The sequence below is a fragment of the Zea mays genome, chromosome 7 (genome assembly GCF_902167145.1).
Source record: "Zea mays cultivar B73 chromosome 7, Zm-B73-REFERENCE-NAM-5.0, whole genome shotgun sequence".
NCBI lineage: Eukaryota > Viridiplantae > Streptophyta > Magnoliopsida > Poales > Poaceae > Zea > Zea mays.
The window spans coordinates 12,911,296-12,982,397 of NC_050102.1; the positions used below are offsets into that span (position 1 = coordinate 12,911,296).

The 71,102-nt window shown below is 42.0% G+C and overlaps 6 protein-coding genes across 8 annotated transcripts; all 6 read left to right on the top strand.

Annotated features, from left to right (window-relative positions):
• Positions 1-18,686: 18,686 nt before the first annotated feature.
• LOC118472905 (protein MATERNALLY EXPRESSED GENE 3) lies at positions 18,687-19,380 on the top strand. Its single transcript, XM_035960851.1, has 2 exons — positions 18,687-18,877; positions 19,113-19,380. Exons 1-2 carry the CDS (start codon positions 18,808-18,810, stop codon positions 19,292-19,294), a joined length of 252 nt encoding a protein of 83 aa, XP_035816744.1. The 5' UTR covers positions 18,687-18,807; the 3' UTR covers positions 19,295-19,380.
• Positions 19,381-25,864: 6,484 nt separating this feature from the next.
• On the top strand, positions 25,865-28,216 carry LOC109939286 (uncharacterized). 2 transcript variants are annotated; one of them, XM_020541822.3, is made up of 3 exons: positions 25,866-26,043; positions 27,009-27,069; positions 27,187-28,216. In XM_020541822.3, the coding sequence occupies exon 3, from the start codon at positions 27,229-27,231 to the stop codon at positions 28,168-28,170; it is 942 nt and encodes a 313-aa protein (XP_020397411.1). In that variant the 5' UTR covers positions 25,866-26,043; positions 27,009-27,069; positions 27,187-27,228; the 3' UTR covers positions 28,171-28,216. The 2 variants fall into 2 exon arrangements, with proteins under 2 accessions (XP_020397410.1, XP_020397411.1); XM_020541821.2 differs by having other exon boundaries at positions 25,865-26,043; positions 27,009-28,216.
• A 28-nt stretch (positions 28,217-28,244) lies between these two features.
• LOC103632051 (uncharacterized) lies at positions 28,245-31,089 on the top strand. 2 transcript variants are annotated; one of them, XM_008653910.2, is made up of 7 exons: positions 28,245-28,358; positions 28,472-28,570; positions 29,616-29,954; positions 30,036-30,221; positions 30,315-30,551; positions 30,626-30,668; positions 30,785-31,089. In XM_008653910.2, exons 1-6 carry the CDS (start codon positions 28,260-28,262, stop codon positions 30,665-30,667), a joined length of 1,002 nt encoding a protein of 333 aa, XP_008652132.2. In that variant the 5' UTR covers positions 28,245-28,259; the 3' UTR covers position 30,668; positions 30,785-31,089. The 2 variants fall into 2 exon arrangements, with proteins under 2 accessions (XP_008652132.2, XP_020397409.1); XM_020541820.1 differs by having other exon boundaries at positions 30,805-31,089.
• Positions 31,090-36,371: 5,282 nt separating this feature from the next.
• On the top strand, positions 36,372-37,096 carry LOC109941002 (protein MATERNALLY EXPRESSED GENE 2-like). The gene is made up of 2 exons (NM_001426213.1): positions 36,372-36,538; positions 36,746-37,096. Exons 1-2 carry the CDS (start codon positions 36,454-36,456, stop codon positions 36,925-36,927), a joined length of 267 nt encoding a protein of 88 aa, NP_001413142.1. The 5' UTR covers positions 36,372-36,453; the 3' UTR covers positions 36,928-37,096.
• Positions 37,097-56,220: 19,124 nt separating this feature from the next.
• On the top strand, positions 56,221-56,890 carry LOC111589249 (protein MATERNALLY EXPRESSED GENE 2-like). Its single transcript, XM_023300661.2, has 2 exons — positions 56,221-56,417; positions 56,623-56,890. Exons 1-2 carry the CDS (start codon positions 56,333-56,335, stop codon positions 56,802-56,804), a joined length of 267 nt encoding a protein of 88 aa, XP_023156429.1. The 5' UTR covers positions 56,221-56,332; the 3' UTR covers positions 56,805-56,890.
• Positions 56,891-57,021: 131 nt separating this feature from the next.
• LOC118473013 (protein MATERNALLY EXPRESSED GENE 3-like) lies at positions 57,022-63,774 on the top strand. The gene is made up of 4 exons (XM_035961217.1): positions 57,022-57,106; positions 57,254-57,348; positions 63,166-63,268; positions 63,507-63,774. The coding sequence occupies exons 1-4, from the start codon at positions 57,022-57,024 to the stop codon at positions 63,686-63,688; spliced, it is 465 nt and encodes a 154-aa protein (XP_035817110.1). The 3' UTR covers positions 63,689-63,774.
• The last annotated feature ends 7,328 nt before the right edge of the window (positions 63,775-71,102 follow it).

Below are 71,102 nucleotides of genomic sequence, written 5' to 3' on the forward strand. Positions count from 1 at the left end.
ATCCTTGGTATGTTATGGTTAAGAAAGGCAAAGGCTATTATAGCATGTGGTAGGGGTACAGTAGAACTCACCAGCCCTAAAGGAGAAAAATTTCAAGTTCAAATTGCAGTAACCACCTCATCCAAACGTGCGATGTTCTTTATAGCTAAGGAGTTTGTTGGTGACAATATCCGTGTGGTTAGGGATTTTTCGGATATCTTCCAAGAGGAGTTGCCAAGGATGCCACGAGATAGGGAAGTTGAGTTTGTAATTGACCTTCTACCTGGAACTGCCCCTATTTCTAAACAGCCATACAGGATGTCTGTAGAAGAGCTAAAGGAACTTAAGAAACAGTTAACAGAGTTACAAGAGGTTGGGTACATTTGTCTGAGTTCCTCACCTTGGGGAGCGTCGATTCTGTTTGTACAGAAGAAGGATGGATCACAAAGGATGTGTGTGGATTATAGATCTCTTAATGATGTTACTGTGAAGAACAAGTATCCGTTACCCTGCATTGAGGATTTATTCGATCAGATGAGAGGTTCAAAGGTATTCTCGAAGATTGATCTCCGACCGGGTTACCATCAGATGAGGATTAGGCCATCGGATATTCCTAAGACGGCTTTCTCGACTCGATATGGATTATATGAGTTCACCGTTATGTCATTTGGACTAACTAATTCACCAGCTTATTTTATGAACTTGATGAATAAGGTGTTTATGGAGTATTTGGACATATTTGTCGTAGTATTCATCGATGATATTCTTATTTATTCCAAGAGTAATAGCAATAATGAGGAACATCTGAGATTGGTGCTACAGAAGCTATGAGATAATCAACTCTATGCCAAGTTTAGCAAGTGCGAGTTTTGGATTGGCGAGGTGCCATTTCTTGGTCATATTATTTCTAATGGAGGAATATCAGTGGATCCTGCTAAGGTCAAGGAGATTATGGAGTGGAGCATACCCACTATAGTTACTGAGATTCGGAGTTTCTTGGGACTAGCAGGATATTACCGGAGATTTATTGAAGGATTCTCTAAGATTGCCAAGCCTATGACCTCGCTTCTGGAGAAAGGAAGAGAGTTTAAGTGGGACGAGAAGTGCCAAGATAGTGTTGATCAATTGAAGAAGAGATTGATGTCACCACCAGTGTTGGTTATGCCAGATCTATAGAAGGGATTTGATATTTATTGTGATGCATGTGGCCAAGGCTTAGGATGTGTGCTCATGTAAGAAAGACATGTGGTCGCCTATGCATCTCGTCAGTTACGGAAACATGAATTGAACTATCCCACTCATGATTTAGAATTGGTAGCCGTTGTGCACGCGCTTAAGATTTGGAGACATTATATTATGGGGACCAAGTGTCAAGTATATACGGATCATAAGAGTTTGAAGTATATATTCACTCAGAAGGATCTCAACCTTAGGCAACGCAGTTGGTTGGAGCTTATTAAGGATAATGATTTGGAGATTCACTATCACCCGGGCAAGGCAAATTTGGTTGCAGTTGCCTTGAGTCGAAAGGAGCACGTTCATTCAGCTATTGTGGCCCAGCTACCCGATGAGATTGTTGAGGATTTTAGGAGACTTAACCTGGGGATAGTTGCTCACACTGAAGGAGTTATTATTGATGTGGAACCTACTTTGGAGCAAGAAATCTGCAAAGGACAAGTTGGTGATGCTAAGATACAAGAGATCAAGGATCTGATTAACGAAGGTCGAGGTCCAGAATTCACGGAGGATGAGCAAGGCACCATATGGTTCAAGGACAGGATATGTGTTCCTAATATTGAAAGCCTTCGAGAGACTATTTTAAAGGAGTCCCATGACTCGGATTATTCTATTCATCCTGGTAGTACCAAGATGTATTAGGATTTGAAGCGAAAGTATTGGTGGTATGGATTGAAGAGAGATGTGGCTGCACATGTGGCTTTGTGCGATGTGTGTCAAAGAGTTAAGGCTGAACACCAGAGGCCAGCTGGACTATTGCACCCGCTTAAGATATCCGAGTGGAAGTGGGAAGAGATTGGTATGGATTTCATTACTGGATTGCCTCGCACCCAGAAACGATATGATGCTATATGGGTGATTGTGGATAGATTGACTAAAGTGGCTCACTTCATTCCTGTCAAGACTACTTATAAAGGTTCTTAGCTAGCAGAGTTATATATGGCTCGGATTGTGTGTTTGCATGGAGTACCAAAGAAGATCGTGTCTGATCGAGGTTCACAGTTTACCTCAAGATTTTGGAGAAGTTTCCATGAGAATATGAATACAAAGTTGAACTTTAGTACGGCTTATCACCCTCAGACTGATGGACAGACTGAAAGGACTAATCAAGTACTGGAGGATATGTTGAGAGCTTGTGCCCTTCAGCATGGAGGAAGTTGGGGTAAAAGTCTACCATATGCTGAGTTCTCATATAATAATAGCTATCAGGCCAGTCTGAAGATGTCACCTTTTGAAGCTCTATATGGGAGGAAGTGCAGAACTCCTCTATATTGGGACCAGACTGGAGAAAGACAGTTCTTTGGGCCCAAACTAATTCAAGATGCAGAAGAACAAGTTCGTCTGATTCGAGAAAATTTGAGGGTAGCTCAAACCAGGCAAAAGATCTATGCTGATAACAGAAGGAGGCCACTGGAATTTGAGGAAGGAAATTATGTGTACCTCAAGGTGTCACCACTTCGTGGAATGAGGAGATTCAAAGTTAAGGGCAAATTATCCCCTCGCTTTATTGGACCATTCATGATCTTTAGGCGAGTTGGGGAGATGGCATACCAACTCGAGTTACCTGATAATCTATCTGATGTGCATAATGTATTTCATGTGTCTCAACTTAAGAAGTGCCTCTGTGTCCCTGAGGAACAGTTACCAATGGAAGAGCTCAGTGTTCAGGGTGATTTGACTTACACGGAGTATCCTATCAAGATTCTTGACACATTGACTCGAGTTACAAGAAATAAGGTGATAAAGATGTGTAAAGTGCAATGGAGTCACCATGGAGAAGATGAAGCTACTTGGGAGAGAGAAGAAGAGCTTCGGATAGATTTTCCTCATCTTTTCACTAGTTCCTCCTAAATCTCGAGGACGAGATTCTTGTTAAGGGGGGTAGGATTTGTAATACCCAAAACTGTAGAATGAAAATATAGTGGAATTACATATATGTTTTTGCCCCTGTTTATTATAACATGTGAACAACATATTTAAAAGTGGACAACTAAATCAAAGACACAAAAAAACTTATGCATCATTCTGGAGTTTATTTGATTGTGCATCTATAAATAATAAAATTAATAATATAAAAAACAATACATTGATATACAAACTAGAATTTAAAACCTAAATGGGGAGCAAAACTTTGGAGAAAGAGAAGAGAATACCACATAAAATAAAGGAAATAAATATATTCTTTTATCATAAGATTTGAATTTGTACATTGATATATGTGCAAGTCACAACCAAATTTAAATTCTAAATTCGAAATCAAAAATGGGAAAATGAAATAAAAAAAGAAAAGAAGAAAGAACGTGAATGGGTCCAAACTTTTCCCTCAGCCCACTCCTATTTCCCTAACCGGTCATTGCCCTGTTATACCGCACGACCAGGCTCACGCCTCCCTAGAGTGCGCCGACGGGTGGGCCCGCTCGGTCGGTGACTCTGGTGCGCGCCTGCATCCGTTCGTCGACACTGGCAGCGGGACCCTATCGTCAGGTGCGTCTCCTTCCCCTTGCGTTTAGGAGTTTGTTGCAGCGAACGCCGAGTCCACCGGAGTCTGTTCGATTCGGTGGGTCCGTGATGGGGGATTGACTGGGGGCGGAATCTTCAGCGCGCATAAAGGGCGAACCCATCCCCTCTAATCTAGACCCTATTCCTCCACTTGAACCCCACCGTTGGCGTGAACACCGAGCGAAGAACCAAAAGAAAGTCGCCGCCACCGCTGTACTTCCTCCTCACCGTCGTTCAATGCGCCGACATTAGCTGTTGGGCTTCGCGATGTCAACGGGGCGGGAATCAGAGCCTCGCCAGGGGAGATTGGGAAGCGGGGTTGAGGTTTCGCTCTCGAAATTAAGACTCATGACCGATTCGACCGAGTCCTAGACCATCAGCGTCGCTGCTTCCTCCGCCGTTGAGGTAACCTTCATCATGTCCACTCTCGTCTCCGCCTTCTCTAGGTCCTGTTAGGACGCGTGATTAGGTACGGTTGGGAGCTTAATTGCTCGCCGGTGGCGGGCAGAGTCACCGTGTCACCTTGTTCGGGCGCAGGGGGGGTTTGAGCGGGCAGATCCATACGGGTTGGCTAGCGGCGTCATGGCGTTCGGTCCTCGGTCGTGTTCGTTAGAACCATATGGCTCATAGGACGACGTAGCCAACGCCGACGGGGCTTACTCCGTTGCGGTGACATGTGCGCCACTCAGTGCGCTGACAGGAGGTAGGAGACGACTAGGTACCGGTCGACAGTAGCTTGGGGGAGAAGCATATGCCGTTGATATCTAGTTCAACGGCTAAGATTAGGAGCTGGCGTACTGATTGGGGAAACTGTCATGGAACGTTAGATCGTGATCCAGTGGCGCGGAGTGGATCTATGACTCATTAAATTCGGGTCGTTCACTGTTGATCCAACGACTTCACGCGCGTTACGTTTCATAAAACTTAGATTCAATCTGATGGATCCACGTCTGATCCAACAGCCCATTGTGGCCGATACCTCTTCGCAGCGCTAGTTTACATAGGGGACCCTAGAAAATCTAGGAATCAACCCGCCGTCCGTGTGGACTGTTTCCTGAGTCTTAGAAGTTTTACCCTGTAGCCCCTACACTTTCTGGAAAATGAGGCCCAGTCCAGTACAGTTTGAAATTGAATAAATAAATTGGAAAATAGATTTTTAATATGAAAATAAATGCTAGGAATTGTAAAATTCATAGCAAATTCATATGAACTCCAAATTAGTCCATTCCAGTTCCTAAAATTTTGTAGTATTATTCTCTATCGCTTAGAGTCTCTGTTTTGTCATGACAACAGTAAGAAAAATAATTTCTCATTTAATTCTATTTCAAGCACATAAAACCTTTGGAAATTCATATCTCAAAATCTATAACTCCAAAAATTATGATTTCTGTTCCTAGGATTTTATTTTAATGTGTATATTATTAGTATGTATTTTCCTTACATGTTTGGTGTGATGTTAATTTTCTCTATATTGTGCTTGTTTATATTGTGGCGAGTAGAAGAACCTGTGAGTGAGGATCATAGTGACCAGCAGATAGAAGTAGCTGAGCAGGAGCTCATTGAAGGCAAGTTGTGCCCTTGACCACTTTTTACCCAATAATGCTCTTTAATGTCACTTATTCATGCATAGGTTAATTTTGATGGGACCCGATAGGTCACCCTAGATTGTTTATCTCATTACCTTGTTTACTCCTGAATCACTTGGGTAGTTTGCTATAGTTTTACATGGTTTTGGGATAATCATTTATTATATCCATGTTCCAGTTATTTTGTTATTCTATTTATGTTCATGTCAAGATCATTAATGTTAATTGGAACATGGAGCTTAACTTGAGAAACACGTGCCACCACAAGGTTTTAATGGGACACCCTTGGCTGACTAATTAGGAAAGCTAGTGGAAGACTACCTTACCCGAAAAGGGCAAGGGCAGTAGGGGAGTTGCATGCATGAAGGTTCTCAGGTTGATTTTGCTGCGATGGCGGTCAGACGAGGGATTCTTGCAAGTGCTCTTCCCATAAACTGTAGCGCCTTTTCGGAAGCTAGTGGAACTTTGTAAATGCCTCGCAGTGTTGCCCTACCTCGCTTCTTAGGTAGAGGTGTATGGGAGTCGCGATACCTTGGCAGATGAGTAACATGACTTGTCGGTAAAGGGTACAACCTCTGCAGAGTGTAAAACTGGTATACTAGCCGAGCTCACGGTCAAGAGCAGCTCATGACTCTCTAATGATTAATTTATGGAACTTAAATTCAATTTTGTCATTTGCATATGCATGGGATTATTATTAGTTTTGTTCTACTACTTTATTTAAGGTTTGGTATTCACTGACATCTAGTAACTGCTAATAAAATTTTGACCAACTAATTAAAAGCAATGCTCAGCTTTAACCCCTGTTGTTGATTAGCCTTACACATCATATGAACTCCTACCTTTGGTGAGTTCATGCCCACTGGTTCCCCATAACTTGTTGAGCTATGATCATGTGTGAGCTCACCCTTGCTGTCTCACACCCCCCATAGGAGAAGAACAGGTGGTTCTGGAGGAGCCACAAAGCGAGGAGTTTGATCTGTTCTAGGTGGCGTTTCCCCAGTTGACTCTTGGGCCAAGGATTATCCTTAGTTCGTTTTATATTTATCTTTTATTTTGTAATAAGAATTCCGCTATGTAATAATTACTCTGATGATATTGTGACATTTATCTCTATACTCTCTGTTATTATATATGTTGTCTTCTTGGCGCATGTAAGAGATGCATCTAGCTTTGTTCCTTAAAGTCGGGTGTGACAGAACCTACCCTTTGAAGCCCTCTCTTTTCCATCTCTGTTCAAGGATAATGCCTCATCTATTTCATCATTGACTGCTCCCCCTTCTTTAACACCTTGCAAGTTTTATCTAAAATACATTCATTGGTTGTGTGTTTTTTGTTATCGCCTTAACCCTTGTCATCCATCGATCTTTACCTTGATGCTTATCATGTACCTGTATTTTAAAGCTTCCTCTCCCATTTGAGTTCAGGAGTGTTGTCTTAGCCCACCTGCTCTTATTTGTTCCCTATTCCTCTGTCATGTTGCAAGTCTTGTCTTAAGTTGATCTTTTGGTGTGCTTTTTCCTGTTACCTCTTGTACCTTTGTAATCACTAGATCTTTCCATGATGCTTATCTTATGCCTACCTTTTGAATCATCATCTTTCCCATCTCGATTTGAGAATGGTGTTTTATCTACCCTGACCTTGGTTGCATTCTCTCTCTGTCGGTTACAATTCTTGCTTTAGCCCCATCCTTTATTATGCTATTCTCCTATCCTGCATGTCTTATTATTCCCCTTGCCTTTCGATGGCCTTAGAGTAGTTTCCCCTTTGTAAGGAAAGACCACCATCTAGTTAACATTAACGTGTAGCAATGAGATGTTTGTTGTTGTATGCTTGTGCTGTTTGTCTTTGTGTTATGACTGATTTGCTTCTTTGTGATGAGTGTTGGTGTGTTGTGGCACCTTGGTCCGCAATGACATCCGTTTACTAGCTGAGTGTCGTAGAGTTAGGTAGCTGGGTGCTCTCCCTTTTCTCTTTAATCCATCTATGCTTACCTTTTCTATCTATACCCTTCCCTCTTGCACCTGTCCGGTTGGCATCCTGCAACCTCTCTTAATCAGTCAATATCAGAGTCGGCAGCATCTTCACCAAGTGTGTATCAATGCTCCTAGTAAGGGGGTTAGCTGCTAACCCCAATGAAGACAATGCGATCAACATCAGCCAACAAGATCGAAGAGGTGCAGTGAAAGCATGTGTGGGTCCTAACCCACAGGTCCAAGGGATCCTCAAGAATTATATCAATTGGTTGCGAGCATCTAAAGGTCAAAGCAACCAGTCCACAAGTTAAGCTTGCAGAGTCAAAATCAACTCAAGAAAGTCGTGAACAACCTATGAACCAACCTTGTTTTCTTGCTAGCGTCTTCCTGAATCTCGGGGGCAAGATTCCTGTTAAGTAGGTTAGATTTGTAACACCCTGAATTTGGGGGTATAAAATTTCTTTTCTAATATTCACCAAATTCAGGTGTTACCCTCTCTTTTCCTTGCTTTTCTTTTTCCTAAATAGTGAAGAGTTATTTTGTTTTATATCTATGCAAAAGCCTAGTAAAATAAAATCTTATAAGAACTTTGATTGTTGCATTCATGTCGATACATAGTGTTTATGAGTGCAAAATGTTATCATTACAGAATAAAATATCTCGAGAATGTTCCCAAGAGTTTTTGGAATCTTTGGAAGGTTTCTTCGGGTATGAAATATGAATTTCAGTTTTTCTAATATTAATTAAATACCTAAAATGTGGTAGTTGTGAAAACTATAAAATTTTTGGAACTCGATAATATATATATTTCTTCCTCTCATCGAACCTATTCCAGATCTCGTGCCCCTTTTCGCGAGATTACTGAACCGCGTCTTCCTGCGAACGGCATGCTACTCGCGTCGGCGATCCTCGTCTATCCTCGTCTTTCCCTTCGGTGTCCACCTCGTCATCTTGGGCCCACGAGCCGGCTCTGACCATCTTCGTCTAATTTTATCTAACCATGTCTACCACCCATCTAACTCTGTCTAACCCTATCTCGTGCAACTCGACGCGCAGCTGTCTCTCTCGCTCGGCCAGGACAAGAGCCACCGTGAAATTGACAACCACCTCTCGCGTCCTCTCCTTTCTATACATACCCTCTCCTTTCTATACAATCACACACCCCTGCCATGAACCCCTTCCCTCTTCCTTCTCACACAGGAGCAGCCCATGCGTTTTCCTCTCTATGCATTATGCCTCCGTGGTCTAAGGGGTCGCCTCATCGTCTTCCTCGCGTCGTTGGATGAGCAGCCATGTCGTCTTTCTCGCATCGTCTTCCTCTTCCTTGCGTGCCTGCTCGGCTATTCTTCATGTGTAGGTGACAAATCATCTCCTTCTCCCTCTTCTTCGCCTCCTTCTTCCTCGTCACTACGCAAACATCATGGCGGCCAAGGAGCTCGCACCAAACTCCCTACTCACCTAGCGACGCAGCTGGCCTAGCCCCTCGCCGGTGCGGTGTCACACCCGGGTTTCGGGGCAACTAGACCCAGGCGCGAACATAATCACTAGGTGTGCTGGGACCAAGCCTCACACATATGATGAAACATGGCACATGATCGAATGTCACATTCTTTACTATATAATAGGAGTTCTGTACAAAATAATTAAATAATTACATTATAAGGGGACAACGGTCCAGCAACCCAAAGGTTGACTGGGAGACGATGGCCTAGACCTCTCACAAACACGTCACAACATCCTCCATGCGCCTCATCCTGCGGTACTTGTTCTTGACCTGTGTGTGGGGGGGTGTGAGACAGCAAGAGTGAGCTCACATACGTTTATCGCTCAACAAGTTGTGGGGAATAATGTGCATGAACTCGCCAAAGGTGGGAGTTCATGTGAAGTGTAAGGCTTACCAAAGAGGATGGTTAGAGCTGAGCATTGCTTTTAAAAGTGGTCAAAATTTTATTAGAAATTACTAAGTATAAGTAAATATCAACCCAATTAAGTAGTAGAACAAAAGTAATAACATCACCTGCGATGCAATGCATATGACAAATTGAATTTAGTTCCATAAGTTAATCATGTGAGTGTCCGAGCTGCTCATGACCGTGAGAACGGCTAGTATACCAGTTTTACACTCTATAGAGGTTGCGCATCTTTACCCACAAGTCATGTTACCCATCTGCCAAGAGACGGCCAATCCCATACACCTCTACCGAGGAGGCGAGGCAGGGTAACACTACGAGGCCTTTACAAAGTTCCACTAGCTTCAGAAAACCCGCTACAGTTTATAGGAAGCTCCAGTGCAGGAATCCCTTGCCTGACCGCCATCGCAGCAAAATCAACCAAGGACCTCCCTACACTGACCACTCCCCTACTGCCCTTGCCCCTTTCGGGTAAGGTAGTCATCCAATATCTTTCCTAGTTAATCAACCAAGGGCGTCCCATTAAACCCTTGTGGTAGCACTGTTTTCCTGGGTGGTTCTCCATGTTCCAATTAACATAATGATCTTAACATGAACAATAAATAACAACTGATAACAAAAGTATAATCATGAATAGTGTAATCTTCATACCCAAAACCACATAAAGCAATAGCAGGTACTACCCAAAAAGTTTAGTGGAGTCAAGGTATAAAGATAATCAAACTAGGGTAACCTGTTGGGTCCCATCAAAATTAACCTATGCAGATCATTATGATTTATCAAAACATGACTGGGTAAAAAGAAGTGATCAAGGGCACAACTTGCCTGGGACTTGAGATTCCAGGTACCAACTTGCTCATCAGGTGACTCGTGACCTCACGCTAGTCGTAGCAATACAAACACAAATTTAACATCACACCAAACATAAGAATAAACTGCATAATAATAATCTATGTGTCGCTACGAGATCGTGGGCTCGAGAATCACTAAATTCGGGGCTACGGTTATGAAGTTATGGTTTATGGGAGATAATTGTGATTTAAATGTTAAACTATATTATAAATTAGTTAATATACATCATATGAGGAAATATACTCATAATAGTTAAGTAAAATTTAATCCAGGTTATAACTTGCTTAGAAATCATATCATAATCAAATCACTATCATAATCTAGTTTAACTTTGGTTAAAAGGTATAATCTACTGAACATAGGCTAAACAAATATCTAACTATAAAAATATCCATAGTTCAGACAATAATTTTATGAAGTTAACGCAATTTGAATGGATCAAATCGGAGTCAAAATGAGTAAGTTATGGAATAAACAAGTTTCTATTTATTTTTAACACTTATTTTATGAATTCTGCGATTTATGTGCTGCAGATGCAAATACCAGAGAGCTCGGGGTTATTTTTATAAATTACAGGGCCTCGGTTGTAAGGGTTTCTTTATACTTGAGGACGGCGGGTTGATTGTATAAAAGTGCAGGTGCTCTTTATCAAAAGACCATGGCCGAAAGGGTATCGTGCACTCAGAGCCGTCCGATTAAAAGGTGACGACGCAGATTAGATCATGCCTTTAAATGAACCGGTACAAACAGAGGCCGCCAGATCTGTATCGGACGGCCGCGAATCAATCTGCGAAGGGGTATACGATCCACTAATCTCCACTGTTCAGACAGAACCGGACGATGTAGATTTGGTTGGATGAAGGGCTATACCTGCTCTAATCCGATCCACACGCTCCAGATCGGACGGCCGCAGGATTTCTTTTACCTCCACACACGGACGACGGCAGAGGAACGCCTCCCACAGCGGCGACCAATTCCGCGACCAATTCCGCGACGGCGCTCCCTGACAGGGAGGGTCGCGAGCCCCAATTCCAACCCCCAACTAGCGCAGTATGCATGGGAAACCAAGGCGAACCGGGAGGAGAGCTCCTTACCGTGGGTTGGCATCTGGTGGTGGCCGGCCATGGTGAGGTGTGGATCCATGGCGAAAGCGTGCTCCGATGAGCCATTCCCGCGTCGATACTAACCAACCACGCTCGGTGCGGCCATAAACTTCATCCTGGGGACGCGGCCCAGTTCCCAGACCCCAACGGAAGGCTCGGCAATGGCGCTGGCCAAAGATAGCTTGCGGCGGCACCCTTCTCCTACTTCGCCTCGCCGTGATGCGATGATGAGCTGGGGCGAGCGCTGGGTTTATATAGTACGGGGCACGAGGGCAGGCAGAATCCGATCCCGAGAATCTCGCCAGGTTCGCGGCCGTCCCATCTGTCAGCTGGCCGTAGCAATCGCGGATTCGTCGTGTGTTCGTTGCAATGGCCGATCGATTTTGGCGGTAGAAGATGGACCTACCAATCCTGGGCCCACATGGCGGCGAAAGAGTACGCGTGGTGAGCACGTCGGTGTCCTGGTGCACGCGCGTGGTCGGGATCCAAACAACCCAGCCACCATGGCGTGTCCCAGTCCGTTGCGAAGAAGCAGGGAAGACGCTTCTGCCAAGGGGACCCACATGGCAGCGAGTGAGGGGTTTTCCAGGCCGCACGATAGGGACAGAAAGTGGGCTTGTGCACAGACGCGGTTGGTGGGCCGGAGGGAGAGGAATTCAGCCAAGTAAAGTCTTTTCTTTTTATTTATTTATATTTGTTTTCTATTTTCAAATCCTAGTTTTCAAACCGAGGTTTAAATTCAACCAAAGCCTAAATACCAATTTCTAACTGCACAAGTAAAATTTCAGCATGAGATGCAACACAAAATTTTACTAATCTTCCCTTTTAGTTGAGAAATTGTTTTTAAATATGCCATGCACACATGTCATATTTATTCTTAAGAAAATATGGTTTTAAGTATTGTGGTTAAAATTTCATATCAAAGTGAATATTCATTACTTGATTATTTTTAGGAGGAAGTAATGTATTTTTTTCCTATCATGAGTTACTTGAACACGTAAAAAAATATTATATATATATATATATATATTCTTAGGAGGGAATAATCCATTAATTGATTATGCGCAAAGAAAAGGAATCCGAATAATCTCCAAAGGTTGCATAATTCCCAAAACACTAACATCTAAATTTATTTATTTTATTAATTTTTTTACCAATTTTGGGCTTTACATGCGGCCTGGCGTGGCCCACGCAGCTAGCCCGCCTCGCCCCCAGCCGAGCTCCCGCAGCCACCCTGCGTGATCCCTGGCCAGGCTGATGTCTAGCCGAGCCTTCCCTGCCACGACACGCCCTTGTATGGTGCTGCTGCGCACCGCTCAGCCCTGACTCTACCAAGCAGACGCCACCGCCGTCAGCCCCACCTGCCGTAGTGCCCGCCACGTCGGCGTCGCGCCCGCTCCGGCAGGCCAATCCGTTTTCCTACTGTGGTCGTTCGTGCAGTATGGAATAGGAAAAAAAAGGAAACCGCCCCGTGTGGCCCCACCTGCATGCCCATTCGTTGCCTAGCGCCACGGCGCGATCTTCTCACTGCACACATGATCGCAGCACGGAAAGGAGAACCGTCATAGGCCCCTGTATGTTCCTTCCTATACGATATCCTCATTGCACATAATGTGTGTGGGAAAGTGTAAGACCTAAAATTGGTAGGAGAAAAAAAACACATATATCATAAAATAATAAAATAAAGAAATAAGAATATATACTAGTTTTGGGAGAATTTTAAAAGACCCTTGAAAATCTAATAGAAATCTCCCTCCTCATGTTTAAACAATAATATTAAGTTAAATTAAGTGACCAACAAATAGGTAATGAGAAGTAGACCTCTTGCCAATGACTTTGTAGTAATGCATATTATGGACAACATAAATTATACCTCTAATTTTAAATGAAGACATTAAATTAGAAAATGAGAAAAGGGAATTATCATGAAACCATTTATCTAAATGAGTAAAAACAATTAAAAGTAATTCTACGTCATGCTGGAGTTTTGTATGCGCATTTAGATTAATATTAATTTGAGGATCCAAACTAAATTTGCAATAGAATTTTATTTTGAAAGCTAAACCAAAAATAGAAAAGGATTAAAACAAATCGGAAAACATAAAAAGGAAGCCTACGACCTTACCTTTGCATGTTGGCCTGTCGACCCATATTCCTAGCTAGCTCCCGCGTAGCCCACAACCCCTTCCACGTTCTTTTTTTAATTTTTTATTTAATGAGCTAGACGCTTGCATCAGTAGGGCGTTAGCTAGCCTTGACGCAGGCGACTCCATCGCCCTGGCCAGTGTTTGGGTTCCAGAACCATACCTGCATGTACTGTGAAGCCTCAGCAGCCGATGTAGAGTCAGCGTGTAGAACGGTAAACTCTTTGGTCTTGTTGTCTGTTACAACAAAAGCCGTGATATACGCCTCAGCCGTTTCACCCACGTATTTGTGGCTATAAAACTTGAGCTCGACAGCTGCCTCGCCTTCGAGTAGAGATGCCGTAGCGCCGGCTCACCTAGGAATCCTACCGACCGGATGCCTTTGGGCTCCTATAAACTCCTGACCGCCTAGTCGTAGCCACCGTCGTATGCATCTGCGTCGAGCTGAGAGAGAAGAATCAAAGAGAGAGAGAGAGACCGCAGGATATACGGTAATCCCGTGCGCGATCGTGGAGGGAAGACTTCGGTGATTTGTGGGGAGGAGCGTGAAGCTTGATCCTGTCGGAATCTGGCTGACCATAGCCGGGATTTGTCGCCGGACTTCGCAGTGTTGCCGATCCGCGTACCCCAACGTCGCCGCGCTGCTCTGCTGAATGATCACCGGTGTGTACCCTTCCTTTGTATTTTTCAGTCCCTCTATTCGTTTAGCACCTGGGTAATCGGAGTTTAGCGCGCGAAATCGCCAGTGGGGGTCATCGGTACGCCCTCCGCCGAGGCTCTATACAGCGCCGCCAGGCTGGGTCACTCAGGGGAAGAAGACGAGCTCGCGGCCGTTGCCTTCGCGATGGACGGTCTGGATCGGAACCTAGATAGCGTTGGGTTATATCAAATCATATCCGTCGGATTCTGATCCAGTGGCCGGGATTTTGTATTGGTTCGATATAGATAGGTTCTAATCTGGGACGTTGAAATCTGATCGGATGCCCCTAGCTCACCCGTACCCCTTCGGTTTGGCAAAATCACTAAAGAGTCCCTAGGCTTACTGATAAACAACCCACAGTCCTGCTGCTGGCGCTCTATGTCTTAGAAACTATTACTCCGAGGCCCCTGTGTTTTTCTGAAATTAGTGCACAGTCCAGTCAGTGAATAACATTTATAAAACCATTTAGAAAATGATTTATAATGTAAAAATAATTGTTAGAACTGGTTTAATTCATAGAAAATTCATATTAGGTCCAAATTGACCCATTCAAATTTCTATAATTTTATAATATTATTGTTTATCAAATTGTGCCACTGATTTGGCATGAAAGCCACTTTAAAATTTATTTCCTAATTAATCCTATATCAAATACATAAAACCCTTGGAAATTCATAACTCCTTCGTTTTAATTCCGATTTGACCCGTTCCAAGTGCGTTAGCTTCATATGAATATTTACTATGCAATAACAACACTTATTATACCATGTCTCATTCTTTTATAATTATGTATTTATTTAACTTATGATTGGTTAGTCTTGTTAATCTGTTTATCATTATAATCTATTCAAATATGATCTATGGCCCATTTATAACTTAGATCAAAGTGAGTTAATTATTTATAAGATATTCTCTAATATGATTTATACTAACCAATTTATAATATAGTTTAATATTTTAATCACGTAAATCTTCTATAAAATCATAACTCCTTAATTGTAACTCCAATCTCAGTAGTTCTCGATCCCACGATCTCGTAGCATCGCGTAGAATGTTATTACACAGTTTGTTCTTATGTTTGATGTGATGTTAATTTTGCCTATACCATGTTTGTTTGTATTGCCACGATTAGCAGTGAGATCATGAGTCACTTGAAGAGCAAGTTGGTACCTGGAATCTCAAGTCCCAGACAAGTTGTGCCCTTGACCACTTTTTACCCAATAATGTTCTTTAATATCATTTATTCATGCATAGGTTAATTTTGATGGGACCCAATAGGTCACCCTAGATTGTTTATCTCATTACCTTGTTTACCCCTAATCACTTGGGTAGTTTGCTATTGCTTTACATGGTTTTGGGATAATTATTTATATCTATGTTCCAATTCTTTTGTTATTCTATTTATGTTCATGTCAAGATCATCAATGTTAATTGGAACATAGAGCTTAACTTGAGTAACACGTGCCACCACAAGGGTTTAATGGGACGCCCTTGGCTGACTAATTAGGAAAGCTAGTGGAAGACTACCTTACCCGAAAGGGGCAAGGGCAGTAGGGGAGTTGCATGCAAGGAGGTTCTCGGGTTGATTTGCTGCGATGGCGGTCAGACGGGGGATTCTTGCAAGTGCTCTTCCCATAAACTGTAGCGGGTTTTTGGAAGCTAGTGGAACTTTGTAAAGGCCTCGTAGTGGATCCCTAGCCATTCACCTTGGTAGTGTCTAAGGGTCTGGCTAGCCCTGGTGACATGGGAAACACGACTTGTGGGTAAAGGGTACAACCTCTGCAGAGTGTAAAACTGGTATACTAGCCGAGCTCACGGTCATGAGCAGCTCAGGACTCTCTGATGATTAATTTATGGAACTTAAACTCAATTTGTCATATGCATTTGCATGGGATTTGTTATTAATTTTGTTCTATTATTTTATTATGGTTTGGTATGCACTTACACTTAGTAACTGCTAATAAAATTTTGACCAACTTATAAAAGCAATTCTCAGCTTTAACCTCTATTGTTGATCAGCCTTACACTTCATGAACTCCCACCTTTGGTAAGTTCATGCCACATTATTCCCCACAACTTGTTGAGCGATGAACACGTGTGAGCTCACCCTTGCTGTCTCACACCCCCCACAGGTCAAGAACAGGTATCACTGGAGGAGGCGCATGGTGGATGTGCCATGTGTTCGTGTGAGGTCTAGGTCGTCGTCTCCCAGTTGACTTTCTGGCGCCAAGGATATATTTCAGATCCTGTTATATTTATATTTTATTTTGTAAGTCTTCCGCTATGTAATAAATACTCTGATTATTGTGACATTTATCTCTATACAATCTGTTATTATATATGTTGTCTTCTTTGGCGCATGTATGAGATGCACCCGGCTTTGTTCCTTAAAACCGGGTGTGACAGAAAGAAAACTGACTGCCACGTATTAATGCCTGGTTGGCCATGTGCAACGCTGTTCCGTGTATGGCCACACTAGATCCGGTCGGTTTTTCTGCGTTTTCAAACCCGTGGCCATCCGTGTGGTGAGTTTTAACCAATGAAAATACGTAGCATCACATTAAATGCGCAAAATATTAATTTTTTCAATATATTTTACGTCGCAAACATGATTTGACTAGTTTCAGTAGCGTTAACTTTGTAACCTCGTCGCGTACGAGTCAGTAGCATTGTTTTGTCGTGAACATGTTTTAACTAATTAATTAATTATTTGTTAGTCTGATTAAAACTAATTTGTAGTTTTAGTTTATACTTTTATAATAAATATTAGCATGATTAATGTCAACGTAAATGTTTTCGAATTAATACTTGTTTAGTTTAATCTCGTTATCTGTTAGCGAGTATCACACGTCGTCACACTATCTGCGCACATCATCACGCTACTCACGCGTGATGTGCTCGTTGACGTGCAGATTCGCGCGTCATTCATGCTAGTCGCGCACACTGTTTCGTGCGTCGTCCGCGTGCTATGTCGCGCGTGGCCGCGCGCCGTTCACACGCTGTCGTGTTGTTTCGCGCGTCGTGATTTCGCCTCGCTTAGAATCTCTCTTTTTAATTAAATTACTTATTTAATAACAGTTGTTCGTGTAGCAGATTAATCGAACTAAATAGTAGATATAATTTATATTTGAAAAGGTCGAATTAAATGTTATAGTTAATACCTGTTTGGTATAAATGCGATAACTTCTTGACCATAGCTCCGATTTCCGCATTTCTTTTCCTCGCGCCACCATATAAGCGAGCTTTATTTTTTATTGCATGCTTTATAATATTTTATCCTGTATGGTGTAATGTTCTTATGCAAGTATATGTTTGCTTGTGCTTGTTTGTCTTGTGCGTCGTTAATAGATTGCGATCTGTTCCTGAGCTTCGAGGAATCGACAATCAAGATTTGGTGAACCACGGGTCCTGAGATGAAGTTCTTTGAGTCCTACGAAGTCGAAGACCCTGAGCATCGGTTTGGTGAAGGCAAGTATCCTCTGACCTATTATGTCTCATTTACTTTATAATTCATCAACCCGCATACCATGATCAACCTAAGGATTGACTAGTATTCTGTTTTCATGTCAATGTTTACCCTTTGGGTATTGATTATTATGATTAGTTCTATGCTAGCGCTTTACTTTTAATCAATGAACATGATGAGATACAATGATGATACTATGATTTTTTTGGATATGATGATATACTTGTGGCACTTTAGGGGACTCGAGCGGTTTCTCGAGCGCCTCTCCATAAGGACTTGTTCGTTGGATGACCACCCAGGAAAACGGTGCAACCATGAGGGTGGTACGGGACGCCCTTAGCTAATTAATTAGAAGAACTGAGGTGTAGTTCGCTTCGTCGTCGTGCCGTCAATGGGCTCGGTGTATGCGGCTCGCTCTGCCTAGGGTGGAGTGCCCCTTGGGGAGGAGTGCGGTACATTTAGGAAATCTAACGGGCGGCTACACCCTCAGGGAATCTTTGTAAAGGCTTCGTAGTGAATCCTTGGCCATTCACATCGGGAGTGAATAAGGGTCTTGCAAGCCCGAGCTAGAGAGGGAATCACGGCTCGTTGGTAAAGTGCGCAACCTCTACAGAGTGTTATGAAACTGATATATCAACCGTGCTCGCGGTTATGAGCGGCCTTGGGAGCTCCATTGATTAGAGACACATTGAATCAGGACTACTTTGTTTGCAGATGATGATGAGGATAATGCTGGTTTCTATTGTGATTATGATTATGATTATGGTTTCTGGTATTCCTTCCGTTTGGAAAGAGTACTTTTGGGTTAACAACTTGGGTTAATGTTAAAACCTGGCTATCTACTAGTAATAATTACCTGATCAACTAAAAGCAACTGCTTGACCTTAACCCCACATAAAAGCTAGTCCACTACAGCCAAACGGGACATTTGCTGAGTACATTGATGTGTACTCACCCTTGCTTTCAAAAAACACCAGGTTGCCTTTGGTGCAATCTATGCTCAGGTAAAGAAGGTGTCGAGGCGGATCTCCAGGAGCTCCAGGACTTCGACGAGTTCGAGGATTAGGCTAGCGACCTCCCCCAGTCAGCTGCCTGTGGTGGGTTAATTTACGTTGGCTACGTTTTGATTCTATGTACTTTGATTTATATTATGTAAATGACTCTAGTCTTTAATATTATTGCTTACTCTTTATTGTTATTCGACGCATTGTGCTATGATGAGTCATTTATGTAATCGCTATGTACGTGAGTTCTGATCCTGGCACGAGCATGGTTCGCATTCGGTTTACCTTCTAAAACCTAGTGTGACAGGTGGCATAGCAGGAGTGGAGGGCAGCGACGGTTGCACAACGCTGCATGCAGTGGCTTGCATATGTAGCTCCTCGTTGGCGATGCGTGTGCGACCAAGAGCTCTCGGCACAGGCAGGTAGTAGTAGAGCCAGAAATGTAACCTTGGGTTTTCCCACACCTCAAATAGATATAGATATAGGGATATAGATAGATATAGCAAATTCACCAAATAATATAGGGGTATAGATATAGATATAATAAGGGGTATAGATATAGATATAGATATATAGAAGATATAGATAGATAGATATGATAGAATAGATAACTTACAATTTTGTCTAAAAGAACTCTTATCCTATACCTTCTACTAGGTCATGTCACAGATGATGTCGGTGTTTCTACTCCAACTAAAGAAGGAATTATGCAAGGAAACGGAGCACGATGCGTTGTAGGGTTTCCTCCATGCAAAGATAACAAGTGCTACTACTGCATTGGGGGACGAACTCATGCTCGCTACTCTACGATGGCTGAGTGTAGTCATGCCTGCTTCTAAACAAAAATTAAGATCGCTGTTATTATATACATTGTAATGGTAGGTAATGCTATTAATAATATATGGGAATTTTAGTTTTGGTATTATACGTTTTCCAATTCACAAAATTTAGTCAAAATCTAACCAATTTTTTAGAGGACTTAAATATAAAGTATGTTTCCCTATAAATTTTAATGAAAAAAATATTAGAACGCTTTGGGATGCCTCCATCAGCTCGCGGATGCTGTTGTGGATAGACAACGGTATCGGTATAAATCACACTGCACAGAATGAGGACGTTTCTAGGAGAACGTGCATTCGGTCACGTTAGCGGAAAAATCCTGAGTAGCAGTAGTTGCCTGCCATATCGTGTCAACACCACGAATGTTTCGTGCGACACAGAAGGTTTGCGGCTTGCTGTGGCATTAATCCGGCTGCGGCTTGTACAGTATTTTGTCTCTATGGATTGCAGCTGCAGCCGTCCGAACAGCTGCAGGTCCTGTGGTTACAGGGCAGCCGAACAAGTCGTTGGTGCGAGGTCGGAGCAGTGGCAACCTGATGCTCAAGGTGGTTCCAGATGTCCACTCAGACAGATGCTAGAGGCTTTTGGATGCGACATGCCTCATCAGGGGAAGTGGATCCTAAAGCCGATGTTGCCCGCTAAGAGCAGGGTGCTCCAAGCCAAGAAACATCCCAGAAAGGGAAGGAGGTGGCGCCGAACGAGGGTGGATCAAGCGACGATCGCAATAGGTCACCCGATTGGGGAGACTCCTCGCAAATAGTAACGATAAGGTCATTAGGACCTTTTGGGGGCACATGGCACGATCATGAGAGTTAGACTTCCTTGTTAGACTTTCTTTTTTTGTCACATCCTTACATCTATTTTCTCAGCCCTATGACGTCAGCCCCTTGTAGCACCCCGAAAATCCAAACCTAGAAAATTTCTCAAACTCGCTCTAAATTAAAAATGAATTTTAAATTTTGTTTCAAAATGTTTTCTTGCAAGTTGATCTCAACAAAGAAAATATAGTGGTCTTCCTTATCTCCGAAATTCTTTTCAAAATATCCTACAAATATTTCCCTAGTGATCCCCTCAAATTCTTTTCAGAAATACTGGCTAAATGTTCCACCGATATTTCTCCAAATATTTTTCTCCTAAGAAATACCCTCGGAATCACTTTTAAAATCCCTACAAATATTTTCTTAATAATTTTCCTTATGCTCATACGTATACATACGCCTCCGGGGTCATACAGTGAGCTCTACAAGCTAATTTCACTTATCCATAGCTAATACATGTTTTATCTCTCACTAATCCTCGACTCCTCCCCTAATCCCCCACCTTGCCCATTAATAGAGGGGCAAGGGGCCCACTCATGCCATCCCAAGCCATTTCATGGCTACTCAATCCCACTCGCTGACTTACTCCCACTCTAACACAAGCACAACACGCGCACAAGGATCGTTCGGTTGTTCATTCAATTGTTCGTCCAAATGTTCATAGTTCGTTCGTTCGTTCCTCCGATTGTTCGATCATCCATCCGATCGTTCATGGTTCATTTGTTCATCCGTCCAATCATTCGATCGTTCGTCCGTTCGTTTGTCCAAATAATCTTTGTCCAGCCATTATACTGCCAAAATTCTGATCGCTCGTTCGTCCGATCGTTCATCTGTTCGTTCATAATCCATGTTCATAGTTCGTTCCTACGAACTATTCATCGTTCGTTCATAATACCTATTCATCATTCGTCCAAACGAACTATTCATCGATCATCAGATAATTCATAATCACTATTCATCATTCATCCGATCATTCATCATACTATCCATCGTTACTATTCATTGTTCATCCGATCGCCCAAATATTCAACTGCTCATCCATCATGATGATGAGCTCACATAAAACCTGCCAGACTAATATCTCAGCCATACGAACTCTGGTGACTGTGATTTTCCTTCTAGTTAGAACTTCACGGTTGGTCACACATCCCAGAATTGCTCTAAGTTGAGAACGCTTAACTTCGAGGTTCTTTCGAACCAGGCTTTCAAAAAGAAAGGCGAACCATGTTTGTATAGATATGTAGCACTCCGAAAATTCAAATCTAGAAAATTTCTCAAACTCGCTCTAAATTCAAAATGAACTTTTAAATTTTGTTTCAAAATGTTTATTTGCAAGTTGATCTCAACAAAGAAAATATAGTGGTCTATATTCTCTCCAAAATTCTCCTCAAAAAGACCTACAAATATTTTCCAAGTGATCCCTTCAAATTCTTTCAGAAATATTGCCTAAATATTCCAAATATTTTTGTAGTTTGTTCATTCGTTCGTCCAAATAATCTTTGTTCAGTCGTTATGCTGCCGAAATTCCGATCGTTCGTTCGTCCGATCATTCGATCGTTCATTTGTTCATAATCCCTATTCATTGTTCGTTCATACGAACTATTTATCGTTCATCGTTCGTTCATAATCCATATTCATCGTTCATCTTTCGTTCATATGAACTATTCACCGTTAAACGGATCATTTATAATCATTATTCATCGTTCATCCTACTATTCATTGTTACTCCGATCGCCCAAATATTCAACTTCTCATCCATCATGATGATCAACTCACCTAAGACCTACCAGACCAATATCTCAGTCATACGGACTCCGAGGACTGTGATTTTCTTTCTAGTAAGAACTTCCCCTTTGGTCACCCATCCAAGAATTGCTCCAAGTTGAGCACGCTTAACTTTGAGGTTCTTTCGAAACAAGCTTCCAAAAAGAAAGGCGAAACATGTTTGTATGGATACACCATCAATCTTATAAAACCTGGCCCAAGATACCACAGCCCGTCCAGACGAGAGTATCACAGTATTCCAGTTGTCTGGGTGCTGCCTTACTCTTGTCCGACAACAGAGAAGGTAGGAACAATTGCCACCAACATAAGTATCTGCTCATGAACAGTCCAGAAATAATTCATGGCACTTTGCTTCCAAATATCTCTAAATATTCTAATTTTAGAATATTCTAGGAATATTCCTTTTCCCTTTTCCTTTTATATTCCTATGATTATAAAAACCAAAACTCCTTTGTCCAGTCTCTCATTTTGACAGTTCTGATTTCTAAATTCTTATCAAATTACCATCTATCCATCCATGTAATTCCGTAAGCATGGTTCATATTCTAGAAAACTCCAAAAATAGTCTTGTCCCATATTTCACCTATAATTTTCTATCCAAACTGATTCTTTCACCACGATTCTCATAAACAGTAAACTCTACCATACTAAACCATACGCACCCATCTATAAATACCTCCAGAGAGTTACCCTCTCCCTTCCACACCCTCAACAACCTGAGCTAAGGCAACCACCCCCCGCACTCAGTTACCTCGCTCTGCCACTACACTTCTAGTATTGGTCCACCTCCAATACACTCTTCGGGTAAGCATCTCTACTCCATCAACACAAACTACACTCAAAACTACATTCACCCATCTACCACCATTCCTGACCACTATAATGAATATTTGTTGATATACTTGCTGATTTGTATGCTTGCTTGTTCATGTTATGTAGTTATCGGAGCGTTCATGCTGTCTCGTGAAGGCCAGTTCTACAAGTCTACGCCAGACGGTGGAGCCAGAAGCCAATTCCACGAGCTCTCACCCTTTCACTGGTTAAAGCATGGCAAGCTCACTGGATCCCTTTGATGCATAAATTACATATGTTTTTCAAAGACAATCATCAGCATGTTATTTTATGCATTATATGATTTTTCTGCTAAGAGACATGTTAATATGGCAACCCAGCCTTAGAACTTTGCCGCAATTCATCTTTATACTCCTTAACATTTTTGTTACAAAAAGGTTTGAAAAAAGGTGTGAGTTTTTCAAAATAAAATGTTTTTCAAAATGTGTATGATGAAGGGTTATCACCCTTATCACCTTTGAGTGGGATGATCAGGGACTCCTCGGTGTTGGGTGGGCCTTAAGGTGATGGCTCAGCCGGGTTAGGTGTGAGAATGAAGAATTACCCCTCTCGTATAAGGACCGGTATGCCATTCTTCACTGTCTATAGTCTTATCAAGTACAACCACTCTAGACCATATGGGCAGTCGCTTGATCCAAACTTGCACGGTCGGCACCCTAGGGTTATGTTGGCTAGCGAGCACCGGGAGGACAAGGAGGGGGAAAGTTTTGTCCTGGTTTGGGCATGGAGGTGGCCATGTTACTTTTGGTATAACTGTTAAGGTAAAGACATGTAGGGGAGGAGAGAGTTTCGGTAATCCGATCTCACGACGGTGAGATTGCAGAAACCGGACTATTGGGTGAAGTGTACACCTCTTCACAGAGTTTCAAAACCTATTCGAATAGTCCGCGTCCACAGATATGAATGAGTTATGACTTGGTTTGACAATTAGTATGTTGTTTTCCAAAAATGCTTTTGACAATTGGTTTCAAAAGTTTTGATGGTTGAGCTGTGAGCTATGGTGGACGAGAAGTCCAATAGCTGTTTTTGAAATTGAAAATGAAAACCGTTGGGAAATTACCGAGATTCCTGGATGGTTTAGTCTAGGGGATTTTGTTCTATATAAAAAAATTCCTGCTCCTTTGGAAGAGGAAGCATTTTGAAAAAAGATAAAATGTTTTACAAAATAGCCCTAAACCCTAAACCATAAACCCTACTGCATAGAGAACCCCCTACAGCAAGCATGTTTACTAATGCAGGACACCTAGACTTGCAGGACACCAAGACTAAAGAATATGTATAACTATTCACAAAATTTCTTTGTACATATAACATAGAAGAAATTTTGATTGTCCTCAATGAACACAATCATGATGAAATAATAACAGAAGGACATTAAATAAAAACAGTGTTAATAAACGTAGATGAGGTAACAAAAACATATATATCGTGAAATGATTTTTTGAGGTCAAAGTGCAAGGTGGCAATAAAATGAGAGAATTCCCTATTTAACGCTACTATATGAGTGCTTCCTTCTATGGCCATGAAAATTACATACTCATTGGATGCAAGATCTAACTTTTATTCTTAATAACACTAATGTTAACTATTCCATCAAGACAATGATGAGTGCCATGTGAAAAGATGGGGCTGCACTTATGGTTTGCAATTCTGCAAGTAACAGCTAGAGCATCAGCTGGTGGAGCATTTGTGTTTCAAGCATTTGTGTTAAAAACCATCCGATATCAAAATTAGCATTTGCGTTTTAATTCCATCCTTTGATGTGTTTTTATTTGCTATCACCATTACCTTGTTATCCATCGATCTTGCCTTGATACTTATCTTTGTGCCTACTCTTTAAAAATCTCCTCTCTTCCACCTCAATTTGAGAGCGGCAATTTACCTATCTCGCCCTTGGACGTACCCTCTCCTTTTCCATTTGAAGGTCCGGTCTTAACTCCATTATTTATGGTACTTATACCCTTCGTCTTATGCCTATTTATCTCCTCTCATACATCCTTGTTTGTTATTAGCTTAAAAACCCTCGTGATATCTTTGCCCATGCCTTCCTGCTTACCTTGAACCTACCCTTTGAAGCCCCCTCTTTTCCATCACTGTTCAAGGATAATGCCTCATCTATTTCATCATTCACTACTCCCCTTCTTTGACACCTTGCAAGTTTTATCTAAAATACATTCATTGGTTGTGTGTTTTTTTGTGATCACCTTAACCCTTGTCATCCATCGATCTTTTACCTTGATGCTTATCATGTACCTGTATTTTAAAGCTTCCTCTCCCATTTGAGTTCAGGAGTGTTGTCTTACACCTCCTGCTCTTATTCGTTCCCTATTCCTCTGTCGTGTTGCAAGTCTTGTCTTAAGTCGATCTTTTGGTGTGCTTTTTCCTGTTACCTCTCATACCTTTGTAATCACTAGATCTTTCCATGATGCTTATCTTATGCCTACCTTTTGAATCATCATCTTTCCCATCTCGATTTGAGAATGGTGTTTTATCTACCCTCACCTTGGTTGTATTCTCTCTCTGTCGGTTACAATCCTTGCTTTAGCCTCATCCTTTATTATGCTCATGCCCCTATCCTGCATGTCTTATTATTCCCCTTGCCTTTCGATGGCCTTAGAGTAGTTTCCCCTTTGTAAGGAAAGACCACCATCTAGTTAACATTAACGTGTAGCAACGAGATGTTTGTTGTTGTATGCTTGTGCTGTTTGTCTTTCACTACACCACAGAACACTTTTACCGACCCTTATTATCAACGGTCGGTGTGATGGTAAAACGCGATGACAGACTGTGGGTCGCTAAAGCCTTATTTAACAACTCACTGAGTGTTGGTAATTGTTTTGTTTATAGCGTCTTTAGAGGGGTCGGTAAAAGTTTCTGCGACATCCCGCAGTCGGTCGGAAAAAAGGCGCTCCGGCCAGCTGGGCAGCCGCGAAAACCTGGCGCTAAAAAATTTCCCCATCTTTTCATCTCCCTCCATCTTATCCTCTCTCTTCCCGTGTACTGGGCACTTCGTGTACAGCGCATCTCAGATTTAGTCGCCGAGTCCTGCTGGGCAGTGGGCACTCCGGCCGTCGCGCAGCCGGGCAGCCGCCGCGCATCGCCGCACAGCCGCCGCGCAGCTGTGGTGCGCTGCCCCGCCGCCGCCCCTCCTCGTCTGTGCTGCGTGGAGCCCTGCCGCCCTCCTCCACATCCGGCCTGCGTGAAGCTGCGACGCCCCTCTCCTCCACGACCGGGCTGCGCGCGCCGAGCCCCGCCTACCCTCGGCGGCATGCCTGCGTCGAGCCCACAAAACAGTATTGCTTAAACCTGACTTCATGTACAGTAGCTATTGCTCTGGGTGAAATATGCGGCCAATTTCTTCCCTCCGATCCCTGTCACCACAGCCTTTCCATTTAATTCCAAAGTTTTTCAACTGTGCAACGAACCCATCATCGTCAGTACTATGTTGATCAAAATGCACCACAAAATTGAAGAAAATGCATGTCTGTTATTCTTGAGCTGGGATTACCTGGCCAGCTTCATCCTGCCTTTCTTTATCACCACTCGCTAGCTAGTAGCAAGTATGGTTGCTATGCTGCTGCATGCCAGGACAGGAAATTCACTTTGTTCCTTGCATTTGCATTATGGGTCCATTTTGTAAATCTCTTCACGTTAAATTGCTACTGAAATTTGCCTCTCTTTTTTCAAGGAAAAGTCAGGTCTGCTGTATCGTGTGTGCAGTGTACCTAAATAAATATTTTCCCCTGAAGCAGGTGCATCATTTGATATGTACTTAGTGGGTGGTTGCCCTGAATTTGTGACGGGGGATAAAGAATTGCTAAAGTTAAAGCTCTATGCATAATTCAACGATGAAAACAATGATGTGTGATTAATTATCAGCATATATTAGTGGGGTTTGGTAGCTGTAACCTTTCATTTTTGGATGGGCTAATTGCAAGTAATTTGTTTGGTTAAAATCCATGAGGTCCTGAACAGATGGCATTGATTTTTGCCCATATATCACATATTTGCTTACAGGGACATAGTTGGGGATCATCTTTCATGTGGTAAACTGCAAATTTGAAAAACTTCATGTTACCTATTTTAGAAACACTAGGCCATTGCGCACCATATTCTATTTTTTTGGCACAAGTTGTATGACATACAACAGTTTCCCATTTGCCCAGTTTCTATTTTTTACTAATTGTTAACCTATATATAAAGCATGAAAAGTAATCAATTGATTCAACTAAAACTGAAAAGTTCTCCCCATTTTCAGATCTGATTCCCTGGTTGTGAAGAACTGTAACAATCAAACGATTGTTGAGCTGAAGTAGAAGGTAAATTCACCATCTTTCTACCTTATCAAAAGACTAGTTGTTAGGTTTCATGCTGTTCAGTAACTTTTTGAGTGTTAATTATCTATCTATATTTTCTGTGCTTCTTATATGTTTTAGATTTTATTTCTGAAAGCTGTTTCATATCCCACAATAAGTTGCATGGATAAATCGTGGATCGACAATGAGGCTAGGTACAATATAACTTTTTCAAAACAACTAAAGGTGTTCTTTGTAGCTATCTTGATAATTAACATAGGGATTATGTGTAGGGAGACAAAGGCCTATATACAAGGGGTGAACAGTTTTCTAGCTTTTGCATTTAGAAATTCCGCAGTTGGGTGCAAGATATTATGTCCATGTAGGAAGTGTGTTAATTCCTTTTGGAGAGAGGCTAGTGATGTGCGAGAACACTTGATATGTGATGGATTTCTAAAAGGATACAGAACATGGACTTTACATGGAGAAGCTAGCTCCTCTTTTACGAACCATGGTAGTTATGATGTTCCTGATTTCATTGAGCAGCCTAGTGAAGATGATGAGATATCAGACTTGCTTAGGGACTTAGCTTGTGGTTTAGATGACAGAGGTGATATGGAAGATGACGGATCTTTTGAGCCACCTAATAAAGATGAAACAACTATTCATAAGCTAGCAGCGGATAATAGTAAAGAATTGTACCCAGGTTCCAAGTACTCAAAGCTACGTTTTCTAGTTCGGTTACTTCACATCAAACTTCTTGGAGGTTGGACCGATAGAAGTTTTAACTTGCTGGTAGATTTACTTGCTGATGCCCTACCTACAGGTTCAGAACTTCCTAAAAACTTTCATGAAGCTAAAAAATTGGTGAAATCTGTTGGAATTGGGTACAATACTATTCATGCATGTGAAAACAATTGCCTTCTCTTTTGGAAGGAGAATGAAAAACTGAATTCATGTCCAAAATGTGGTGTCTCACGTTGGAAATCAGAAAAGAAGAGTCTAGATGGAAAACGTGAGTACAAGGTTCCTAGAAAAGTTCTTCGCTATTTTCCTATTAAGAAAAGACTCCAAAGATTGTTTGTATCCTCTATAACTATTGGAAGACTTCTGAATTTCAGGTAACAAACTTCTAATATAAAGTTTGTGCATAAACATTTTGATTCCATTAGAAAACCAGTATGAGTAGTGCATAAATATGATATTTTCATTATATGTTAGACTCTCTCGAAAGTGGGAAAAGCAAACCGGCAAAAACTGCAGCTGCACATACTACTGGAAGTGTGAGCTATGCTTGCTCACAACATAAATTGGTAATGCTTGACCTTCTTGGCTAATTCAGTTTCTACTACCTTCAGTAGGCATACAATATAGTAGACTAGAAGTGTTTCTACTACCTTCAGTATAATTATATCGTATATTATAGGCTGTCAAACTAGGACGTCCCCCACGAAGAGATGAAACTTTTATCAAAACCCATACAAGGAAAAATGGTGTTCCTTCAACCTCTGCAGAGCCAATAATGGTAAGTACTCCCTCCGTCCCAGGATACTAGGCGCAACTACTTTTTTCATTGGGGAAATTGGTTCTCTAGCACCGTTACTGTCTCTATAAAATACCATCAAAAGACCTCAGCTCTGAAAAATACCAGTAGAAGTTACACCTCAGCTCAGTACCTTTTTCTCACTAAATTTGGACAGCAGCAGCCACAGTCTTTGAGAACGAGTTTTTCAAAAATGCATGCCCACCAGTGCTGAACTCGGGGCTGCCCTTGCCAAACATGACATGCTTCCTAGAGCTAGCAATATTCTATGGGGACTGGTTAACGTAATCATCAGATAATGCAGTAGCAGGTGTTTAGCGTGGGGCAGCTGCACGGGCCTAGACGCTACGATTAAGCACAAATTAAGCACAAATACTACTTAGTACAATGCATTCAGCTTAAATTGATCTGAACAGTTATCTAATTTGAGAACGAGTTTTCCAAATCATGCTGATGTAGACATTTGACTTCAGTTTTGAGTGTACCAGCAAAAGAGGAGTACTGAGATATTGGGGTGTGAGCAAAACGAGGTAGCAAACACATAAGCAGTTTGGTTGTACTCCTTTGCATGCATTGTCCCACACATAATCATAATTTAACTCATGTACGTTTCCTTCAAATTCCTCAATCTCATCCCAGTTGATAGGCTCATTCAAATCTGAAATAGGCATTATGTGTAACCGAAGAAGGAAGATTAGAGAAAGGAGTGTTTTGTGAGCTGTACATAAGCATTGGGTATTTATAGAAGCAGAAGCGAGCAATTAGTGGCGCTAAAACTTGCCAAATATTTTTCATACGCGCGCCGATTGAGTTAGGCACCAACAGCTGAAAAATGCATGCATGCATGGACGTGGGAATACATGCAGTTTTTTTAGAAACGAGGGGTAATTAATGTCTTTCTTGGTCTTTGCATTTTTTTAGTCGCGTCTAGTATCCTGGGACAGAGGGAGTATTCATTTCATAATTGGTTGTTATAATATGAATTTTGTGTGGGCATAACCTTTTCAACAAAAATTATATTTTGTAGGCGAAACTTAAAGATCTTATTGAAATCTACCCAGAGTTGAAAGAGCGGACAATTCAGGAAGGTGATGCATATGCTGTTCTTTGTGGACTGAAAGAGCCAAAAGGATATGTCCGTCTTATGGGTCTAGGCCCGACTCCTCAAGATGTTGGTACTCCAGGATTAAAGTGTTATGCACCAACAAGACTTCAAATGGAGGTTATGGCTCGAAAGAAAGCTGAAAGTGACAGGGATGCTCTAGAGCAACGTGTTTTTGAGTTGCAGGCTCAAATGGAGCAAAGGGCACAACAAGATAGGGCAAGTCCCATGTCACAACACGGTTCCACATCACGTCTACATTTGGTTAGTACTGCTCTTTGTTTATACACAAAGCAATGTTTAACTAGTCATTTATCTCATACATGACTGAAATGTCTGATGTAGGATGCAAGGTTGAATGAAACTGGTGATGCTGGACTAGATGAAGGGGAGGAAGATTATGTTTCTGAAGATGATGTTGATGACAACTTACATGACCAGGTGCATGGTTTAACCTCATCAAGAACAACAGCACACAAAACAACCGCACCAAGGAGTAATGAAACTTCTCGCTCTCAACATGATGCTCTTGTAATACTCTGATCCTTTTCCTCCTAAATATGTACTCTCATCTTTTAGATATTTATGCCATCCTTCTAACTTAACACTAATCACTTGCATCAGGTTGGAAAAGATGTCATATTATATGCCTTGTTGAGATCAGATCAACCTGTGGCTAAAGGAACAATAATTTCAACTAAACCAAACACTATTCTTGCGGGCCAGTCCCTTGGGAGACAATGTTGTGAAGTTATTGTGTCTTGTGTGTTGAAAAGAGATGCACATTTGCCTCGTCCCTATGCCAATATGGAAACTATGGGTGATGCCAACAAGATGTCAATTGCATGGCCATACAATAGAGTAATAAGCTAAACTTAACTTACTATTTTGAATGATATATATGACAAATTAGTGATGAATTCTTATTTGGACAGCTAAAGATTACCAACAAGGCATCAACACCACCTGCAGTTTGAGGTATTTAACATTCAATTGAAATCAATGGTGAAGCATTATTGTTTGCTGCTGTAATATCATAAGAAACAAAAACAACCACTGATTATTCTATTAATTTTGATCACAACTCTTTTCGGGTAATGCATGGTGTAAAAAGCTAGCTACTTGAGGACAAGCTGACATGCTTCGAGGACAAGATGACATGCTTCTTTTGGTTTCAAGTTCTTTTGTGGGCAACTTTGTATCTAATAGTCATGCAATGTTGCGCAGATCGAATAGGCATGATGGAAAGCTTTTGTAATGTCTAACCCATATACTGTCTCTGATGACCAATTGGGTATATTTAGGAATATTTGTAGCTTATGACTACAACTCAATTGTGGATGTTTAAGTGCTGCCGATGAATCTATGATTATTTGAACCTTGTGACTCATTCAATCTATGTGTTATGTGTGTCGTATGTTTTCACTCAGTATGTGGTAGATTATAATCAGTGATACCAATTGTGAGGCTTTTTTGTATGAAATGAGACTACTGATTATAGCTACTGATTATTGATTAGTAAACATGATATTAGTGACTGACTGTTAGTCGGTAATTGTTGTCATTACAGTCTAACAGTCAGTCGGTAATTGTGGTCATTAGCAACTGAGGATGTGTCGGGAATTCAATCTATAGTGACAGTCTGAGGGTCGGTAATACTAAAGATTTAACAACTTACGGAGGGTCGGTAAAGGCATAGTGCGTCGGCAATACTTTTCCCGACATCGCTTACAGCGACCCGAGTGGTGGGTCGGTAAATGTCTTTAACGACTGTCCGAGGGTCGGTAAAGCCACTTTTACCAACCCATGGTACGTTGCTAATAGCGAACCGTGGTGTAGTGTTTGTGTTATGACTGATTTGCTTCTTTGTGATGAGTGTTGGTGTGTTGTGGCCCCTAGGTCCGCAATGACATCCGTTTACTAGCTGAGTGCCATAGAGTTAGGTAGCTGGGTGCTCTCCCTTTTCTCTTTAATCCATCTATGCTTACCTTTGCTATCTATACCCTTCCCTCTTGCACCTGTCCAGTTGGCATCCTGCAACCTCTCTTAATCAGTCAATATCAGAGTCGGCAGCATCTTCACCAAGTGTGTATCAATGCTCCTAGTAAGGGGGTTAGCTGCTAACCCCAATGAAGACAATGCGATCAACATCAGCCAACAAGATCAAAGAGGTGTAGTGAAAGCGTGTGTGGGTCCTAACCCACAGGTCCATGAGATCCTTAAGAATTATATCAATTGGTTGCGAGCATCTGAAGGTCAAAGCAACCAGTGCACAAGTTAAGCTTTCAGAGTCAAATTCAACTCAAGAAAGTCGTGAACAACCTATGAACCAACCTTGTTTTCTTGCTAGCGTCTTCTTGAATCTCGGGGGGGGGGGAGATTCCTGTTAAGTGGGTTAGATTTGTAACACCATGAATTTGGGGGTATAAAATTTCTTTTCTAATATTCACCAAATTCAGGTGTTACCCTCTCTTTTCCTTGCTTTTCTTTTTCTAAATAGTGAAGAGTTATTTTGTTTTATATCTATGCAAAATCCTAGTAAAATAAAATCTTAGAGGAACTTTGATTGTTGCATTCATGCTGATACATAGTGTTTATGAGTGCAAAATGTTATCATTACAGATTAAAATATATCGAGGATGTTCCCAAGAGTTTTTGGAATCTTCGGGTATGAAATATGAATTTCAGTTTTTCTAATATTAATTAAATACCTAAAATGTGGTAGTTGTGAAAACTATAAATTTTTTGGAACTCGATAATATATATATATTTCTTCCTCTCGTCGAACCTATTCTAGATCTCGTGCCCCTTTTCGCGAGATTACTGAACCGCGTCTTCTCGCGAACGGCATGCTGCTCGCGTCGGCGATCCTCCTCTATCCTCGTCTTTCCCTTCGGCATCCACCTCGTCATCTTGGGCCCACGGGCCGGCTCTGACCGTCTTCGTCTAATTTTATCTAACCCTGTCTACCACCCATCGAACTCTGTCTAACCCTGTCTCGTGCAACTCGCCGCGCAGCTGTCTCTCTCGCTCGGCCAGGACAAGAGCCGCTGTGAAATTGACAACCACCTCTCGCGCCCTCTCCTTTCTATACATACCCTCTCCTTTCTATACAATCGTACACCCCTACCATGAACCTCTTCCCTCTTCCTTCTCACACATGAGCAGCCCACGCGTTTTCCTCTCTATGCATTGTGCCTTCGTGGTCTAAGGGGCCGCCTCGTCGTCTTCCTCACGTCGTCGGAGGAGCAGCCCCATCGTCTTCCTCGCGTCGTCTTCCTCTTCATTGCGTGCCTGCTCGGCTGTTCTTCATGTGTAGGTGACAAATCCTCTCCTTCTCCCTCTTCTTCGCCTCCTTCTTCCTCATCACTACACAAACATCATGGCGGTCAAGGAGCTTGCACCAAACTCCCTACTCACCTAGCGACGCAGCTGGCCTAGCCCCTCACCGGTGCGGCCTGGCGTGCCCACGCAGCTAGCCCGCCTCGCCCCTAGCCGAGCTCGTGCAGCCACCCTGCGTGATTCCTGGTCAGGCCGATGTCTAGCCGAGCCTTCCCTGCCACGACACACCCTTGTATGGTGCTGCTGCGCACCGCTCAGCCCCGACTCTGGCGAGCAGACACCACCGCCGTCAGCCCCACCCGCCATAGTGCATGCCACGTCGGCATCACGCCCGCTCCAGCAGGCCAATCCGTTTTCCTACTATGGCCGTTCGTGCAGTATGGAATAGGAAAAAAAGGAAACCACCCCGTGTGGCCCCACCTGCATGCTCATTCGTTGCCTAGCGCCGCGACGCGATCTTCTCACTGCACACACGATCGCAGCATGGAAAGGAGAACCATCGTAGCCCCCTGCATGTTCCTTCCTATACGATATCCTCATTGCACATAATGTGTGTGGGAAAGAAAACTGACAGCCACGTATTAATGCCTGGTTGGCCATGTGCAACGTCGTTCCGTGTATGGCCACACTAGATCCGGTCGGTTTTTTTGTGTCTTCAAACCCGTGGCCATCCGTGTGGTAAGTTTTAACCAATGAAAATACGCAGCATCACATTAAATGCGCAAAATATTAATTTTTTCAATATATTTTACGTCACAAACATGATTTGACTAGTTTCAGTCGCGTTAACTTTGTAACCTCGTCATGTATGAGTCAGTAGCATTGTTTTGTCGTAAACATGTTTTAACTAATTAATTAATTATTTGTTAGTCTGATTAAAACTAATTTGTAATTAAATATTAGCATGATTAATGTCAACGTAAATGTTTTCGAACTAATACTTGTTTAGTATAATCTCGTTATCTGTTAGCGAGTATCAAGCGTCGTCACACTATCTGCGCACATCGTCACGCTGCTCACGCGTGATGTGCTCGTTGACGTGCAGATTCGCGCGTCGTTCACGCTGGTCGCGCACACTGTTTCGTGCGTCGTCCGCGTGCTATGTCGCACGTGGCCGCACGTCGTTCACACGCTGTCGTGTTGTTTCGCGCGTCATGATTTCGCCTCGCTTAGAATCTCTCTTTTTAATTAAATTACTTATTTAATGATAGTTGTTCGTGTAGCAGATTAATCGAACTAAATAGTAGATATAATTTATATTTGATAAAGTCGAATTAAATGTTATAGTTAATACCTGTTTGGCATAAATGCGATAACTTCTTGACCATAGCTCCGATTTCCGCATTTCTTTTCCTCGCGCCACCATAGAAGCGAGCTTTATTTTTTTATTGCATGCTTTATATTATTTTATCTTGTATGATGTAATGTTCTTATGCAAGTATATGTTTGCTTGTGCTTGTTTGTCTTTGTTGTGCGTCGCTAATAGATTGCGATCTGTTCCTGAGCTTCGAGGAATCGACAATCAAGATTTGATGAACCTCTGGTCCTGAGATGAAGTTCTTTGAGTCCTACGAAGTCGAAGACCCTGAGCATCGGTTTGGTGAAGGCAAGTGTCCTCTGACCTATTGTGTCTCATTTACTTTATAATTCATCAACCCGCATACCATGATCAACCTAAGGATTGACTAGTATTCTGTTTTCATGTCCTTGTTTACCCTTTGGGTATTGATTATTATGATTATCTCTATGCTAGCGCTTTACTTTTAATCAATGAACATGATGAGATACAATGATGATACTATGATTTTTTTCTGGATATGATGATATACTTGTGGCATTTTAGGGGACTCGAGCGGTTTCTCGAGCGCCTCTCCATAAGGACTTGTTTGTTGGATGACCACCCGGGAAAATAGTGCAACCATGAGGGTGGTATGGGACGCCCTTAGCTAATTAATTAGAGGAACTGAGGTGTAGTTCACTTCGCCGTCGTGCCGTCAATGGGCTAGGTGTATGCGGCTCGCTCTGCCGAGGGTGGATTGCCCCTTGGGGAGGAGTGCAGTACATTTAGGAAACCTAACGGGCGGCTACACCCTCAGGGAATCTTTGTAAGGGTTTCGTAGTGAATCCTTGGCCATTCACCTCGAGAGTGAATAAGGGTCTTGCAAGCCCGGGCTAGAGAGGGAATCATGGCTCGTGGGTAAAGTGCGCAACCTCTGCAGAGTGTTATGAAACTAATATATCAGGCGTGCTCGCGGTTATGAGCGGCCTTGGGAGCTCCATTGATTAGAGACACATTGAATCAGGACTACTTTGTTTACAGATGATGATGAGGATAATGCTGGTTTCTATTGTGATTATGATTATGATTATGGTTTCTGGTATTCCTTCCGTTTGGAAAGAGTACTTTTGGGTTAACAACTTGGGTTAATGTTAAAACCTGGCTATCTACTAGTAATAGTTACCTGATCAACTAAAAGCAACTGCTTGACCTTAACCCCACATAAAGCTAGTCCACTACAGCCAAACGGGACATTTGTTGAGTACGTTGATGTGTACTCACCCTTGCTTTCACAAAACACCAGGTTGCCTTTGGTGCAATCTATGCTCAGGTAAAGAAGGTGTATTGGTGGATCTCCAGGAGTTCCAGGACTTCGACGAGTTTGAGGATTAGGCTAGCGACCTCCCCAAGTCAGCTGCCTATGGTGGGTTAATTTACGTTGGCTACGTTTCAATTCTGTGTACTTTGATTTATATTATGTAAATGACTCTAGTCTTTAATATTATTACTTACTCTTTATTGTTATTCGAAGCATTGTGCTATGATGAGTCATTTATGTAATCGCTATGTACGTGAGTTCTGATCCTGGCACGTACATGGTTCGCATTCGGTTTACCTTCTAAAACCTGGGGTGACAGGTGGCATAGCAGGAGTGGAGGGCAGCGACGGCTGCACAGCTCTGCGTGCAATGGCTTGCATTTTTTGCTCCTCGTTGGCGATTCGTGTGCGACCATGAGCTCTCGACACAGGCAGGTAGTAGTAGAGCCAGAATTGTAACCTTGGGTTTTCCCACACCTCAAATAGATATAGATATAGGGATATAGATAGATATAGCAAATTCACCAAATAATATAGGGGTATAGATATAGATATAATAAGGGGTATAGATATAGATATAGACATATAGAAGATATAGATAGATAGATATGATAGAATAGATAACTTACAATTTTGTCTAAAAGAAACTAAATCACTGCTAAGTTTGGAGTAGCATATCTTTGGTGAATACTTGCTAGTGAATTGGTTTCCACTATAGTATATATATATATATATAAGTATACACTCTTCTAGGATTATAGTATATATATAAGTATACACTCTTCTAGGATCAATCGTGAGGAGTTCCTTAAATTGTCTTGCGACATGGAGTACAGAAAGAGGGTGGATGCGCTAGTGTTTTTCTCGTTACTTCTCCTCGGATACTTTGCTGCTCATGCACATGGGAAGGGTAAGTGAAAACTATACAGACATGTGTGTGCATGCTTAGATAGATCTAGACAATTTAGAAGATGTTATTATATGATACCGTGTGTGTATCATGGCGAATTGCTAATGTATCGCAATCCCCTGTGTTAAATTACTCAAATAATTTCGAATGTAATTATTCTCGAGGCATTTGTTGGTAATAGAACTCTTATCCTATACCTTCTACTAGGTCATGTCACAGATGATGTCGGTGTTTCTACTCCAGCTAAAGAAGGAATTATGCAAGGAAACGGAGCACGATGTGTTGTAGGGTTTCCTCCATGCAAAGATAACAAGTGCTACTGCTGCATTGGGGGGCGAACTCATGCTCGCTACTCTACGATGGCTGAGTGTAGACATGCCTGCTTCTAAACAAAAATTAAGATCGCTGTTATTATATACATTGTAATGGTAGGTAATGCTATTAATAATATATGGGAATTTTAGTTTTGGTATTATACTTTTTTCCAATTCACAAAATTTAGTCAAAATCTAACCAGTTTTTTAGAGGACTTAAATATAAAGTATGTTTCCCTATAAATTTTAATGAAAAAAATATTAGAATGCTTTGGGATGCCTCCATCAGCTCGTGGATGCTGTTGCAGATAGACAACGGTATCGGTATAAATCTCACTGCCAAGAATGAGGACGTTTCTAGGAGAACGTGCATTCGGTCACGTTAGCGGAAAAATCCTGAGTAGCAGTAGTTGCCTCCCATATCGGTGTCAGCACCACGAATGTTTCGTGCGACACAGAAGGTTTGCGGCTTGCTGTGGCATTAATCCGGCTGCGGCTTGTACAGTATTTTGTCTCTATGGATTGCAGCTGCAGCCGTCCGAACAGCTGCAGGTCCTGTGGTTACAGGGCAGCCGAACAAGTCGTTGGTGCGAGGTCGGAGCAGTGGCAACCTGATGCTCAAGCTGGTTCCAGATGTCCACTCAGACAGATGCTAGAGGCTTTTGGATGCGACATGCCTCTTCAGGGGAAGTGGATCCTAAAGCCGATGTTGCCCGCTAGGAGCAGGGTGCTCCAAGCCAAGAAACATCCTAGAAAGGGAAGGAGGTGGCGCCGAACGAGGGTGGATCAAGCGACGATCGCAATAGGTCACCCGATTGGGGAGACTCCTCGCAAATAGTAACGATAAGGTCATTAGGACCTTTTGGGGGCACATGGCACGATCATGAGAGTTAGACTTCCTTGTTAGACTTTCTTTTTTTGCCACATCCTTACATCTATTTTCTCAGCCCTATGACGTCAGCCCCTTGTAGCACCCCAAAAATGCAAACCTAGAAAATTTCTCAAACTCGCTCTAAATTCAAAATGAAATTTAAATTTTGTTTCAAAATGTTTTCTTGCGAGTTGATCTCAACAAAAAAATATAGTGGTCTGCCTTATCTCCGAAATTCTTTTCAAAATATCCTACAAATATTTCCCTAGTGATCCCCTCAAATTCTTTTCAGAAATACTGGCTAAATGTTCCACCGATATTTCTCCAAATATTTTTCTCCTAAGAAATACCCTCGGAATCACTTTTAAAATCCCTACAAATATTTTCTTAATAATTTTCCTTATGCTCATACATATACATACGCCTCCGGGGTCATACAGTGAGCTCTACAAGCTAATTTCACTTATCCATAGCTAATACATGGTTTATCTCTCACTAATCCTCGCCTCCTCCCACTAATCCTCGACTCCTTCGCCTAATCCCCCACCTTGCCCATTAATAAAGGGGCAAGGGGCCCACTCATGCCATCCCAAGCCATTTCATGGCTACTCAATCCCACTCACTAACTTACTCCCACTCCCACACAAGCACAACACGCGCACAAGGATCATTCGGTTGTTCATTCAATTGTTCGTCCAAATGTTCATAGTTCATTCGTTCGTTCCTCCGATTGTTCGATCATCCATCCGATAGTTCATGGTTCATTTGTTCATCCGTCCGATCATTCGATCGTTCGTTCGTTCGTGTCCAAATAATCTTTGTCCAGCCATTATACTGACAAAATTCTGATCGCTCTTTCGTCCGATTGTTCATCCGTTCGTTCATAATCCATGTTCATCGTTCGTTCCTATGAACTATTCATTGTTCGTTCATAATACCTATTCATCGTTCGTCCAAACGAACTATTCATCGTTCATCAAATAATTCATAATCACTATTCATCGTTCATCGGATCGTTCATCGTACTAACCATCGTTACTTATTATTGTTCATCTGATCGCCCAAATATTCAACTACTCATCCATCATGATGATGAGCTCACCTAAAACCTGCCAGACTAATATCTCAGCCATACAAACTCTGGTGACTGTGATTTTCCTTCCAGTTAGAACTTCACGATTGGTCACCCATCCCAGAATTGCTCTAAGTTGAGAACGCTTAACTTCGAGGTTCTTTCGAACCAGGCTTTCAAAAAGAAAGGCGAACCATGTTTGTACAGATATGTAGCACCCCGAAAATTCAAATCTAGAAAATTTCTCAAACTCGCTCTAAATTCAAAATGAACTTTTAAATTTTGTTTCAAAATGTTTATTTGCAAGTTGATCTCAACAAAGAAAATATAGTGGTCTATATTCTCTCCAAAATTCTCCTCAAAAAGACCTACAAATATTTTCCAAGTGATCCCTTCAAATTCTTTCAGAAATATTGCCTAAATATTCCAAATATTTTTGTAGTTTGTTCATTCGTTCGTCCAAATAATCTTTGTTCAGTCGTTATGCTGCCAAAATTCCGATCGTTCGTTTGTTCATTATCCCTATTCATTGTTCGTTCATACAAACTATTTATCGTTCATCGTTCGTTCATAATCCATATTCATCGTTCATCTTTCGTTCATATGAACTATTCACCGTTAAACGGATCATTCATAATCATTATTCATCGTTCATCCTACTATACATTGTTACTCTCATCTCTCAAATATTCAACTTCTCATCCATCATGATGATCAACTCACCTAAGACCTACCAGACCAATATCTCAGTCATACAGACTCCGAGGACTGTGATTTTCTTTCTAGTAAGAACTTCCCCTTTGGTCACCCATCCAAGAATTGCTCCAAGTTGAGCATGCTTAACTTTAAGGTTCTTTCGAAACAAGCTTCCAAAAAGAAAGGTGAAACATGTTTGTATGGATACACCGTCAATCTTATAAAACCTGGCCCAAGATACCACAGCCCGTCCAGACGAGAATATCGCAGTATTCCAGTTGTTTGGGTGCTGCCTTACTCTTGTCCGACAACAGAGAAGGTAGGAACAATTGCCACCAACATAAGTATCTGCTCATGAACAGTCCAGAAATAATTCATGGCACTTTGCTTCCAAATATCTCTAAATATTGTAATTTTGGAATATTCTAGGAATATTCCTTTTCCCTTTTCCTTTTATATTCCTATGATTATAAAAACCAAAACTCCTTTGTCCAGTCTCTCATTTTGACAGTTCTGATTTCTAAATTCTTATCAAATTACCCTCTATCCATCCATGTAATTCCGTAAGCATGGTTCATATTGTAGAAAACTCCAAAAATAGTCTTGTCCCATATTTCACCTATAATTTTCTATCCAAATTGATTCTTTCACCACGATTCTCATAAACAGTAAACTCTACCATACTAAACCATACGCACCCATCTATAAATACCTCCAGAGAGTTACCCTCTCCCTTCCACACCCTCAACAACCTGAGCTAAGGCAACCACCCCCCGCACTCAGTTACCTCGCTCTGCCACTACACTTCTAGTATTGGTCCACCTCCAATACACTCTTCGGGTAAGCATCTCTACTCCATCAACACAAACTATACTCAAAACTATATTCACCCATCTACCACCATTCCTGACCACTATAATGAATATTTGTTGATATACTTGCTGATTTGTATGCTTGCTTGTTCATGCTATGTAGTTATCGGAGCGTTCATGCTGTCTTGTGAAGGCCAGTTCTGCAAGTCTACGCCAGACGGTGGAGCCAGAAGCCAATTCCACGAGCTCTCACCCTTTCACTGGTTAAAGCATGGCAAGCTCACTGGATCCCTTTGATGCATAAATTACATATGTTTTTCAAAGACAATCATCAGCATGTTATTTTATGCATTATATGATTTTTCTGCTAAGAGACATGTTAATATGGCAACCTAGCCTTAGAACTTTGCCGCAATTCATCTTTATACTCCTTAACATTTTTGTTACAAAAAGGTTTGAAAAAAGGTGTGAGTTTTTCAAAATAAAATGTTTTTCAAAATGTGTATGATGAAGGGTTATCACCCTTATCACCTTTGAGTGGGATGATCAGGGTCTCCTCGGTGTTGGGTGGGCCTTAAGGTGATGGCTTAGCCCGGTTAGGTGTAAGAATGAAGAATTACCCCTCTCGTATAAGGACCGGTATGCCATTCTTCACTGTCTATAGTCTTTTCAAGTACAACCACTCAAGACCATATGGGCAGTCGCTTGATCCAAACTTGCACGGTCGGCACCCTAGGGTTATGTTGGCTGGCGAGCACCAGGAGGACAAGGAGGGGGAAAGTTTTGTCCTGGTTTGGGCATGGAGGTGGCCATGTTACTTTTGGTATAACTGTTAAGGTAAAGACATGTAGGGGAGGAGAGAGTTTTGGTAATCCGATCTCACGACGGTGAGATTGCAGAAACCGGACTATTGGGTGAAGTGTACACCTCTTCACAGAGTTTCAAAACCTATTCGAATAGTCCGCGTCCACGGATATGAATGAGTTATGACTTGGTTTGACAATTAGTATGTTGTTTTCCAAAAATGCTTTTGACAATTGGTTTCAAAAGTTTTGATGGTTGAGCTGTGAGCTATGGTGGACGGGAAGTCCAATAGCTGTTTTTGAAATTGAAAATGAAAACCGTTGGGAAATTACCGAGATTCCTGGATGGTTTAGTCTAGGGGATTTTGTTCTATATAAAAAAATTCCTGCTCCTTTGGAAGAGGAAGCATTTTGAAAAAAGATAAAATGTTTTACAAATAGCCCTAAACCCTAAACCATAAACCCTACTGCATAGAGAACCCCCTACATCAAGCATGTTTACAAATGCAGGACACCAAGACTAAAGAATATGTATAACTATTCACAGAATTTCTTTGTACATATAACATAGAAGAAATTTTGATTGTCCTCAATGAACACAATCAGGATGAAATAATAACAGAAGGACATTAAATAAAAACAGTGTTAATAAACATAGATGAGGTAACAAAAACATATATATCGTGAAATGATTTTTTGAGGTCAAAGTGCAAGGTGGCAATAAAATGAGAGAATTCCCTATTTAACGCTACTATCTGAGTGCTTCCTTCTATGGCCATGAAAATTACATACTCATTGGATGCAGGATCTAACTTTTATTCTTAATAACACTAATGTTAACTATTCCATCAAGACAATGATGAGTGCCATGTGAAAAGATGGGGCTGCACTTATGGTTTGCAATTCTGCAAGTAACAGCTAGAGCATCAGCTGGTGGAGCATTTGTGTTTCAAGCATTTGTGTTAAAAACCATCCGATATCAAAATTAGCATTTGCGTTTTAATTCCATCCTTTGATGTGTTTTTATTTGCTATCACCATTACCTTGTTATCCATCGATCTTGCCTTGATACTTATCTTTGTGCCCACTCTTTAAAAATCTCCTCTCTTCCACCTCAATTTGAGAGCGGCAATTTACCTATCTCGCCCTTGGACGTACCCTCTCCTTTTCCATTTGAAGGTCTGGTATTAACTCCATTATTTATGGTACTTATACCCTTCGTCTTATGCCTATTTATCTCCTCTCATACATCCTTGTCTGTTATTACCTTAAAAACCCTCATGATATCTATGCCCATGCCTTCCTGCTTACCTTGAACCTACCCTTTGAAGCCCCCTCTTTTCCATCACTGTTCAGGGATAATGCCTCATCTATTTCATCATTCACTACTCCCTTTCTTTGACACCTTGCAAGTTTTATCTAAAATACATTCATTGGTTGTGTGTTTTTTTGTGATCACCTTAACCCTTGTCATCCATCGATCTTGCACCTTGATGCTTATCATGTACCTGCATTTTAAAGCTTCCTCTCCCATTTGAGTTCAGGAGTGTTGTCTTACACCTCCTGCTCTTATTCGTTCCCTATTCCTCTGTCGTGTTGCAAGTCTTGTCTTAAGTCGATCTTTTGGTGTGCTTTTTCCTGTTACCTCTTATACCTTTGTAATCACTAGATCTTTCCATGATGCTTATCTTATGCCTACCTTTTGAATCATCATCTTTCCCATCTCGATTTGAGAATGGTGTTTTATCTACCCTCACCTTGGTTGTATTCTCTCTCTGTAGGTTACAATCTTTGCTTTAGCCCCATCCTTTATTATGCTCATGCCCCTATCCTGCATGTCTTATTATTCCCCTTGCCTTTCGATGGCCTTAGAGTAGTTTCCCCTTTGTAAGGAAAGACCACCATCTAGTTAACATTAACGTGTAGCAACGAGATGTTTGTTGTTGTATGCTTGTGCTGTTTGTCTTTGTGTTATGACTGATTTGCTTCTTTGTGATGAGTGTTGGTGTGTTGTGGCCCCTAGGTCCGCAATGACATCCGTTTACTAGCTGAGTGCCATAGAGTTAGGTAGCTGGGTGCTCTCCCTTTTTAATCCATCTATGCTTACCTTTGCTATCTATACCCTTCCCTCTTGCACCTATCCGGTTGGCATCCTGCAACCTCTCTTAATCAGTCAATATCATAGTCGGCAGCATCTTCACCAAGTGTGTATCAATGCTTCTAGAAAGGGGGTTAGCTGCTAACCCCAATGAAGACAATGCGATCAACATCAACCAACAAGATCAAAGAGGTGTAGTGAAAGCGTGCGTGGGTCCTAACCCACAGGTCCAAGGGATCCTTAAGAATTATATCAATTGGTTGCGAGCATCTGAAGGTCAAAGCAACCAGTCCACAAGTTAAGCTTTCAGAGTCAAATTCAACTCAAGAAAGCCGTGAAATCCTATGAACCAACCTTGTTTTCTTGCTAGCGTCTTCCTGAATCTCGGGGGGGGGGGGGGGAGATTCCTGTTAAGTGGGTTAGATTTGTAACACCATGAATTTGGGGGTATAAAATTTCTTTTCTAATATTCACCAAATTCAGGTGTTACCCTCTCTTTTCCTTGTTTTTCTTTTTCTAAATAGTGAAGAGTTATTTTGTTTTATATCTATGCAAAATCCTAGAAAAATAAAATCTTAGAGGAACTTTGATTGTTGCATTCATGCCGATACATAGTGTTTATGAGTGCAAAATGTTATCATTACAGATGAAAATATATCGAGGATGTTCCCAAGAGTTTTTGGAATCTTCGGAAGGTTTCTTCGGGTATGAAATATGAATTTCAGTTTTTCTAATATTAATTAAATACCTAAAATGTGGTAGTTGTGAAAACTATAAAATTTTTGGAACTCGATAATTTATATATATATAAATTTCTTCCTCTCGTCGAACCTATTCCAGATCTCGTGCCCCTTTTCGCGAGATTACTGAACCGCGTCTTCTCGCGAACGACATGCTGCTCGCGTCGGCGATCCTCCTCTATCCTCGTCTTTCCCTTCGGCGTCCACCTCGTCATCTTGGGCCCACGGACCGACTCTGATCGTCTTCGTCTAATTTTATCTAACCCTGTCTACCACCCATCTAACTCTGTCTAACCCTATCTCGTGCAACTTGCCGCACAGCTGTCTCTCTCGCTCTGCCAAGACAAGAGCCGCCGTGAAATTGACAACCACCTCTCGTGCCCTCTCCTTTCTATACATACCCTCTCCTTTCTATACAATCGTACACCCTGCCATGAACCCCTTCCCTCTTCCTTCTCACACATGAGCAGCCCACGCGTTTTCCTCTCTATGCATTGTGCCTTCGTGGTCTAAGGGTCCACCTCGTCGTCTTCCTCGCGTCGTCGGAGGAGCAGCCCCATCGTCTTCCTCGCATCGTCTTCCTCTTCATTGATTGCCTGCTCGGCTGTTCTTCATGTGTAGGTGACAAATCCTCTCCTTCTCCCTCGTCTTCGCCTCCTTCTTCCTCGTCACTACGCAAACATCATGGCGACCAAGGAGCTCGCACCAAACTCCCTACTCACCTAGCGACGCAGCTGGCCTAGCCCCTCACCGGTGCGGCTTGGCGTGGCCCACACAGCTAGCCCGCCTCGCCCCCAGCCGAGCTCGTGCAGCCACCCTGCGTGACCCCTGGCTAGGCCGATGTCTAGCCGAGCCTTCCCTGCCACGACACACCCTTGTATGGTGCTGCTGCGCACCGCTCAGCCCCGACTCCGGCGAGCAGACACCACCGCCGTCAGCCCCACCCACCATAGTGCATGCCACGTCGGCATCGCGCCCGCTCCGGCAGGCCAATCCGTTTTCCTACTATTGCCGTTCGTGCAGTATGGAATAGGAAAAAAAGGAAACCACCCCATGTGGCCCCACCTGCATGCTCATTCGTTGCCTAGCGCCATGGCGCGATCTTCTCACTGCACACATGATCGCAGCACGGAAAGGAGAACCATCATAGACCCCTGCATGTTCCTTCCTATACGATATCATCATTGCACGTAATGTGTGTGGGAAAGAAAACTGACAGCCACGTATTAATGCCTGGTTGGCCATGTGCAACGCCGTTCCGTGTATGGCCACACTAGATCCGGTCGGTTTTTCTGTGTCTTCAAACCCGTGGCCATCCGTGTGGTAAGTTTTAACCAATGAAAATACGCAGCATCACATTAAATGCGCAAAATATTAATTTTTTCAATATATTTTACGTCGCAAACATGATTTGACTAGTTTCAGTCGCGTTAACTTTGTAACCTCGTCGTGTACGAGTTAGTAGCATTGTTTTGTCGTAAACATGTTTTAACTAATTAATTAATTATTTGTTAGTCTGATTAAAACTAATTTGTAATTAAATATTAGCATGATTAATGTCAGCGTAAATGTTTTCGAACTAATACTTGTTTAGTATAATCTCGTTATCTGTTAGCTAGTATCAAGCGTCGTCACACTATCTGCGCACATCGTCACGCTGCTCACGCGTGATGTGCTCATTGACGTGCAGATTTGCGCGTCGTTCACGCTGGTCGCGCACACTGTTTCGTGCGTCGTCCGCGTGCTATGTCGCACGTGGCCGCGCGTCGTTCACACGCTGTCGTGTTGTTTCGCTTTTCGTGATTTCACCTCGCTTAGAATCTCTCTTTTTAATTAAATTACTTATTTAATGATAGTTGTTCGTGTAGCAGATTAATCGAACTAAATAGTAGATATAATTTATATTTGATAAAGTCGAATTAAATGTTATAGTTAATACCTGTTTGGCATAAATGCGATAACTTCTTGACCATAGCTCCGATTTCTGCTTTTCTTTTCCTCGCGCCGGCATAGAAGCGAGCTTTATTTTTTTATTGCATGCTTTATATTATTTTATCTTGTACGATGTAATGTTCTTATGCAAGTATATGTTTTCTTGTGCTTGTTTGTCTTCGTTGTGCGTCGCTAATAGATTGCGATCTGTTCCTGAGCTTCGAGGAATCGACAATCAAGATTTGGTGAACCTCTGGTCCTAAGATGAAGTTCTTTGAGTCCTACGAAGTCGAAGACCCTGAGCATCGGTTTGGTGAAGGCAAGTGTCCTCTGACCTATTGTGTCTCATTTACTTTATAATTCATCAACCCGCATTGTCACACCCGGATTTCGGGGCACCAAGACCCGGGCGCCAACATAATCACCAGGTGTGCTGGGACCAAGTCTCACACATATGATGAATCATGGCACAGGATCAAATGTCACATCTTTACTATATAACAGGAGTTCTATACAAAATAAATAATTACATTATAAGGAGACAACGGTCCAGCAAACCAAAGTTGACTGGGAGACGACGGCCTAGACCACTCACGAACTCGTCACAACATCCTCCATGCGCCTCATCCTGTGGTACCTGTTCTTGACCTGTGGGGGGGGTGTGAGACAGCAAGAGTGAGCTCACATACGTTCATCGCTCAACAAGTTGTGGGGAATAATGTGCATGAACTCGCCAAAGGTGGGAGCTCATGTGAAGTGTAAGGCTTACCAAAGAGGATGGTTAGAGCTGAGCATTGCTTTTAAAGTTGGTCAAAATTTTATTAGCAATTACTAAGTATAAGTAAATACCAACCCAATTAAGTAGTAGAACCAAAAGTAACAACATCACCTGCGATGCAATGCATATGACAAATTGAATTTAGTTCCATAAATTAATCATGTGAGGGTCCGAGCTGCTCATGACCGTGAGCACGGCTAGTATACCAGTTTTACACTCTGCAGAGGTTGCGCATCTTTACCCACAAGTCATGTTACCCATCTGCCAAGGGATCGCGACTTCCCATACACCTCTACCAAGGAGGCGAGGCAGGGTAACACTACGAGGCCTTTACAAAGTTCCACTAGCTTCAGAAAACCCGCTACAGTTTATAGGAAGCTCCAATGCAGGAATCCCTTGCAGGACCGCCATCGCAGCAAAATCTTCCCGAGGGCCTCCCTACACTGACCACTCCCCTACTGCCCTTGCCCCTTTCGGGTAAGGTAGTCCTCCACTAGCTTTCCTAATTAATCAGCCAAGGGCGTCCCATTATACCCCTGTGGTAGCACTGTTTTCCCGGGTGGTCGCTCCATGTTCCAATTAACATAATGATCTTATCATGAACGATAAATAACAACGGATAACAAAAGTATAATCATGAGTAATGTATCTTCATACCCAAAACCACATAAAGCACTAGCAAGTACTACCCAAAAAGTTCAGTGGTAACAAGGTATAAAGATAATCAAACTAGGGTAACCTATTGGGTCCCATCAAAATTAACCTATGCAGATCATTATGATTAATCAGAACATGGGTGGGTAAAAAGAAGTGATCAAGGGCACAACTTGCCTGGGACTTGAGATTCCAGGTACCAGGATGATCCACAGGTGACTCGTAACCTCGCGCTAGTCGTAGCAATACAAACAAGCATGGTATAGGCAAAAATTAACATCACACCAAACATAAGAATAAACTACGCAATAATAATCTACGCGATGTTACGAGATCGTAGAAACAAGAACCACTAAATTCGGAGTTGCGGTTACCAAGATATGAATTTCGGAAATTATTTAGTGCTTAGAATAGATTAATCCAAATGAATAATTTAAATTCAAGTTTCATGGCTAAACAATGTTACTAGTTGGTAGACAATATTAATAAAAAATTATTGCAACTGGAATGACTCAATTTGGAGCTAAAATGAATTATATATGAATTTCTCAAGTTTCTAGAATTGTTTTTGTACTAAAAACTAATTTCTATAATTATTTCTCTATTTTTAATCCCTTCTGGACTGGGCCTCGAATTCCAGAAAAATCAGGGGCTAGCGCGTAAGTTTTCCCGAGACTCAGAACACAGTGAACGTGGACGGCGGGTTTATTATGTGAAAACAGAGGGTCTCTTTATGAAGTTTGCCACGCGAAGGGGTATCCGGAAATCCAGACCGTCCGATCACTGCCCATCGGCCTAGATTATGTCTACGCAGCAAATAACGTATAACTATTTTCGACCGCCAGATCTAACATCCACGGTTCTCATTCGCTTACCCCTAGATCTAATCCTAGACGTCTGGAACCGATCCAACGGTCACGATGCCATTAGCCGAACAGGTACGCCTGACCCGATCCGAGACATCCGCGGTTTGATCAACAGCGCAGCGCCCAGCGACCTCCCCGCCCTAACCAGTACCGTCCACTTCCAGATCGACGGACGCGCCCGCGTCTTCTACCTCACGGTTCTCTTTCTCTTCGATTTCTTTTCTCAGCTATACCGTCGCAACCGAGCGCCACAGACTCTGAACAAAATGGACCTGGCCACCCCGCGCGGCCGCTTGCCGGCGAGCGCGCACGCCGAGGATCCCCGCACGGCCCTCGCCACTGGCTCCCCACTACCGACCGCCATCGCTAACACTCTCAGATCAACACCGAAGAATGGTAACGCCGCGCCCCGCCACGACGAGCTAGCAATCGGCTTCAACAGTGGTATGCACGCTACGCTAATGATGATACGCCGAGCAGGTGCGAGCGAGGGGAAACGCTTACCGATGACCACTCGAACAACGCCTTCGCGATTTCACCCACCGCCGAGCGCAGTCGCAGAAGAATCCCGACGGCAGCGGTGATCGGTCCGAGCTCCACTCTGGGTACCCGGCTCCTGCGGCGACCACCCGACCGCCCAGAGCAACGAACGGAGGTGAGGCGACGGCGGCGACCCCAACTCCCACGGCGAATCCCGAGCTCCCCTCCCTCCTAGCCGGTAAGTTTGGCGCGGCGGCGGCGCTGAAACAGGGGAGACGGAGCCAGCACAGCGACTCTTTATAGGCGTGGCCAGGTCGGGATGAGGGTGGGCGCAACGGACCCAGCAAACCCGGCCGACGGGCGCGGAGGTGGTTGAGGTGTGCTGTTAGCGCGCGGCGGGATCTACGGCAAGAGCTCCGGAGAGAAGAACGCACGATATCTGACAAGGCGGGCCCGCGTTCCAGATAGCAGAAGGGAGAAGCGAGCGCACGCGGTTCCGTTTCCAGCTCGCAACCGAGAAGGACGGAAGACCTGACAAGGGTGGCCCACACGGGAGTGTCTAGTGCAAGGGATAGGCTGCTTCGTGGGTCCCACGCGTCGATGGCGTGAGCGAGCGCACGGCTGACCGAAGTGGTCCACCTGTCGGCACATGCGAAGGAGAGAAGGCTGGGCTTGCGCGGAAGGAATTCTCTTATGGGCCGAAAAGCGCAGATCTGGCCCATGCGGCGATTTTACCCTTTTTCTTTATTCTTTTCTCTTTTCTTTTTCAAATTTAGGTTTTCATTTCTACTTTTAGATTTCAAATTCAAATTTGAATTTCAGTTATGGATTTGTACTTATATCAAAATGTGCCAATTTACATTTGGAGATGAAGAGAATGTATTTATGTATATATTTATTCCCTATGTTTTATGTGGTTTTTCTTTTCTTTTTATTTTCAAAACCCTATTTTCAAATTTAGGGTTTGATTCAACTTCTAGTATTTATTATCTTATTACCATTAACATTATTATTTTATTTAATGCACAAACATATAAACTCCAGCATGATGCATTTTTTTATCATTTGTTTGAATTAAACTCCAAATTTTGTGTATGCTCTTTTTTTATGATGCAAATGAGGCACATCAAATAAGGAAAACACTATATATTCCTTGTACACAATTTTGAGTATTACAAATCCTACCCCCCTTAAAAATAATCTCGTCCTCGAGATTTGTAAGAAAAGGGATGCAAAAGAATTGGTTTGTAATTCCGCTTTTAGTCTATAGTTGGTTCAAAAATCCGGAGTCTCATTTTTTTATAGTCAATAGGGGTTGATTAGGAGAGCCTAGGTATCTAGTTACCTATTATATAGGGTATAAGCTGGACAAGTTGAGGTAAGAAAGATTATGACAAGGAAAAGACTTCACCAGCAATGTTTAAGTCTTGATTCATCTCGAGATTCACTTTGACTGTTTTATCCTTCCTTGTCGAGGTCGATCTTCTCTTCTCTGGTCTTGGTCTCATTGATTCGAGGTTAGTGTATATCATCGGGGTTGGGGAATATGGTTAAGATAGATATGAATGAGATAGACTACATGATGTAGGTCAAAATCTTGTTTGATGTTAGGTGGGGATAGACATATTGGATATAACTAGATTAGACTAGTTAAGATCTACTTATTTTAGGATAGATCATAGTTATTACACCTAGTACGAGATAAGCAAGGTAGTTAGGATATGACAAGATAAGATAGGATAGAATCTTTTAAGATGAGATGAATCTATTAAGATAAGAGAAAATCTTTTAAGATAAGATATATTTTAATTAGGATAAGTTAGGATCTTTTCACATAAGATGGATCTATGAGTGTAGGATAAAATCTTTTAAGATGAGATGAATATTGTTAGGCTAGATACTTTAATGAGGGATAACCTAGTTTACCTAGTTATTTTTATAAGCATTTTTTTGATATGTATATGCATATGTGATTGTGGACATTCCTCCACAACTCATCACACTCAATCAAAGATCCAAATCAGGCAAGTATCCTAAGAACAAACATTCAAGGGCACAAATAATTATAAAAAAATAGTTTTGTTTTTGTTCCTAAGATGAGGTCTCCTATTCCTAAAAGTCACTTTAGGCACAGGATTTCAAAGTGTGAAATCCACATTTGTCTTTAGAATGAAAAGGTAAAAATAATCAGAGTAAAGCGAAAATAGATGAGAAAAGATTAAGAAAAGTTTAGAAAAGAATTAGAGTAGCAAGGGTAAGTAAGTATTGGTTGTCCAGTTCTATCTAGGTTTCGTCCTACAGTCAACATTCCTCTGATACCACTTCTGTCACACCCGGATTTCGGGGCACCAAGACCCGGGCGCGAACATAATCACCAGGTGTGCTGGGACCAAGTCTCACACATATGATGAATCATGGCACAGGATCAAATGTCACATCTTTACTATATAACAGGAGTTCTATACAAAATAAATAATTACATTATAAGGAGACAACGGTCCAGCAAACCAAAGTTGACTGGGAGACGACGGCCTAGACCACTCACGAACTCGTCACAGCATCCTCCATGCGCCTCATCCTGTGGTACCTGTTCTTGACCTGTGGGGGGGTGTGAGACAGCAAGAGTGAGCTCACATACGTTCATCGCTCAACAAGTTGTGGGGAATAATGTGCATGAACTCGCCAAAGGTGGGAGCTCATGTGAAGTGTAAGGCTTACCAAAGAGGATGGTTAGAGCTGAGCATTGCTTTTAAAGTTGGTCAAAATTTTATTAGCAATTACTAAGTATAAGTAAATACCAACCCAATTAAGTAGTAGAACCAAAAGTAACAACATCACCTGCGATGCAATGCATATGACAAATTGAATTTAGTTCCATAAATTAATCATGTGAGGGTCCGAGCTGCTCATGACCGTGAGCACGGCTAGTATACCAGTTTTACACTCTGCAGAGGTTGCACATCTTTACCCACAAGTCATGTTACCCATCTGCCAAGGGATCGCGACTTCCCATACACCTCTACCGAGGAGGCGAGGCAGGGTAACACTACGAGGCCTTTACAAAGTTCCACTAGCTTCAGAAAACCCGCTACAGTTTATAGGAAGCTCCAATGCAGGAATCCCTTGCAGGACCGCCATCGCAGCAAAATCCTCCCGAGGGCCACCCTACACTGACCACTCCCCTACTGCCCTTGCCCCTTTTGGGTAAGGTAGTCCTCCACTAGCTTTCCTAATTAATCAGCCAAGGGCGTCCCATTATACCCCTGTGGTAGCACTGTTTTCCCGGGTGGTCGCTCCATGTTCCAATTAACATAATGATCTTATCATGAACGATAAATAACAACGGATAACAAAAGTATAATCATGAGTAATGTATCTTCATACCCAAAACCACATAAAGCACTAGCAAGTACTACCCAAAAAGTTCAGTGGTAACAAGGTATAAAGATAATCAAACTAGGGTAACCTATTGGGTCCCATCAAAATTAACCTATGCAGATCATTATGATTAATCAGAACATGGGTGGGTAAAAAGAAGTGATCAAGGGCACAACTTGCCTGGGACTTGAGATTCCAGGTACCAGGATGATCCACAGGTGACTCGTAACCTCGCGCTAGTCGTAGCAATACAAACAAGCATGGTATAGACAAAAATTAACATCACACCAAACATAAGAATAAACTACGCAATAATAATCTACGCGATGTTACGAGATCGTAGAAACAAGAACCACTAAATTTGGAGTTGCGGTTACCAAGATATGAATTTCGGAAATTATTTAGTGCTTAGAATAGATTAATCCAAATGAATAATTTAAATTCAAGTTTCATGGCTAAACAGTGTTACTAGTTGGTAGACAATATTAATACAAAATTATTGCAACTGGAATGACTCAATTTGGAGCTAAAATGAATTATATATGAATTTCTCAAGTTTCTAGAATTGTTTTTGTACTAAAAACTAATTTCTATAATTATTTCTCTATTTTTAATCCCTTCTGGACTGGGCCTCGAATTCCAGAAAAATCAGGGGCTAGCACGTAAGTTTTCCCGAGACTCAGAACACAGTGAACGTGGACGGCGGGTTTATTATGTGAAAACAGAGGGTCTCTTTATGAAGTTTGCCACGCGAAGGGGTATCCGGAAATCCAGACCGTCCGATCACTGCCCATCGGCCCAGATTATGTCTACGCAGCAAATAACGTATAACTATTTTCGACCGCCAGATCTAACATCCACGGTTCTCATTCGCTTACCCCTAGATCTAATCCTAGACGTCTGGAACCGATCCAACGGTCACGATGCCATTAGCCGAACAGGTACGCCTGACCCGATCCGAGACGTCCGCGGTTTGATCAACAGCGCAGCGCCCAGCGACCTCCCCGCCCTAACCAGTACCGTCCACTTCCAGATCGACGGACGCGCCCGCGTCTTCTACCTCACGGTTCTCTCTCTCTTCGATTTCTTTTCTCAGCTATACCGCCGCAACCGAGCGCCACAGACTCTGAACAAAATGGACCTGGCCACCCCGCGCGGCCGCTTGCCGACGAGCGCGCACGCCGAGGATCCCCGCACGGCCCTCGCCACTGGCTCCCCACTACCGACCACCATCGCTAACGCTCTCAGATCAACACCGAAGAATGGTAACGCCGCGCCCCGCCACGACGAGCTAGCAATCGGCTTCAACAGTGGTATGCACGCTACGCTAATGATGATACGCCGAGCAGGTGCGAGCGAGGGGAAACGCTTACCGATGACCACTCGAACAACGCCTTCGCGATTTCACCCACCGCCGAGCGCAGTCGCAGAAGAATCCCAACGGCAGCGGTGACCGATCCGAGCTCCACTCTGGGTACCCGGCTCCTGCGGCGACCACCCGACCGCCCAGAGCAACGAACGGAGGTGAGGCGACGGCGGCGACCCCAACTCCCACGACAAATCCCGAGCTCCCCTCCCTCCTAGCCGGTAAGTTTGGCGCGGCGGCGGCGCTGAAACAGGGGAGACGGAGCCAGCACAGCGACTCTTTATAGGCGTGGCCAGGTCGGGATGAGGGTGGGCGCAACGGACCCAGCAAACCCGGCCGACGGGCGCGGAGGTGGTTGAGGTGTGCTGTTAGCGCGCGGCGGGATCTACGGCAAGAGCTCCGGAGAGAAGAACGCACGATATCTGACAAGGCGGGCCCGCGTTCCAGATAGCAGAAGGGAGAAGCGAGCGCACGCGGTTCCGTTTCCAGCTCGCAACCGAGAAGGACGGAAGACCTGACAAGGGTGGCCCACACGGGAGTGTCTAGTGCAAGGGATAGGCTGCTTCGTGGGTCCCACGCGTCGATGGCGTGAGCGAGCCGCACGGCTGACCGAAGTGGTCCACCTGTTGGCACATGCGAAGGAGAGAAGGCTGGGCTTGCGCGGAAGGAATTCTCTTATGGGCCGAAAAGCGCAGATCTGGCCCATGCGGCGATTTTACCCTTTTTCTTTTTTCTTTATTCTTTTCTCTTTTCTTTTTCAAATTTAGGTTTTCATTTCTACTTTTAGATTTCAAATTCAAATTTGAATTTCAGTTATGGATTTGTACTTATATCAAAATGTGCCAATTTACATTTGGAGATGAAGAGAATGTATTTATGTATATATTTATTCCCTATGTTTTATGTGGTATTTCTTTTCTTTTTATTTTCAAAACCCTATTTTCAAATTTAGGGTTTGATTCAACTTTTAGTATTTATTATCTTATTACCATTAATATTATTATTTTATTTAATGCACAAACATATAAACTCCAACATGATGCATTTTTTTTATCATTTGTTTGAATTAAACTCCAAATTTTGTGTATGCTCTTTTTTTATGATGCAAATGAGGCACATCAAATAAGGAAAACACTATATATTCCTTGTACACAATTTTGAGTATTACACGCATACCATGATCAACCTAAGGATTGACTAGTATTATGTTTTCATGTCCTTGTTTACCCTTTGGGTATTGATTATTATGATTAGCTCTATGCTAGCGCTTTACTTTTAATCAATGAACATGATGAGATACAATGATGATACTATGATTTTTTTCTGGATATGATGATATACTTGTGGCATTTTAGGGGACTCGAGCGGTTTCTCGAGCGCCTCTCCATAAGGACTTGTTTGTTGGATGACCACCCGGGAAAATAGTGCAACCATGAGGGTGGTATGGACGCCCTTAGCTAATTAATTAGAGGAACTGAGGTGTAGTTCACTTCGCCGTCGTGCCGTCAATGGGCTAGGTGTATGCGGCTCGCTCTGCCGAGGGTGGATTGCCCCTTGGGGAGGAGTGTAGTACATTTAGGAAACCTAACGGGCGGCTACACTCTTAGGGAATCTTTGTAAGGGCTTCGTAGTGAATCCTTGGCCATTCACCTCGAGAGTGAATAAGGGTCTTGCAAGCCCGGGCTAGAGAAGGAATCACGGCTCGTGGGTAAAGTGCGCAACCTCTGCAGAGTGTTATGAAACTAATATATCAGGCGTGCTCGCGGTTATGAGCGGCCTTGGGAGCTCCATTGATTAGAGACACATTGAATCAGGACTACTTTGTTTATAGATGATGATGAGGATAATGCTGGTTTCTATTGTGATTATGATTATGGTTTCTGGTATTCCTTCCGTTTGGAAAGAGTACTTTTGGGTTAACAACTTGGGTTAATGTTAAAACCTGGCTATCTACTAGTAATAATTACCTGATCAACTAAAAGCAACTGCTTGACCTTAACCCCACATAAAGCTAGTCCACTACAGCCAAACGGGACATTTGTTGAGTACGTTGATGTGTACTCACCCTTGCTTTCACAAAACACCAGGTTGCCTTTGGTGCAATCTATGCTCAGGTAAAGAAGGTGTCGAGGTGGATCTCCAGGAGTTCCAGGACTTCGACGAGTTTGAGGATTAGGCTAGCGACATCCCCCAGTCAGCTGCCTGTGGTGGGTTAATTTACGTTGGCTACGTTTCAATTCTGTGTACTTTGATTTATATTATGTAAATGACTCTAGTCTTTAATATTATTACTTACTCTTTATTGTTATTCGAAGCATTGTGCTATGATGAGTCATTTATGTAATCGCTATGTACGTGAGTTCTGATCCTAGCACGTACATGGTTCGCATTTGGTTTACCTTCTAAAACCTGGGGTGACAGGTGGCATAGCAGGAGTGGAGGGCAGCGACGGCTGCACAGCTCTGCGTGCAGTGGCTTGCATTGTTTGCTCCTCGTTGGCGATGCGTGTGCGACCATGAGCTCTCGACACAGGTAGGTAGTAGTAGAGCCAGAATTGTAACCTTGGGTTTTCCCACACCTCAAATAGATATAGATATAGGGATATAGATAGATATAGCAAATTCACCAAATAATATAGGGGTATAGATATAGATATAATAAGGGGTATAGATATAGATATAGATATATAGAAGATATAGATAGATAGATAGATAGATAGATATGATAGAATAGATAACTTACAATTTTGTCTAAAAGAAACTAAATCACTGCTAAGTTTGGAGTAGCATATCTTTGGTGAATACTTGCTAGTGAATTGGTTTCCGCTATAGTATATATATATAAGTATACACTCTTCTAGGATTATAGTATATATATATAAGTATACACTCTTCTAGGATCAATCGTGAGGAGTTCATTAAATTGTCTTGCCACATGGAGTACAGAAAGAGGGTGGATGCGCTAGTGTTTTTCTCATTACTTCTCCTCGGATACTTTGCTGCTCATGCACATGGGAAGGGTAAGTGAAAACTATACAGACATGTGTGTGCATGCTTAGATAGATCTAGACAATTTAGAAGATGTTATTATATGATACCGTGTGTATCATGGCGAATTGCTAATGTATCGCAATCCCCTGTGTTAAATTACTCAAATAATTTCGAATGTAATTATTCTCGAGGCATTTGTTGGTAATAGAACTCTTATCCTATACCTTCTACTAGGTCATGTCACAGATGATGTCAGTGTTTCTACTCCAGCTAAAGAAGGAATTATGCAAGGAAACGGAGCACGATGCGTTGTAGGGTTTCCTCCATGCAAAGATAACAAGTGCTACTGCTGCATTGGGGGGCGAACTCATGCTCGCTACTCTACGATGGCTGAGTGTAGACATGCCTGCTTCTAAACAAAAATTAAGATCGCTGTTATTATATACATTGTAATGGTAGGTAATGCTATTAATAATATATGGGAATTTTAGTTTTGGTATTATACTTTTTTCCAATTCACAAAATTTAGTCAAAATCTAACCAGTTTTTTAGAGGACTTAAATATAAATATGTTTCCCTATAAATTTTAATGAAAAAAATAGAATGCTTTGGGATGCCTCCATCAGCTCGCGGATGCTGTTGCGGATAGACAACGGTATCGGTATAAATCACACTGCACAGAATGAGGATGTTTCTAGGAGAACGTGCATTCAGTCACGTTAGCGGAAAAATCCTGAGTAGCAGTAGTTGCCTCCCATATCGGTATCAACACCACGAATGTTTCGTGCGACACAGAAGGTTTGCGGCTTGGTGTGGCATTAATCCGGCTGCGACTTGTACAGTATTTTGTCTCTATGGATTGCAGCTGCAGCCGTCCGAACAGCTGCAGGTCCTGTGGTTACAGGGCAGCCGAACAAGTCGTTGGTGCGAGGTCGGAGCAGTGGCAACCTGATGCTCAAGGTGGTTCCAGATGTCCACTCAGACAGATGCTAGAGGCTTTTGGATGCGACATGCCTCATTAGGGGAAGTGGATCCTAAAGCCGATGTTGCCCGCTAGGAGCAGGGTGCTCCAAGCCAAGAAACATCCCAGAAAGGGAAGGAGGTGGCGCCGAACGAGGGTGGATCAAGCGACGATCGCAATAGGTCACCCGATTGGGGAGACTCCTCGCAAATAGTAACGATAAGGTCATTAGGACCTTTTGGGGGCACATGGCACGATCATGAGAGTTAGACTTCCTTGTTAGACTTTCTTTTTTTGTCACATCCTTACATCTATTTTCTCAGCCCTATGATGTCAGCCCCTTGTAGCACCCCGAAAATCCAAACCTAGAAAATTTCTCAAACTCGCTCTAAATTAAAAATGAATTTTAAATTTTGTTTCAAAATGTTTTCTTGCGAGTTGATCTCAACAAAGAAAATATAGTGGTCTGCCTTATCTCCGAAATTCTTTTCAAAATATCCTACAAATATTTCCCTAGTGATCCCCTCAAATTCTTTTCAGAAATACTGGCTAAATGTTCCACCGATATTTCTCCAAATATTTTTCTCCTAAGAAATACCCTCGGAATCACTTTTAAAATCCCTACAAATATTTTCTTAATAATTTTCCTTATGCTCATACGTATACATACGCCTCCGGGGTCATACAGTGAGCTCTACAAGCTAATTTCACTTATCCATAGCTAATACATGGTTTATCTCTCACTAATCCTCGCCTCCTCCCACTAATCCTCGACTCCTTCGCCTAATCCCCCACCTTGCCCATTAATAAAGGGGCAAGGGGCCCACTCATGCCATCCCAAGCCATTTCATGGCTACTCAATCCCACTCACTAACTTACTCCCACTCCCACACAAGCACAACACACGCACAAGGATCATTCGGTTGTTCATTCAATTGTTCGTCCAAATGTTCATAGTTCATTCATTCGTTCCTCCGATTGTTCGATCATCCATCCGATAGTTCATGGTTCATTTGTTCATCCGTCCGATCATTCGATCGTTCGTTCGTTCGTTTGTCCAAATAATCTTTGTCCAGCCATTATACTGCCAGAATTCTGATCGCTCGTTTGTCCGATCGTTCATCCGTTCGTTCATAATCCATGTTCATCGTTCGTTCCTATGAACTATTCGTTGTTCGTTCATAATACCTATTCATCGTTCGTCCAAACGAACTATTCATCGTTCATCGGATAATTCATAATCACTATTCATCGTTCATCGGATCGTTCATCCTACTAACCATCGTTACTTATCATTGTTCATGCGATCGCCCCTAGCTCACCCGTACCCCTTCGGTTTGGCAAAATCGCTAAAGAGTCCCTAGGCTTACTGATAAACAACCCGCAGTCCTGCTGCTGGCGCTCTATGTCTTAGAAACTATTACTCCGAGGCCCCTGTGTTTTTCTGAAATTAGTGCACAGTCCAGTCAGTGAATGACATTTATAAAACCATTTAGAAAATGATTTATAATGTAAAAATAATTGTTAGAACTGGTTTAATTCATAGAAAATTCATATTAGGTCCAAATTGACCCATTCAAATTTCTATAATTTTATAATATTATTGTTTATCAAATAGTGCCACTGATTTGGCATGAAAGCCACTTTAAAATTTATTTCCTAATTAATCCTATATCAAATACATAAAACCCTTGGAAATTCATAACTCCTTCGTTTTAATTCCGATTTGACCCGTTCCAGTTGCGTTAGCTTCATATGAATATTTACTATGCAATAACAACACTTATTATACCATGTCTCATTCTTTTATAATTATGTATTTATTTAACTTATGATTAGTTAGTCTTGTTAATCTGCTTATCATTATAATCTATTCAAATATGATCTATGGCCCATTTATAACTTAGATCAAAGTGAGTTAATTATTTATAAGATATTCTCTAATATGATTTATACTAACCAATTTATAATATAGTTTAATATTTTAATCACGTAAATCTTCTATAAAATCATAACTCCTTAATTGTAACTCCAATCTCAGTAGTTCTTGATCCCACGATCTCGTAGCATCGCGTAGAATGTTATTACGCAGTTTGTTCTTATGTTTGATGTGATGTTAATTTTGCCTATACCATGTTTGTTTGTATTGCCACGATTAGCAATGAGATCATGAGTCACTTGAAGAGCAAGTTGGTACCTGGAATCTAAAGTCCCAGGCAAGTTGTGCCCTTGACCACTTTTTACCCAATAATGATCTTTAATATCATTTATTCATGCATAGGTTAATTTTGATGGGACCCAATAGGTCACCCTAGATTGTTTATCTCATTACCTTGTTTACCCCTGAATCACTTGGGTAGTTTGCTATTGCTTTACATGGTTTTGGGATAATTATTTATATCTATGTTCCAATTCTTTTGTTATTCTATTTATGTTCATGTCAAGATCATCATTGTTAATTGGAACATAGAGCTTAACTTGAGTAACACGTGCCACCACAAGGGTTTAATGGGACGCCCTTGGCTGACTAATTAGGAAAGCTAGTGGAAGACTACCTTACCCGAAAGGGGCAAGGGCAGTAGGGGAGTTGCATGCAAGGAGGTTCTCGGGTTGATTTGCTGCGATGGCGGTCAGACGGGGGATTCTTGCAAGTGCTCTTCCCATAAACTGTAGCGGGTTTTCGGAAGCTAGTGGAACTTTGTAAAGGCCTCGTAGTGGATCCCTAGCCATTCACCTTGGTAGTGTCTAAGGGTCTGGCTAGCCCTGGTGACATGGGAAACACGACTTGTGGGTAAAGGGTACAACCTCTGCAGAGTGTAAAACTGGTATACTAGCCGAGCTCACGGTCATGAGCAGCTCAGGACTCTCTGATGATTAATTTATGGAACTTAAACTCAATTTGTCATATGAATTTGCATGGGATTTGTTATTAATTTTGTTCTATTATTTTATTATGGTTTGGTATGCACTTACACTTAGTAACTGCTAATAAAATTTTGACCAACTTATAAAAGCAATTCTCAGCTTTAACCTCTATTGTTGATCAGCCTTACACTTCATGAACTCCCACCTTTGGTAAGTTCATGCCACATTATTCCCCACAACTTGTTGAGCGATGAACACGTGTGAGCTCACCCTTGCTGTCTCACACCCCCACAGGTCAAGAACAGGTATCACTGGAGGAGGCGCATGGTGGATGTGCGATGTGTTCGTGTGAGGTCTAGGTCGTCGTCTCCCAGTTGACTTTCTGGCGCCAAGGATATATTTCAGATCCTGTTATATTTATATTTTATTTTGTAAGTCTTCCGCTATGTAATAAATACTCTGATTATTGTGACATTTATCTCTATACAATCTGTTATTATATATGTTGTCTTCTTTGGCGCATGTATGAGATGCACCCGGCTTTGTTCCTTAAAACCGGGTGTGACAGAAAGAAAACTGACTGCCACGTATTAATGCCTGGTTGGCCATGTGCAACGCTGTTCCGTGTATGGCCACACTAGATCCGGTCGGTTTTTCTGCGTTTTCAAACCCGTGGCCATCCGTGTGGTGAGTTTTAACCAATGAAAATACGCAGCATCACATTAAATGCGCAAAATATTAATTTTTTCAATATATTTTACGTCGCAAACATGATTTGACTAGTTTCAGTAGCGTTAACTTTGTAACCTCGTCGCGTACGAGTCAGTAGCATTGTTTTGTCGTAAACATGTTTTAACTAATTAATTAATTATTTGTTAGTCTGATTAAAACTAATTTGTAGTTTTAGTTTATACTTTTATAATAAATATTAGCATGATTAATGTCAACGTAAATGTTTTCGAATTAATACTTGTTTAGTTTAATCTCGTTATCTGTTAGCGAGTATCACACGTCGTCACACTATCTGCGCACATCATCACGCTACTCACGCGTGATGTGCTCGTTGACGTGCAGATTCGCGCGTCATTCATGCTGGTCGCGCACACTGTTTCGTGCGTCGTCCGCGTGCTATGTCGCGCGTGGCCGCGCGCCGTTCACACGCTGTCGTGTTGTTTCGCGCGTCGTGATTTCGCCTCGCTTAGAATCTCTCTTTTTAATTAAATTACTTATTTAATGACAGTTGTTCGTGTAGCAGATTAATCGAACTAAATAGTAGATATAATTTATATTTGAAAAGGTCGAATTAAATGTTATAGTTAATACCTGTTTGGTATAAATGCGATAACTTCTTGACCATAGCTCCGATTTCCGCATTTCTTTTCCTCGCGCCACCATAGAAGCGAGCTTTATTTTTTATTGCATGCTTTATAATATTTTATCCTGTATGGTGTAATGTTCTTATGCAAGTATATGTTTGCTTGTGCTTGTTTGTCTTGTGCATCGTTAATAGATTGCGATCTGTTCCTGAGCTTCGAGGAATCGACAATCAAGATTTGGTGAACCACGGGTCCTGAGATGAAGTTCTTTGAGTCCTACGAAGTCGAAGACCCTGAGCATCGGTTTGGTGAAGGCAAGTATCCTCTGACCTATTATGTCTCATTTACTTTATAATTCATCAACCCGCATACCATGATCAACCTAAGGATTGACTAGTATTCTGTTTTCATGTCAATGTTTACCCTTTGGGTATTGATTATTATGATTAGTTCTATGCTAGCGCTTTACTTTTAATCAATGAACATGATGAGATACAATGATGATACTATGATTTTTTTGGATATGATGATATACTTGTGGCACTTTAGGGGACTCGAGCGGTTTCTCGAGCGCCTCTCCATAAGGACTTGTTCGTTGGATGACCACCCGGGAAAACGGTGCAACCATGAGGGTGGTACGGGACGCCCTTAGCTAATTAATTAGAAGAACTGAGGTGTAGTTCGCTTCGTCGTCGTGCCGTCAATGGGCTCGGTGTATGCGGCTCGCTCTGCCTAGGGTGGATTGCCCCTTGGGGAGGAGTGCGGTACATTTAGGAAATCTAACGGGCGGCTACACCCTCAGGGAATCTTTGTAAAGGCTTCGTAGTGAATCCTTAGCCATTCACCTCGGGAGTGAATAAGGGTCTTGCAAGCCCGAGCTAGAGAGGGAATCACGGCTCGTTGGTAAAGTGCGCAACCTCTACAGAGTGTTATGAAACTGATATATCAACCGTGCTCGCGGTTATGAGCGGCCTTGGGAGCTCCATTGATTAGAGACACATTGAATCAGGACTACTTTGTTTGCAGATGATGATGAGGATAATGCTGGTTTCTATTGTGATTATGATTATGATTATGGTTTCTGGTATTCCTTCCGTTTGGAAAGAGTACTTTTGGGTTAACAACTTGGGTTAATGTTAAAACCTGGCTATCTACTAGTAATAATTACCTGATCAACTAAAAGCAACTGCTTGACCTTAACCCCACATAAAAGCTAGTCCATTATAGCCAAACGGGACATTTGCTGAGTACATTGATGTGTACTCACCCTTGCTTTCAAAAAACACCAGGTTGCCTTTGGTGCAATCTATGCTCAGGTAAAGAAGGTGTCGAGGCGGATCTCCAGGAGTTCCAGGACTTCGACGAGTTCGAGGATTAGGCTAGCGACCTCCCCCAGTCAGCTGCCTGTGGTGGGTTAATTTACGTTGGCTACGTTTTGATTCTATGTACTTTGATTTATATTATGTAAATGACTCTAGTCTTTAATATTATTACTTACTCTTTATTGTTATTCGACGCATTGTGCTATGATGAGTCATTTATGTAATCGCTATGTGCGTGAGTTCTGATCCTGGCACGAGCATGGTTCGCATTCGGTTTACCTTCTAAAACCTAGTGTGACAGGTGGCATAGCAGGAGTGGAGGGCAGCGACGGTTGCACAGCGCTGCGTGCAGTGGCTTGCATATGTAGCTCCTCGTTGGCGATGCGTGTGCGACCAAGAGCTCTCGGCACAGGCAGGTAGTAGAGCCAGAAATGTAACCTTGGGTTTTCCCACACCTCAAATAGATATAGATATAGGGATATAGATAGATATAGCAAATTCACCAAATAATATAGGGGTATAGATATAGATATAATAAGGGGTATAGATATAGATATAGATATAGATATATAGAAGATATAGATAGATAGATATGATAGAATAGATAACTTACAATTTTGTCTAAAAGAACTCTTATCCTATACCTTCTACTAGGTCATGTCACAGATGATGTCGGTGTTTCTACTCCAACTAAAGAAGGAATTATGCAAGGAAACGGAGCACGATGCGTTGTAGGGTTTCCTCCATGCAAAGATAACAAGTGCTACTACTGCATTGGGGGACGAACTCATGCTCGCTACTCTACGATGGCTGAGTGTAGTCATGCCTGCTTCTAAACAAAAATTAAGATCGCTGTTATTATATACATTGTAATGGTAGGTAATGCTATTAATAATATATGGGAATTTTAGTTTTGGTATTATACGTTTTCCAATTCACAAAATTTAGTCAAAATCTAACCAATTTTTTAGAGGACTTAAATATAAAGTATGTTTCCCTTTAAATTTTAATGAAAAAAATATTAGAATGCTTTGGGATGCCTCCATCAGCTCGCGGATGCTGTTGTGGATAGACAACGGTATCGGTATAAATCACACTGCACAGAATGAGGACGTTTCTAGGAGAACGTGCATTCGGTCACGTTAGCGGAAAAATCCTGAGTAGCAGTAGTTGCCTCCCATATCGGTGTCAACACCACGAATGTTTCGTGCGACACAGAAGGTTTGCGGCTTGCTGTGGCATTAATCCGGCTGCGGCTTGTACAGTATTTTGTCTCTATGGATTGCAGCTGCAGCCGTCCGAACAGCTGCAGGTCCTGTGGTTACAGGGCAGCCGAACAAGTCGTTGGTGCGAGGTCGGAGCAGTGGCAACCTGATGCTCAAGGTGGTTCCAGATGTCCACTCAGACAGATGCTAGAGGCTTTTGGATGCGACATGCCTCATCAGGGGAAGTGGATCCTAAAGCCGATGTTGCCCGCTAGGAGCAGGGTGCTCCAAGCCAAGAAACATCCTAGAAAGGGAAGGAGGTGGCGCCGAACGAGGGTGGATCAAGCGACGATCGCAATAGGTCACCCGATTGGGGAGACTCCTCGCAAATAGTAACGATAAGGTCATTAGGACCTTTTGGGGGCACATGGCACGATCATGAGAGTTAGACTTCCTTGTTAGACTTTCTTTTTTTGTCACATCCTTACATCTATTTTCTTAGCCCTATGACGTCAGCCCCTTGTAGCACCCCGAAAATCCAAACCTAGAAAATTTCTCAAACTCGCTCTAAATTAAAAATGAATTTTAAATTTTGTTTCAAAATGTTTTCTTGCGAGTTGATCTCAACAAAGAAAATATAGTGGTCTTCCTTATCTCCGAAATTCTTTTCAAAATATCCTACAAATATTTCCCTAGTGATCCCCTCAAATTCTTTTCAGAAATACTGGCTAAATGTTCCACCGATATTTCTCCAAATATTTTTCTCCTAAGAAATACCCTCGGAATCACTTTTAAAATCCCTACAAATATTTTCTTAATAATTTTCCTTATGCTCATACGTATACATACGCCTCCGGGGTCATACAGTGAGCTCTACAAGCTAATTTCACTTATCCATAGCTAATACATGTTTTATCTCTCACTAATCCTCGACTCCTCCCCTAATCCCCCACCTTGCCCATTAATAGAGGGGCAAGGGGCCCACTCATGCCATCCCAAGCCATTTCATGGCTACTCAATCCCACTCACTGACTTACTCCCACTCTAACACAAGCACAACACGCGCACAAGGATCGTTCGGTTGTTCATTCAATTGTTCGTCCAAATGTTCATAGTTCGTTCGTTCGTTCCTCCGATTGTTCGATCATCCATCCGATCGTTCATGGTTCACTTGTTCATCCGTCCAATCATTCGATCGTTCGTCCGTTCGTTTGTCCAAATAATCTTTGTCCAGCCATTATACTGCCAAAATTCTGATCGCTCGTTCGTCCGATCGTTCATCTGTTCGTTCATAATCCATGTTCATAGTTCGTTCCTACGAACTATTCATCGTTCGTTCATAATACCTATTCATCGTTCGTCCAAACGAACTATTCATCGATCATCAGATAATTCATAATCACTATTCATCATTCATCGGATCATTCATCATACTATCCATCGTTACTATTCATTGTTCATCCGATCGCCCAAATATTCAACTGCTCATCCATCATGATGATGAGCTCACATAAAACCTGCCAGACTAATATCTCAGCCATACGAACTCTGGTGACTGTGATTTTCCTTCTAGTTAGAACTTCACGGTTGGTCACACATCCCAGAATTGCTCTAAGTTGAGAACGCTTAACTTCGAGGTACTTTCGAACCAGGCTTTCAAAAAGAAAGGCGAACCATGTTTGTATAGATATGTAGCACTCCGAAAATTCAAATCTAGAAAATTTCTCAAACTCGCTCTAAATTCAAAATGAACTTTTAAATTTTGTTTCAAAATGTTTATTTGCAAGTTGAACTCAACAAAGAAAATATAGTGGTCTATATTCTCTCCAAAATTCTCCTCAAAAAGACCTACAAATATTTTCCAAGTGATCCCTTCAAATTCTTTCAGAAATATTGCCTAAATATTCCAAATATTTTTGTAGTTTGTTCATTCGTTCGTCCAAATAATCTTTGTTCAGTCGTTATGCTGCCGAAATTTCGATCGTTCGTTCGTCCGATCATTCGATCGTTCATTTGTTCATAATCCCTATTCATTGTTCGTTCATACGAACTATTTATCGTTCATCGTTCGTTCATAATCCATATTCATCGTTCATCTTTCGTTCATATGAACTATTCACCGTTAAACGGATCATTTATAATCATTATTCATCGTTCATCCTACTATTCATTGTTACTCCGATCGCCCAAATATTCAACTTCTCATCCATCATGATGATCAACTCACCTAAGACCTACCAGACCAATATCTCAGTCATACGGACTCCGAGGACTGTGATTTTCTTTCTAGTAAGAACTTCCCCTTTGGTCACCCATCCAAGAATTGCTCCAAGTTGAGCACGCTTAACTTTGAGGTTCTTTCGAAACAAGCTTCCAAAAAGAAAGGCGAAACATGTTTGTATGGATACACCATCAATCTTATAAAACTTGGCCCAAGATACCACAGCCCGTCCAGACGAGAGTATCACAGTATTCCAGTTGTCTGGGTGCTGCCTTACTCTTGTCCGACAACAGAGAAGGTAGGAACAATTGCCACCAACATAAGTATCTGCTCATGAACAGTCCAGAAATAATTCATGGCACTTTGCTTCCAAATATCTCTAAATATTCTAATTTTGGAATATTCTAGGAATATTCCTTTTCCCTTTTCCTTTTATATTCCTATGATTATAAAAACCAAAACTCCTTTGTCCAGTCTCTCATTTTGACAGTTCTGATTTCTAAATTCTTATCAAATTACCCTCTATCCATCCATGTAATTCCGTAAGCATGGTTCATATTCTAGAAAACTCCAAAAATAGTCTTGTCCCATATTTCACCTATAATTTTCTATCCAAACCGATTCTTTCACCACGATTCTCATAAACAGTAAACTCTACCATACTAAACCATACGCACCCATCTATAAATACCTCCAGAGAGTTACCCTCTCCCTTCCACACCCTCAACAACCTGAGCTAAGGCAACCACCCCCCGCACTCAGTTACCTCGCTCTGCCACTACACTTCTAGTATTGGTCCACCTCCAATACACTCTTCGGGTAAGCATCTCTACTCCATCAACACAAACTACACTCAAAACTATATTCACCCATCTACCACCATTCCTGACCACTATAATGAATATTTGTTGATATACTTGCTGATTTGTATGCTTGCTTGTTCATGCTATGTAGTTATCGGAGCGTTCATGCTGTCTCGTGAAGGCCAGTTCTACAAGTCTACGCCAGACGGTGGAGCCAGAAGCCAATTCCACGAGCTCTCACCCTTTCACTGGTTAAAGCATGGCAAGCTCACTGGATCCCTTTGATGCATAAATTACATATGTTTTTCAAAGACAATCATCAGCATGTTATTTTATGCATTATATGATTTTTCTGCTAAGAGACATGTTAATATGGCAACCCAACCTTAGAACTTTGCCGCAATTCATCTTTATACTCCTTAACGTTTTTGTTACAAAAAGGTTTGAAAAAAGGTGTGAGTTTTTCAAAATAAAATGTTTTTCAAAATGTGTATGATGAAGGGTTATCACCCTTATCACCTTTGAGTGGGATGATCAGGGACTCCTCGGTGTTAGGTGGGCCTTAAGGTGATGGCTCAGCCGGGTTAGGTGTGAGAATGAAGAATTACCCCTCTCGTATAAGGACCGGTATGCCATTCTTCACTGTCTATAGTCTTATCAAGTACAACCACTCTAGACCATATGGGCAGTCGCTTGATCCAAACTTGCACGGTCGGCACCCTAGGGTTATGTTGGCTAGCGAGCACCGGGAGGACAAGGAGGGGGAAAGTTTTGTCCTGGTTTGGGCATGGAGGTGGCCATGTTACTTTTGGTATAACTGTTAAGGTAAAGACATGTAGGGGAGGAGAGAGTTTCGGTAATCCGATCTCACGACGGTGAGATTGCAGAAACCGGACTATTGGGTGAAGTGTACACCTCTTCACAGAGTTTCAAAACCTATTCGAATAGTCCGCGTCCACAGATTTGAATGAGTTATGACTTGGTTTGACAATTAGTATGTTGTTTTCCAAAAATGCTTTTGACAATTGGTTTCAAAAGTTTTGATGGTTGAGCTGTGAGCTATGGTGGACGGGAAGTCCAATAGCTGTTTTTGAAATTGAAAATGAAAACCGTTGGGAAATTACCGAGATTCCTGGATGGTTTAGTCTAGGGGATTTTGTTCTATATAAAAAAATTCCTGCTCCTTTGGAAGAGGAAGCATTTTGAAAAAAGATAAAATGTTTTACAAAATAGCCCTAAACCCTAAACCCTACTGCATAGAGAACCCCCTACAGCAAGCATGTTTACTAATGCAGGACACCAAGACTTGCAGGACACCAAGACTAAAGAATATGTATAACTATTCACAAAATTTCTTTGTACATATAACATAGAAGAAATTTTGATTGTCCTCAATGAACACAATCATGATGAAATAATAACAGAAGGACATTAAATAAAAACGGTGTTAATAAACGTATATGAGGTAACAAAAACATATATATCGTGAAATGATTTTTTGAGGTCAAAGTGCAAGGTGGCAATAAAATGAGAGAATTCCCTATTTAACGCTACTATATGAGTGCTTCCTTCTATGGCCATGAAAATTACATACTCATTGGATGCAAGATCTAACTTTTATTCTTAATAACACTAATGTTAACTATTCCATCAAGACAATGATGAGTGCCATGTGGAAAGATGGGGCTGCACTTATGGTTTGCAATTCTGCAAGTAACAGCTAGAGCATCAGCTGGTGGAGCATTTGTGTTTCAAGCATTTGTGTTAAAAACCATCCGATATCAAAATTAGCATTTGCGTTTTAATTCCATCCTTTGATGTGTTTTTATTTGCTATCACCATTACCTTGTTATCCATCGATCTTGCCTTGATACTTATCTTTGTGCCTACTCTTTAAAAATCTCCTCTCTTCCACCTCAATTTGAGAGCGGCAATTTACCTATCTCGCCCTTGGACGTACCCTCTCCTTTTCCATTTGAAGGTCCGGTCTTAACTCCATTATTTATGGTACTTATACCCTTCGTCTTATGCCTATTTATCTCCTCTCATACATCCTTGTTTGTTATTAGCTTAAAAACCCTCGTGATATCTTTGCCCATGCCTTCCTGCTTACCTTGAACCTACCCTTTGAAGCCCCCTCTTTTCTATCACTGTTCAAGGATAATGCCTCATCTATTTCATCATTCACTACTCCCCTTCTTTGACACCTTGCAAGTTTTATCTAAAATACATTCATTGGTTGTGTGTTTTTTTGTGATCACCTTAACCCTTGTCATCCATCGATCTTTTACCTTGATGCTTATCATGTACCTGTATTTTAAAGCTTCCTCTCCCATTTGAGTTCAGGAGTGTTGTCTTACACCTCCTGCTCTTATTCGTTCCCTATTCCTCTGTCGTGTTGCAAGTCTTGTCTTAAGTCGATCTTTTGGTGTGCTTTTTCCTGTTACCTCTTATACCTTTGTAATCACTAGATCTTTCCATGATGCTTATCTTATGCCTACCTTTTGAATCATCATCTTTCCCATCTCGATTTGAGAATGGTGTTTTATCTACCCTCACCTTGGTTGTATTCTCTCTCTGTCGGTTACAATCCTTGCTTTAGCCTCATCCTTTATTATGCTCATGCCCCTATCCTGCATGTCTTATTATTCCTCTTGCATTTCGATGGCCTTAGAGTAGTTTCCCCTTTGTAAGGAAAGACCACCATCTAGTTAACATTAACGTGTAGCAACGAGATGTTTGTTGTTGTATGCTTGTGCTGTTTGTCTTTGTGTTATGACTGATTTGCTTCTTTGTGATGAGTGTTGGTGTGTTGTGGCCCCTAGGCCCGCAATGACATCCGTTTACTAGCTGAGTGCCATAGAGTTAGGTAGCTGGGTGCTCTCCCTTTTCTCTTTAATCCATCTATGCTTACCTTTGCTATCTATACCCTTCCCTCTTGCACCTGTCCAGTTGGCATCCTGCAACCTCTCTTAATCAGTCAATATCAGAGTCGGCAGCATCTTCACCAAGTGTGTATCAATGCTCCTAGTAAGGGGGTTAGCTGCTAACCCCAATGAAGACAATGCGATCAACATCAGCCAACAAGATCAAAGAGGTGTAGTGAAAGCGTGTGTGGGTCCTAACCCACAGGTCCATGAGATCCTTAAGAATTATATCAATTGGTTGCGAGCATCTGAAGGTCAAAGCAACCAGTGCACAAGTTAAGCTTTCAGAGTCAAATTCAACTCAAGAAAGTCGTGAACAACCTATGAACCAACCTTGTTTTCTTGCTAGCGTCTTCTTGATTCTCGGGGGGGGGGGGAGATTCCTGTTAAGTGGGTTAGATTTGTAACACCATGAATTTGGGGGTATAAAATTTCTTTTCTAATATTCACCAAATTCAGGTGTTACCCTCTCTTTTCCTTGCTTTTCTTTTTCTAAATAGTGAAGAGTTATTTTGTTTTATAACTATGCAAAATCCTAGTAAAATAAAATCTTAGAGGAACTTTGATTGTTGCATTCATGCTGATACATAGTGTTTATGAGTGCAAAATGTTATCATTACAGATTAAAATATATCGAGGATGTTCCCAAGAGTTTTTGGAATCTTCGGAAGGTTTCTTCGGGTATGAAATATGAATTTCAGTTTTTCTAATATTAATTAAATACCTAAAATGTGGTAGTTGTGAAAACTATAAATTTTTTGGAACTCGATAATATATATATATTTCTTCCTCTCGTCGAACCTATTCTAGATCTCGTGCCCCTTTTCGCGAGATTACTGAACCGCGTCTTCTCGCGAACGGCATGCTGCTTGCGTCGGCGATCCTCCTCTATCCTCGTCTTTCCCTTCGGCATCCACCTCGTCATCTTGGGCCCACGGGCCGGCTCTGACTGTCTTCGTCTAATTTTATCTAACCCTGTCTACCACCCATCTAACTCTGTCTAACCCTGTCTCGTGCAACTCGCCGCGCAGCTGTCTCTCTCGCTCGGCCAGGACAAGAGCCGCTGTGAAATTGACAACCACCTCTCGCGCCCT

What these genes read in the sequence shown, in the direction of transcription:
- LOC118472905 (XM_035960851.1), top strand. Translation starts at nt 18,808, where the DNA reads ATGCAGTGGCTTGCATATGTAGCTCCTCGTTGGCGATGCGTGTGCGAC. An exon ending in AGAGCTCTCGGCACAGGCAG is followed by an intron (nt 18,878 to 19,112) that starts GTAGTAGTAGAG and finishes ACCTTCTACTAG; the next exon opens with GTCATGTCACAGATGATGTC.
- LOC109939286 (XM_020541821.2), top strand. Translation starts at nt 27,229, where the DNA reads ATGGATAAATCGTGGATCGACAATGAGGCTAGGTACAATATAACTTTT.
- LOC103632051 (XM_008653910.2), top strand. Translation starts at nt 28,260, where the DNA reads ATGTTAGACTCTCTCGAAAGTGGGAAAAGCAAACCGGCAAAAACTGCA. An exon ending in CCTCTGCAGAGCCAATAATG is followed by an intron (nt 28,571 to 29,615) that starts GTAAGTACTCCC and finishes TATATTTTGTAG; the next exon opens with GCGAAACTTAAAGATCTTAT. An exon ending in GCTCTCAACATGATGCTCTT is followed by an intron (nt 30,222 to 30,314) that starts GTAATACTCTGA and finishes CACTTGCATCAG; the next exon opens with GTTGGAAAAGATGTCATATT.
- LOC109941002 (NM_001426213.1), top strand. Translation starts at nt 36,454, where the DNA reads ATGGAGTACAGAAAGAGGGTGGATGCGCTAGTGTTTTTCTCGTTACTT. An exon ending in TGCTCATGCACATGGGAAGG is followed by an intron (nt 36,539 to 36,745) that starts GTAAGTGAAAAC and finishes ACCTTCTACTAG; the next exon opens with GTCATGTCACAGATGATGTC.
- LOC111589249 (XM_023300661.2), top strand. Translation starts at nt 56,333, where the DNA reads ATGGAGTACAGAAAGAGGGTGGATGCGCTAGTGTTTTTCTCATTACTT. An exon ending in TGCTCATGCACATGGGAAGG is followed by an intron (nt 56,418 to 56,622) that starts GTAAGTGAAAAC and finishes ACCTTCTACTAG; the next exon opens with GTCATGTCACAGATGATGTC.
- LOC118473013 (XM_035961217.1), top strand. Translation starts at nt 57,022, where the DNA reads ATGCTGTTGCGGATAGACAACGGTATCGGTATAAATCACACTGCACAG. An exon ending in GAGAACGTGCATTCAGTCAC is followed by an intron (nt 57,107 to 57,253) that starts GTTAGCGGAAAA and finishes TATGGATTGCAG; the next exon opens with CTGCAGCCGTCCGAACAGCT. An exon ending in AGAGCTCTCGGCACAGGCAG is followed by an intron (nt 63,269 to 63,506) that starts GTAGTAGAGCCA and finishes ACCTTCTACTAG; the next exon opens with GTCATGTCACAGATGATGTC.